General features: G+C 44.2%; 1 protein-coding gene across 2 annotated transcripts; it reads right to left on the minus strand.

Moving 5' to 3' along the window:
- Window positions 1–3,265: 3,265 nt before the first annotated feature.
- Window positions 3,266–52,031, minus strand: runx3 (RUNX family transcription factor 3). 2 transcript variants are annotated; one of them, XM_085390715.1, is made up of 8 exons: window positions 51,877–52,031; window positions 51,398–51,510; window positions 32,295–32,536; window positions 31,438–31,594; window positions 29,893–29,997; window positions 17,652–17,798; window positions 11,326–11,400; window positions 3,266–6,345 (listed from the first exon to the last, which is right to left on the minus strand). In XM_085390715.1, exons 2-8 carry the CDS (start codon window positions 51,453–51,455, stop codon window positions 5,864–5,866), a joined length of 1,266 nt encoding a protein of 421 aa, XP_085246841.1. In that variant the 5' UTR covers window positions 51,456–51,510; window positions 51,877–52,031; the 3' UTR covers window positions 3,266–5,863. The 2 variants fall into 2 exon arrangements, with proteins under 2 accessions (XP_085246841.1, XP_085246840.1); XM_085390714.1 differs by lacking the exon at window positions 51,877–52,031 and having other exon boundaries at window positions 51,398–51,519.
- Window positions 52,032–72,089: the final 20,058 nt, after the last annotated feature.

Here is a 72,089-nt window from a genome sequence, read left to right on the forward strand (position 1 = left end):
AGATGATTGTAGTTTGGAAGTGCACTGAAATGGGCTCCCTCTTGTTTACTGACAGCAAATGTTGTCAGTCGCCACTTACGATTAAGACGTGTGTGATATTTTTCAGGGTAGGTTAAGCTCAACAATATCCAGGTTTGTTAACAAAACTCTTAAGATTCAAAATAAAGGTTAGAAAAAATATTAATTTCTTTCCAAAAATCTGCAGATTATCATTTTTGCATTAAAGAAGTAATCATTACATTCTCACAGCTGAAATTAGGAACATATTTCACATCTTGGCTTCAAAAGTGTGATGATGATGATTCAGCAACAGTTATCGTGTTGTTCATGGCCCACGTCTCTTAACCTTTACATTTCCCCCTCTTTTTAAGCATAAATAGTCACAGGTAATGAAACATCCATTAATCAAACTGATGAGTAACAGCTTGACATATCTTAGGAAAATATGTTCGGTTGTAACCAAATATTTTCCAGGTGCTGTCAGTACACTGATGACATCACATGTTTTCCTTTGCTAAGGTTTGTTGAGATCTAAAAACTGTTTTTATTCATTTTTTTCATACATTTCCCAGCAATGCATCCAGGGAGACGGTTAAAATGCGACACGGCTGATTTAACAGATTGTTCTTTGGGAGACTTTTAAGAGCGACGCGTCTCCCATTGCTGCTGAATTTGTTTGTGTTTTTATGAGATCAGCAGCTCGTTAAGAGGTCACACAGCAGAGTGTCGTGCTGGCAGCTCTCCGGGTCCATCTGACACTGTGACCGTTGCTCCCGCTTTGAGCGGGAACCGACTCCTACAGTACAGCCCCGCAGAGAGGTGCTCCACTGTGGGAACTGGGAGTCGCCCGGTTCCAAAGATCAGTCTCTGTAGACTCGGCATGGATGAGAAACTACCTTCACTGGGATCCTTCTGAACTAGGAGAATTCTCTCTCTCTCTCTTCATCTCTCCCTCCATATCCCACTCTGCATCAGCAAAGCAGTGCTCTGTGTGAGAATGGTTGCATCACAGCTCTCGCGGTTTCTTAGCCCCTGGCCCCTGTGTTCCTCGGTCAATCTGTGGGAACCCTGATTTTGGACGGTAGTTGCTGTTCCCACCACCAGTCTGGTTAGAAAATAGACTGCTGGCCAACGTACCAGGCACCCAAAACAAGCCGGTTCAGGCCCACTGCTTCTCACGGGTTCAGGGCAGAGGTTGTTAGTGGCTCCAGAAGAGGCTGTAATTGGTTTCGCATGCAGGTATCATAGAAGCGACAGCGGATACTGTTATCATGAGAAACTTTCTCTGTTTCGCTTTGTTTGTGTCTTATTTCCAGTTCAGTGTTTTATCATCTTTCTTTTGAATAAAGATGAAAAATCCTGGAGGCCAATAAGCAACAGACAGAATAAACAAAGCAGTCGTTAGTTATTCTTTTCTATCGCCATGGGGCAAGTTATGCGTCTATTTTTTCAACTTTACCCACTTAAAAAGTGGTTTTGTTTGTCCTATACACCAATTCATCATGCCTTTTGACTACAATCACATCCAGACAGGCAGCCTGATCCAGGCAAACGCTTCCCCTCTTTCCGGGAGAGTTACAGTTTTTGGAAGAGGAGCAGCAGCGCTGCAGGAACAGAGAGAAGATGAAAAAGCAGCTCTGCTCGTGTACATCCACGACTAAGGCAGAGCCAGATGAGAGCCTCTCTGCTCCACACATGTGGACAAGAGAGTCGGGTCTCACAGAGTGTGTGAAGACAGCTGTAAAATTCCCCTGAGCCTGGCCTAATTGAAAGCTTATCATTTTCTCTTTGTGCTTCCTGAGTGGTGGGGGATCAGCGAGGGGCGAGGCAGAGCGCTTCTCTGTGATGAGACCTGGAGGAAACGCTGTTGTGAACTCGCACTGTAAAGTGGAGCTCAGACCGTCTTGGTGGAGGGCTGGTGCGAGATCTGTCAGCGGGGGATTGTGTGTGTCTGCGTGGAAATGCTTTGAGTGTGCAGAGTTAATTGAATGCAGTGTGTATCGAGGCTGCATGTGTGCATCCTGAGGCTCTGTTGTTCTGCCAGCCATAGAAGGCCTGACACAGACACACGCATGCAGCAGAAGCCACACAAAGGCGAAGAAAGGTGAGAGCTGAACGAGAAGAAAGGATGAAAGAGGCAAAGAAAGAGAAAATGCAAGCGTCTAAACACAGGAAACAAAAGAGTGAAAAATTAGTGAAAAACAAAGTGAAAGCCTTTCATGGCACATCAACAGGTGGCATTAGTTAAAGAGCGAAGAATTGTGGGTATTTGGTGTCAGGATAACCACATCTGAAATCAGACCACCCCGCAAGGTGGCATCTCAAGTGTTTAATCTTATGGCTCGGCTTCAAATGGGGCAAACAGATGGCATCGGCGCGGTGTAAATTAACAACCGCGCCGTCGGTTAAAAAAGGCCGCCGACATTCCAAACTTCTGTATTGTTTTTAACAAGTGACGACTTGCCGACGTGCGCTAACATGGAGGCTGCCAGGGTGGTGTCGGATTCCTGAGCAGCGTTTTATTTACGCTCAGGGTACCACCGCGCTGACAGCTGAGGCATTTTCAAACCTCTGGGAAGCGAGAGGAATTGCCAGCGAGAGTTTCGCTAATGGGAGAGAGGAGGAGAATTATTAGAGGGTTACTGGGCACAACCCAGCAAATGTAAGGTTATGAGATGAAAACAGTGGCATTCGTGGTATTTTTTCTGTGTGAGCCGAAGAAGTTAGAAGTACAGAAATGTGCTGGCGTGGAATCGGGTCCCATGGATGTTTATGAGGGTTTTCTTTTTCCTTCTTCATTTCTCAGCTGATGTGATGGTGTGTTGGATTCTGGAGATGATTTAAAAATGTACCCCCCCCCCCCCCCCCCCGTGTTTTAACTCTCAACACCTCGCCCTGTTAAACTACAACACCTCACAAGCCTAGGAGTACTGCTACACTGTGCTATTGTTTTTATAATTAAGCAAATAAATTCAAAGAATGTGGCCATAAATCTGCAACTTTAATCTAACCTAGGTGTGATTTATTCATTTCACTCCAAGAGTTCCTTTGAAGGGGCTATAAGGGTTCATTCCTGGACTCTGCTGAAGTAGCTGTAGCCTGTCGGCTCTATTTTTATGTTCTCTTTGAGCCTTTTTTCTGATTGGCTGCTCCCTGTAAACAAAAGGTTTCACAAGTGGGTGGGCGGAGCCGTGAGCATGAAGTGTGGCCATGTTTTACAAATCTTATCCTTCAAAAGAAAACAGCTTTGGAGACAAAAGTGAGACACATTTTTTTTTAATTAAAATGAATAAAAACTACATTATCGCAAACTTTACAAGCACTCAGTATAGAAGCATTATCGATATCATTACATACATGGTGAAATTTTTTTTAAATTAACATACCAGTTTCAGATGTACATGCTTTGAGCATCAAAGAGATGGAGAGAGCAAGATGAAGGAACATTTTGCTGGAAAGGGATTGTTTAAAAAAAAGTAACATTGTGCTCTTTAATTAACACACAATAAAAATACGATTTACTCGCACACTTGGGCTTGTTTGCAGAAGAAAAACAAAAACAATATTTTTTGCCACACATTTTCTCCATCGAAAACATCCAAACAGTATTACAGGCAGTTGTGAAGATCTTTGGTTTTTTGTGTTTGAAGGAACCACACAAATCTCAGTACGTAGGTGGTTTCTCTAGCTGCATGATGTTTGCCTATAATGCAGTAAGGTTTTCAGGCACATCCAGGCCAAAGGGAGATGGGAATGAGACGCTGTCATTTAGAAAAAAACTAGGAATAAGGCAGAGGGCATACAAAACAGCTTGCATACTTTTTTTTCTTTACCTGAGCTGCAAATGCTAGCTTCTTTGGATCACTTCTCACTTTGACATTAAAGCTTACTTATTTATCACATGAGCCGCCAACTTTCAAAGTCATGAATCCTAATCATCTTCATTCTTGTGAAAGAGTTTCCTGGTAAATACTGGATACCTGATACTTCTTGTAGATATCTTTAGCACACCTCGTGCCAAGGCGATGTGTGCAGGCAGAGCTGGCGGAGCTACGACCCCCTGGCACTGACAGTAAATTAGACTGGGAGCCATAAAAGGTTTCAAAGCACTCACTGATTATTTAGAACAAAAGGACCGGTGCACAACAACAGAGGGGTTTTTTTCAACTGCCTCTGGTTTTGTAAGAAGATACCCCTTTTGACCCCACCTGTCTTCCTCCATCCCTTCATCCTCTCCTCCTAATTTATGGAAACACGGGATCACATGTGTAGCTAAAGGGGAAAGGCCCTCCCAGGACAGGGGGAATGCGCACACACACCTGTGGTGCAGGAATGTGTTTGTGTGTCTGATCACGAAATTATTTGGCGACTTAAGTTGATGTCTATATATCTATCCATGTTTAGTTCGGCACGCTTCTGGATATTTGTAAATGTATAAACCCAAAAATAAAGAGAGAAATGAAAGTTCAAACATAGTGCAAAAAATTCAGCAAATGGCTTTTTTGGTTTTTTTAAGCGCAGAAAGGCAATTTTGGAACTTTTTTTAAAAGCTTACAGCTCTAGAAGATGCTGTTGGGCACTGTTCACTCAGGAATAAAAGTTTTAGTGCATCAAAGCTACATTGGAAGGCAAAAAATTACATTAAAGGTTTTGGGTTTTTTTATAATTTAGTAGCAATATATTACACAAATTCCAAATTTATACTTAACAACAAAACATGGTATATATACTGTATATATATTTATATATATAAAAAAAAAGGAAAGGCAGAGAGAAATGCTTAAGGATTTGGGGTATATGCATACATTTCCTCAAATTTTGGCTCAAATAAATATGAAAGGTAAACTGTCTCATCCAGTTTAAAAATACCAGACTAGGACTTTTTTTTCTTTAGAAAAGGGCTTGAATAAGAACATCAAAGGAAAAGTAAAGAGTAGAGACAACAGGACTCCAACAGAAAAACAAAAAAACCAAGAAACCCTCCTCTGCTTTAGTCTTTATACATTCCTTGAAATATCAGCCACTGTCCTGTTGAAGCGTGATTGACTGATGACGCGGCAGAGGAGGAGTCATATCTAAAAACGTGACATGTAAAATGCTTTTGTTTCTCAATAATGCAGCAGTTGTGTCGAAACGTCCACTGCGCAGTGTGGCTCCAAACACTAATGTGTCCATTTGGATAATAAATTAGGCAATAAGGTACTGCATAACCACCGTGAGCGCACGAAACAGCCTTGGGTGCAACTGACAATGTTTTCACAACTGACTCAATAATTTTTTACAATGTTGAAATTTGACAGAAATTAAAGCTTTAAAAAGGAAGGATTGCTACAGCAGTGCAGCCATGCCTCGCAGGAGTCCAGCCCGACTTCTCTCCTCCACCCGCCGAGTGAGCTGGATCGGTCTGTTTGAGGGATTTCTGCTGCGGTTTTCCAGTTCGTCAGCTGTGCTGATTGATCACACCTCCGCCGCCTTTTGTTCATTTGTCTTTGATGAGTACCTGTTTGCACAAGACAAATGAGGCCGGCACATTACTGCGGCTTCACTCGTTTTACTCTCTCTTCTGTTTACAGTCTCTGCCAAGTAACGCGTCAGCTCGTATGGCTTTTCCGGTTCTTTGACGGTACCTCCGTACAGTGCAGGAGTTCAAGAATTTACAAAACAAATAGAAGTCTTGGGGGATTTGGTAAAAGCAGAAGGTCTATAAAGCGAGTGCCGGAGAAATAAAAGACAAACATGCAGCATTTCTCTTTTTTTGTTTTTTTTTCTTCTTCTTTTCTTTCAGTGTTCAGCTTCTTTTTTCTTTGTTCATCATCCTCTTTACTTTGTTTTCTCCTTCTCTTCTTGTCTAGCTGTCTGTCAGTCAGTAAGGCCTCCAGACAGATTCATCCAAGCGACCCGAAGCGCTCATGGCTGTGGGGGAGTTGCTGTGGCTGCCGTCGGCTTCCACGCCCTCGCTCTGGGTGTTTAGGCCCGGGTTCATCAGGCTGTTGGTCCCGCCAGTGCCTGTAGCCCCCGAGCAGGACAGTAGGCGGGTGGGAGAGCGCTCGCCCCCGGTATTCCCTGGAGCCACCATGGAGAACTGGTAGGATCCAGAGCCTGTGCCATAATACAGGTAAGAGTTGGACTGGAAGTTTTGGGATTGGTTGTTTGAGTAGGGTGGTGGTAGGTAGGTGTGGTATCTAGTAGAGGCTGACATGCTAAGGCCACTAATGCCGGTGCTGGAGGTGTTGGTGGAGTAGGGGAAGGCCCCGGGGTAGTGCATGCGGGGATCTGAGAAGCGAGGGTCGGTCAGCGGTGACAGAGACGGGAAGGTGGTCCTCTGCGGGAAGAGCTCTGTAGTCGCTGTTATAAAAACAGAGAAACAAAAGGTTGGAAAGAGCCAGAAAACATTCAAACTGCTCTTGCAATTATGAAACCAGCGACTCAGAGATCTCTCTTTTCTATTATTCGCAAGAAAAAAAAGACCCACATTTCCAGAGCAGCAAATCTCCCCAGACCCCCAATTCTGAGCTCAAGTTTCTTGCGATATACCGGTCCATGGAAATGTTTGCTCAAAGTAATGAACTGAGACATTTCTTTGCTTAATAACAGTCATCAAGCACTGACAGCACATCATCCCACAGCCCCGTGCACAAGACTGAAGTTATGAAAAGGCCCCCTTGCCACAGCCCTCCCACCACTGCTTCAAAAGACGCAACGCACAGTTTTCTATCTTTTTCAGAGCAATGAAAAGAGGCATTGTCTGTAGTGAGGGGTGCTTTGTATAAACACAGACAGCTCGCTGCACTGTTGTGCGGCTTGTCATAAATCCTATTTAGGTGGCAGAGGCAGACGGTCGCACTCGGAGACGGTCAGAGAGAAAGAGAAGGGGAGGGGACGCAGGAAGAGAAATTGTGTTTCTGTGTATATCTAAATTAATGTGTATCACAGTGAATGACCTGTCAGAGTCGCTGCCAAGTGTAATCTCACAGGTAACGAAGCACAGTGGAACCAGGCTGCTATGTCTGCCATTTCACTGCACACCTTCTCATTTATTCAGCTGGCAAAAGGGAAATAGAAATATTGCTGAAGGGTTCGGCTTGGCGGTTTGCTGCTCTGAGATTTGATGCCACTACTGTCACCAAGGAACTCAAACACCATATTTCCCTCCTCGCTCAGCTAAGGAGTGCTATTGGCTGATCTTACACCACCCGAGCTTGGGAAACGAACCCATTCACAGATTTATGAAAGCTGCCGACTGACACCTCCGATAGTATTTGTGTTTCAGTCCAAGTACAGCACCAGTTATTTTCCAAGTTTCTGCTTAATGTACTTACGATACCTTTGATTTATTTTCACTTTGTTTTAATTGCATGTAAGCTAAATGCTAACACTGGGAAAATTACCTGCTACTGTTGTGGTTTTACTGGCTTCAGACACACTTTTAAATTCCCAGGTAAAGGTGTGAAATATTAAGTGTTGCTTGGCAAGTTGACCGCGCCGAGTCTTTGTGTTCATGATACTCCGATATTTTCCAAAGCAATAAGGTGGCCTTCAGCCAGAACAAACGCCCTTGGCCTGGTTGTATGCCATAAAGACTAGTGAGTGTTCCTCACACCTGATGTCAGCCTACAGTATGCGCTCAGCCCACGCCTGTGTACGCCCGTGGTTATTTGTTTGTCTGCATGTGGCTTCCATGGGTCCAGTGTGCCCACATGACTTCAAGTGTAAAATGTGGATTTGGATGGCAGAGAAAAGAAAGCTTGTATTTGTCAAATAGCAAGCGCTTGCACGCCACAGCCCCGAGGGGGGAGAATGCCAAACTTGCGTGCCACGGTCTTGTTGAAATGTCTTTTCCCTGTGTCTGGAGAAGAGGGTCCATTTTCAGCTGCAAAAAAATCAGTTCCTTTGCAATTTCCATGGCCCCAGCTTTACTCTTTGTTTTTTTTTCAGCAACACATTGCTGCTGTTGAATTTCCTTTTTTTTGGGAGGGGATGAGGGAGTTAGTAGTGGTGGTGGTGGTAGGGGGGGCTGTTTCTTTTTCCAGAGTCTACCAGGCACAGGAGTCGAGCTCCGTATCTGATTTCACGCGAGGAAAATCCAAGCCCTCAGCTGCTGTTGATTCGGGTGAAGTGGAGTCAGCCTACTAATTCCTACCGGACTCTCAAAAAGCTTTTGCTCCCCCTCTCTCTCTCTCTGTCTGTCCCTTCATCTGTCCCACTCTGTGCTAAATTTAGGCTTCGGGGTGAAACCGGGGAGGCGTTCTGTGGCTTGGGGACACGACAGCTCTTGCTGCTGCCGCCCACGCCGCCCACGCCGCCCACGATCTCCGCTTAATTGAAGTCGGTGGAAATGTGTGGGCCAAACTGCGGTGGGGATCGACTCCTGTGTTCCGTCAGGGGAAACTGGACTGGACGCTTATCACAACACCTTAATGGGCTTATGCAGTCTCAGGTTTTTGGCTGGGAGCCCTGAGGAGTCTGGTACAGTACAGTAGCTCCCTCTGGAGGAGAGGGCTAAACAAAGTGTCCTGTAATTGAGAAGCAAAGTTTGCAGTCTGCTTTTTCTCCCTCTTGACTGCGTTGCATACCTTCCTGCATCCCCACCCTCCCCCACCCAACATAAGTGCAGGGTTTGCTGCTGCGGCTGTGGTAACGGTGGTGTATCTTTGGCAGAGAGGGTCTTCCTAACTGAGCCGAGTACTCGCTGCCTGTAACCTCTACGGCACAAAACCACACATGATCTCCATTAGGCTCATCTGAAACGTGTTGACTAAATTGCAGAGACAGGATAAAGGATGGACCCCAGAGGCCTAGCTAGCACAGTGTGTGATGTTCTGAGTGTATGAAGCGGGTAGCTGGGAATCGGGGCTTTTTTAGGGGCAGGGATAGCTCAGTAGGTAAAGTGGTCGCCCCATGATCGGAAGGTCGGCGGTTCGAATCCACTTAACGGCTACCCTGAGGTACCCCTGAGCAAGGTACCGTCCCTACACACTGCTCCCCGGGCGCCTGCTTAGTGGGCTGCCCACTGCTTCACTGAGTGAATGGGTCAAATGCAGAGAAAAACAAGTAATTTCCCCATGGGGATCAATAAAGTATCCATTATTATTATTATTATTATAGAGAACACGGTGTTCCAGCATGAGCTCTGAAGTGCAGCGCCATGCTCTTTTTGAATTCTGCAGTGCCAAGGGTGGAGCCCTCCTCCTTTCTGCTTAGGTCAAGAAGTCCTCTAGTCCACACTCAAGCGTGTAACCCAGATATGACAGGAGGTTTGTCTCGTTTGCATACGGGAGAAACTGATTTTGGTTGTTAACACAAGGGCAGGTTTGAGGCGGTCACGTCTCTGTGTGTAATTGTGCACGGGCTTATGTGTGTGTGTGTATGCACGTGTGCCTGAATGTGGTGGCTGACAATGGGGGGGATGCAAATCCAGGCATTCACCTGTGAAATGTTTACTCAGGCTTGATGCAAACTGTGACGGCCAGCACCCAGGGAAGGGTGTCTCAGGCAAATAAGTGAAAGGAGGAAAAAGAGAGAAGCCCGGGCTGGTGCGGCTACGTGGAAAGAGCCACTGTGCTGTGTAATAAGAATGTTTTCTAATCTTTTTCTCTGATATAATCCCTGAAAAGGCCCAGCTGCTCTGCATTGTGGACTCCCGAGAAGGGATTTAAGTCCTTTCACAAGCAGAAAGCGTCCGGTTGATTTATTGACTGGTTTGAACAGTGGATGCCATTAGTTTGAGAAGGCGCTGTTGATAATTGGCCGACGAGTACAGGGTAACGTAACGTCACGGCAGGGCCGGTGCTGCAGAATAGGAGACCCAAATGAACACAAATGATCTCCAGGTGTTTATTTAAGCGCCGAGGCTGTGGAGCCGGAGCATCATGTCGGATGCAAATACCGATCACCTCTGTACTGTGGCAACACGGTCGGCAGCCCCAAAGCCTCATCCACGTTAGCACTTTATCATGTGAGTGCGGAGGATTTTGCATGTTCTCAACTTGTGACATGCAACACAAGCAAGGGAAAAAGAAGTTTGTGATTATAAAAACCCTGAGATTTCCCTAATGCGTCGACACACGAGGTGACGCGATTAAAATATTTTTTTGTTAAGTAAATCTTTTTCTGCGAGAGATACGATACTCACTTGTAAAGTGACTGGTGTGATGTATTTGTTAACCAGTCATTGGGATTGTAGCTACATGAGAATCGCTGTTGTTAAATTTTTTTTCTCACTGCTGCTTCCAGTCTCTCACACAGCCCCGAGTGCCTTTGCACAGACGCCAACAAACACGTATAATTCTGCTGTGTCAGTGCTTAGACACATTTCTTTAGACATTGCGTTGTATCTGATAAAATGCAGAAAAGAGAGCAAGAGCGCAGTGCTAAATCTAAAAGTCATTTTGTGTCTGAATGCGGGACTTCGTCACAGCGTGAGCGTATGAGTCAGCACGTCCGGTGTGGAGTGGTGGGTTGTGCGTAGGAGAATGCAAGACTGAGAGGGCTTTTAATCAAAATCGCCAAGATACAAATGAAACAAAGGAGAAGGGGGAAAGGCAGCGGAAGACAATGAAGAAAAAAAAAGCGAGAAGGATGGTGGCATTACGGGAACGCCGTGTGATGTAGTTGGGCCCTACAGGCAAAATGAAACAGACTCTAATATCATTGGCGCACCCTTTCCAGCTTGTTTCTTTCAGTTTGGAAAAACTACGTTTACTAATTAAAACAAAGCAGTGCGAGATGTTTTTAAAGACTTATATTCAAAGCGATCTTCATTGTGTTTTGCACGCTTGCTCACACAAGTCCTTACTAGTGACTTCACCCTTCAGGCTGCTTTTTCGCAACTAGCGAACACCCTCGGTTTCAAATTGAAACACACACACAAAGACACAGTCATGCATAAACAACATCCTAAAATAAATACAGAGTCTCATGCTTAGTTAAATTAGTTCTTTTATCAAGTATGAAGTGTAATAGTGAGACTTCTTGCAAGAACCAACCATGACCTACTAAACACATCAAAACGTCTCTCCCCTTACCAACCAGTCTGCAGTCTGAGACACTCAGACAGGTTTCTGATTTGATTTTGACTTAAATATGTTTAATTTAATTTGCTTATATTTTATCTATAACTGTTGATTGCCTTTTAGTATTTCAGAGACTGCACGAACTGTTCTCGTACAATTTTCTGTATGACGGCATTTTATTGCATATAATGTGTTTTTAGAAACCTCCTTGTCAAGCTGGTTTTTGATGAGCGCTATAAAAATAACCTTGAAAGCCAAGAGACAAAAAGAGTGTGTGGGGTAAAAAAAAAAGCAGTGCATTGCAGTGTCTCACCTGGCCATGGTCTCAGGTCCTCCTCCACCTTGCAGGTCTTCAGGGTGGGGGTGTCCATCTGCTCCTGCCACAGGGCTGCAAGAACACACACAAATACAAGCAATATGTGAGGATGTGGGCTTTATAAACAATCCAGTAGAGCAATTCTGGGAATTAATACGAGTTGTGTGCGTGTACAGGGTGAGGAGGTCACTGCCTGCGCCTTAGCAATCTAAAACACAATCCAAAAACGCCTTCTCGACAGACTGGGCAGAACCGTCTTGACATCTGGACATTTGGAGATGTTTTCCTGTCACAGGTCGGTCTCTGCTGACTGAGCAGTGAAGGCTGGGAAGAGGAGGGGTGGTTTTCTCACCACAGTGAGACCAAGCTTGGAAAAACATGCTCGATGGGTGCATATGAGATATTTTTGGGACTTTCAGGCGAGACACCGGAGAGACCTGTGAAGCTTATCCAGCCAAGCTGTCAGGAAGCCGAGGAGGGTCCAGGAGCTACTGGCCCAACGCGTGGGACCCTGCTTCACACTGGACGGTCACACCGCAGCACAAACAGCTGGCTGTTTGCTCTCGGTCTGAGACGGCGCAGTTGTTACACGACAACGTGCACGAAGCTGCGTGGAGCGCCTCGGCACATGTGCTGCGTGACAGCCCAGTCTGCGCGCCTCCGGATAGTGCTACGTCCCGTTTAAAACTTTTTCATCAAATGTGCGTAAATATTTTCAACATGCAGGCAGAAAAACGTGTATTACATTTTTCTCGTGTCGTCTCCCTTTAACGACAGCATCAATCAGCCGTCTAACCTCAGCGTGACTCTGCACACCCTCCCTCTCCCAGCCTCCTGTAGCGGCAATTAGGATGGAGAGGGGATGCCAGAGGCAGAGAGGAGGGCGGTGCTGGGTTGTTCACCTATAGCCACACTGGGCTTAACTAGTGTACGATCTCTGCTTCCCCTGGAGCTCCTCCACTTCCTTTGCAAAGACCCAAATCAGCACTCAGTCACTGAGAGGTCCTGCACTATGCCTCACAATGGCAAATTCTTAAACATAAATGGCCTTATTCAGAAAGGCTTGCAAGCAGCTGGTGCGATTCGCTCAAGAAAATAAACATTTCCTTCAAATATTTTGATTGGCCAGCAGACAACGTCAATACCAGAGGCACAGATTACCCCTGTTAATAAGACGGCCGGCCGCCCCTCAGCCCTGGGCGGAGCCGAGGAGTGAGGAAGGCGGTGGCTGAGCAGGGAAGAAGTGGCGACCGCGTCACTAATGAGAAGCTTTTGGGGTGGTGCCAGTGTAGTTTTGGAGAGGACTCGCATATAAACACACACATGTGCTGCTTTTTGAAGTGCATGTGTACATGAAAGGAGGAGGCTGAGAAGATGTTAGAGCCAAAATGGCGTCCATCCTCGTGACTCCGGATCTAGCGACGCCTCTGAGACATGTAACGCGCCTGCTGTAATGAAGCGTGTCATTGAGACACAGTGAATGCTGGTCCTTGTGCTGGCTTCCTGTTTCGCTCAGGCCTTAGGCGTCGCAGCAGGGAGAGAATGTGAGAGAGCGAGCAAGACAGAAAGAAAGACGCCAGCGAGGGAAGGGGAGAGAAAGAGAGCGTGTTAGAGAGGGGAGGAACACGGCCTTGGCTCAGCTATGTGGGACATTTGATATGTCTTTTGAGCCCTCACTTATAACGTGAGCAAAAACAAACACATGGGCTGAAAAATCCTATGTTCTCTTTCAGGGCTCGTTGTCCGCCCGCCCTTCCCCTCTCCCCAGACTCAATAGAGACTGTTCATGGCACACATGTAGTTTCTGTAATTGCTGAAATGTAAAACTGGGCCCGGCTCTGATGTGAAATTATAACTTACACAAACAGTTGAGTCTGGTAAAAAACATCTCGCTCTCACTTCTCCTTTTCTTTGTTTTTTTTTTTTTGTGTTTTTTTCCCCACCAGGGCTTCAAAAGAGCTTTTTTTTTTCTCAGTTGAAGAAAAGAAACATTTTCAGTTTGAATTATTCATCTCAGGGTCACAAAAAGAGACTAACCACAAGTGAAGCTTTCAGGCACCATAACAAATAAACTCTGTGGTGGCCATTGACATATTATGTAAATAGTGGAGTGCAGAAGTAAAACAGAGTGTCTAAAGGACTGTTCCAGTTCCTGCTCGTTTTAGTTGCATTTACCTCAGAGGGCCAGCTTCCTGCTCGGGTTTGGCACAAGTCTGCATGGAACCCAACGAGCGCGGTGGCTATACTCTAAAGCCTACACCACAGCTACCTGACGGCGCTAATTTCCTGTCTCGCTCTTGCTTCTAATTGGCTGATCGTGTCGTTCGGGATGTGTGAATTAGCTCGAGCCTCTCAGTTTGCGGCAGTAGCAGAGCGCTGCCTCGAATCTGGGGGGCCGGCCGGCTTGTTTATGTGGAGTAAACAGTGTGGTCACTGTGGACGAGGCAGGAGGGGCTGAATCAGGCCGGTCCTCCATCAAATGGGACTTTTTCGAGTCAATTCCAACTCAGAGGCCACAGCCTGAACGCACTGAGCGAGCGCGCCAGAGCCGAGCTGCAGCAGATGTGCGCCAGTTGTGCAGCGTGACGCCAGCGGTACCAACATTTGTAGAAGAGTCATTAACGGGCAAGAGCTTTCCGGGTAAAAGCTGAATACGGCAAAAAAAAAAAAAAAAATGTAGTGAGTAATATAGTAGATCTGAAAGATTACGCCGAGTTTTTCAGCAACATCACCACATGACTCAGACACACACACGCACACACCTTTGGGCCGTCATCAAAGCCCTGAGCACTTGACTTCAGAGAGGAACACACAGGTGTTGGAACAAATAACATGTTAAGTGATACCACCTCAAAAGTGCCAGGACTTTCTTTTTGGATGATTAAATTGGTGCTCCATTTCTTTTCTCCCCCTCCTGCCTCTCTAACTGTTAAAACACATTTAAAGTTAAAAGAACGTCTTTCTTCTCGGCTGTCTGTTAGAGGCTCTGCCAAGGGCTTGTTGAGTTTTGTCCGCTTTTAAAACGGATTAGGGTAAAACTGGAATCTGTTTTCCACTTTTAACTTTGATATAAATCAAATTTTCAATCAGCTGCTTGCTTCCCTTAAGACTGTAAATGCTGTCGAATACATTGTGTATCAGAGGAAGGGAAGAAAAAAAACTGCCACCCACAGATACACATAGTATACACATGTAGCTCACTTGAGGTTTTGAAAACCAGAATAACAATTTAGTACTTGATTGTCTGAGTGTCAGATTTGCTTGACTGCACGAGTTGAACCATGCATTTTTCAACCACACGCACGCACGCACGCACGCACACACACACACACACACACACACACACACACACACACACACACACACACACACGCACACACAGTCCCTCCACCCTAGCTGAGAATCATTCCACATGTCTAGCAGGCTTACCTGTGGACACAGAAGAACAAAAACAAGCAGCGAGTGTAGCGTCTGCCAGCGCGCAGGAATCCTGTCACTGCATGCACTGTAATGAGCTCTTAATTACCCTGTCTGTCTGGGACACTAGCGGAGAACTTGCAACACTAGAATGAAACTACGTGTGTGCGTGTGCGTGTTTTATTTTCAGTGTGCTTATGGTGCAATCATCTTTGTCTCGGTGTGATTTAAGAATCCAGCGGTAGCTGATGTCTGCAGACGTGTCCTGTTGACGAGCAGACTGAGACAGAATTTCACGGCTCAGACAACAATATGAAGCAAGTAGGCTTTAGGAGGAGGAGGAGGGTGACACTGCTTTCCTTTTTGTAGCCATCTTCAGAGGGGACGGGGTTGGAGGGGGGGGGAGGTTCCAGCCTCGGATAATGGAAAACATCTTTTGTAACAGCAAGAAGGGAATCCATTTAATTATAACATGTTGATGGGCGATCTATCACCCGGCAATTCTCAAACAAACAGGCTTCGGGACTTAAAGTATCTGCAAAGTACAACAGCATCTGGCAGGGATTGTCAAAAGCAGAGACGTGTGTGTTGTTGATATGTAAACACCTCCCTGTGTCTCTGGATGGGATTTATTACAACAAGTCTATTTTTGTTTGAGCTTTGCTCGTAATGCTGTCGTGCTGTTGTCTGTGCGCGATTCCTGCGCATACGGGACCACTCTGCGGGACCCGTGCCACAACATACATCCACGGGCTGCCGCTCAGCCAGCGGATAGATGAGGTGGGAGGGAGAAAGGCTCTCTCCTCTGTTATTTAATTATTTTACCACTCTTGCCCTGCGGTGTGCCGTCACGATGGTAATACCACAGATTAAGGTGTGTGGTTTTTACAGCCCTTCCCCTCGTCTGTCTCACTCACATGCGCTTCTTATAGACAGCCTCGAGTCACCGGCAGCTGTAACTTGAAGCTCAAGGCCTTTAACTTATCTTGACACTTCCAAGAGATGTTAGCGTGTTGTGTCTGCTCTCCGACTACATGTGTGTGTTGCAACATTGCAGGCCTTTGAAGCCAGGCAAGTCTAATTCCTGCCCTAATCCTGCGTGAGGCAGACGAGAGCCGAGCGCTTCGTCTGCTGTCTGGACCGTGTCTGTACACCTCCCCGCCGATTGGCGTGCATCCCCGCCGGCCCGCCCATGCGCTCCCCCCGCCCACTTTTCAAGTCAGAAACCTAAAGTGTGAGCTTTGCTGCAGGGGTCTTTTTATTGGCAGGCAGCCTGCGGTGCGCACGGCAAACCCTGAGCCGTCAAAAAATGATCATCACAGTGACTGTATTGTGTCGAAGAGCCGCACCGTTTAGTTTCAGCATAACCTGTCGCTGGTGTTTCTAAAATGGCTGACGTGTTTTCATCTGGGTACACGCCGTACAGGGGAACAAAAGCGATATCAACAGTAAGTAAGGACAGGGGAGAGAAGGGTGAAAGACCCCGTGTTCTCTGCAGTCAGCTGTAAGATAGCCCCATACTGGTGAGTCAGCGCTGGCTAAGCTAAGCACAAGGCCAAACAGTGTGCACACTGATAGTGTTCCACCCACACACGGCTCAGAGGTCCCAAACAAGCCCTCCTGTACACAGCAGCATGCTGATACAAAGGTAATGAGATTCATTAGCCAGCATGAGAACCAGAGAGTGGGCCGAAGTTTGCGTTCAGGCATGTGTGCTTCCTGTTAAAGAGGCTCCAACAGAGAGGGAAGAGTCATCCTCACCCACGCAGCTGTCCACAGCTGACACACAGCCTCCTCCCCTCCAGTCGCACCACCTCTGTCTGACTCTCAGCTCTCCCCCCAGCTTCCCCCGCACCCCTACACATTCGGACAGTCTCAGACTGACGTGATTGCCAAGGTAGCGGAAGGCTGCTACATTCCTGAGGCTGTAGTTGCACGGTGTGCGGAGGCCAGCTTCGGCAACTTGGCCAAGCTCGGCTGGCAGCGGCGGCCGTGCCACCTGGCTGCAGATTCTACCCCGCGCACTGTGGGGCCCAGACCCACCAGCGCAGGGCATCCGGGGACAAAGCTGACATGAGCTTCCCCTCGAACGGCCAACACATAACAGCTCTCAGATTAGTGGAACAGACCTCAGGAAAGTTTGCGGAGAACATGAAAGTCTCTTGGCTTAGCTCAGGGTGAGGTGAACAGCGTGTGCTGTGCTGACATATGAACAGATTCAATTACTTCAGCCAAATTAAACCAAATATGTTCGGCTTATTAAAGGAGATTTTCAGTTCTAAGTCATTAAAGGGCCAAATTAAAGTGTACATATTCTTCCTTCTAACTCATTTTTGAAAATATGGGCTGTAGATGACTTTCTTCTCTTAAATATGTTTGTGGAAAATTAGATAAACACGGTTAAAAATATGCACACTTTGTTTTGTCTACAGTATCGCGATAGTAGGAGCAGGAAGTCGTTTCTTTCAGCTGATCTAAGTCTGTCATGAAGCTAAATAATGTGGGTCGCCATTAATGTTTACGAGCTTCCCGTCACAGGTAGATGCACAGTGATGCTTTGTGGGTGTAGCTCAGTAGAAGAAAATGGCTCCAACAAATAAAATTACTCACAACAACATTTGTGTATTTTTAGATGTAGCCATGTTGAGTTTTTCAGATGTGTGTGTGTGTGTGTGTGTGTGTGTGTGTGTGTGTGTGTGCTCAGAGTCAAGCAAAGGCCTAAAACTATCAATAAAAAGGGTCAAAGTTGAATCATAAATAAAGGTCAGCACGAAAGTAACAGCAAATTACGTTTGTGAATTTTCCCTACACACACTCATTCAGCGTCACAGTTTCACAACTAGTACTTTCGAAAGAGATGTGAAAGTTTGCTGGTTGTACTCGTATATGTCAGTGGACCTCCTTACCTGGTGTGGTGCCAAGGTGGGGTTGGTGGATTTGGCGAGGATTGGTGTTTCCTGGGCCTATCCTCATACTCCGCTGGTAGCGTTCGATCTCTGACAGCCTGTCTGAGAACTGCATCTTCTGGGGGTCTTCTAACTTCACCCTGTGCCCTGAAAGAAAGACATGAGGAGGAGAGAAAGTCAAGCACTTGCACATTTTACCTCCTACACAACCTGGAAAACTGGCACTTGTTGCCAGGCTTGTACAAAAATAGCAAACACAATAACAAGAGTCCTATTAGAAAATTCCCCTTCTCCCTAATTTCTTTCTGGAGCACAGCGGTTTGACACATCCTGGCAAAACAACTTTTCCTGTCTAAACTGTAATTAGTGTAAAATTAGTTTGGACTGTGACGAGCATCAGTATGCTTCAGTGCAATTCATTTATATATATATATATGTATATATATATATATTCATATTTAAAAAAGAGAGAGAGAGCAAGAGACCGTCACCGTGTTTTCAGCTTCCACATACAAAAATATTATTAGAATGTCAGCAGACCTTGAAATACATTGGCTAGACACTAAATGTTATACAAGCTGCACCTGCTGCCACGTCATCCGCAGATAACGATAGCGTAAGTGGTCAAAAATAATTACTGGAGGAATTTTGTTTCCCTGAACCTAAAGTCTAAGAAACAACACACTACCAACTGCTGCAGGAGTGCAGCAGTGGACAAAAGTGCTTTTGTTGGTCTTTTTAACAAGATTAAAAGAAAAGAAAAAAAGTGAGTGCATCTATCCCCAATAACCACTCGTCTCTCACACCCACACCCACGCAAATTCAGGTCTGACTGACACAGCACTTAGTCAGAAGGAAACACCCAGACGAGGTTAGCAGACCATGCAGTCATCGCTGTTAAACATAACGAAGAGAAGGGAAAGAGAAAGAGACTTTAGCGCGTGTCTGTGTGCAGGAGGTGAGACTTAACTCTAAGAAGCGAAGCAGCGCTTCTTTAATCCAACCGAGTACCTAACCCGCACACACTTAGCCCCCATATCACTTTGATGCCCTGTTCAGGGAAACGATGAGATGAGAAAAAACCTCTGATCATGCCTTTTATGCAGACGCACTCATGTACAAATACACATGTGAACACACCTTAAATGTCAGACGTGAGTGCGGATGAGGGCTGTGCCTCTAATGGGAGGAAGACATTTTAATGTAACTATCAATGCACCAAAACTGTGTGTGAACCGGCATGTATACATTCTGTGGTTTTCTCCCTGGCATCTCTACAGAGTGGCCTAATGTGAAGTAATGGCTGGATTTGAATATTTTATCACTATATAAACGGGGCAAGGCAGACGGACCAATATGGATTTTGCCCGTCCTTTCTCTGCACTGACCCATGGGCAATATATCTTCCCTCCGAGGCTGACCCATGGGTAAAGTTTCCTCTCGTTTACCGCTCTGTCCATTTGTTTGTGCCCACCGCCTCGCTTCCGGCCTCTCTTTACAAACTATATAGAAATATCAAGCTTTGAAGCCCCCTCCCCGTACGCACACGCAGGCAGCCACATACACGGAGGGGTGATGTTCCGACATAATGTGAACACAAGCAGGCACTCAAATCAAAATTGTCGCTCTTCATTCACTCATTAGGAGTTGGATGAAACTTTAAATGTGTGAGAAGAAAAAGAGTCAGTCATGACTAATCTGTAGGAGCAGAGACAGGAGTCGTGTTGCTGCTCTGCAGCTGTTTGTGTGAGTGTGTGTGACTGAGTCCACCCTCTGGCCTGCCACTTTGCTCTGTGCTGTTACTCAGAACAAATCCCGGATAGACTCGTACGCTCTTGCACGCTCTGTAATATCATTTTTATTCACATGTGGCCTTCTTTTTAAACTTTGATGGAAGGTAGAAGCCAGAATACTTCTCTCTCTCTGCACACACACACACACACACACACACAGCGCCTGGTACAGGCTCCATAACCCACATAGACACTGTGGCTACTGTCTGTTCCAAGCCAGAGCAGGGGCGGCCAGGGGAAGCAGTCCTCCAAATATAGCCCCTATATGTGTCCTTGTGTAGTTATTAAGAGATTTACACCACCTCAAACGGCTGAGGTCGGGGAAATGATACATCCCACTGCTCTCTGGTTGGAAAAAAAGACAGGCAGCACGGGGGAAAAAAATGATAATTGGTCAGTTTTTCTGTGGCCACTGGTGGTCTGAGATGAATTGGCTGACTCTTTAGGGATGAAAGTGATCATTCAGTTACCCACAAACATGCACATGAACACACTTGAGCTGTGGATCCCGTGGCCCAGTTCCAGTTGGCAGGGATGCTTTAGCGACACACTGTTCGCAGCTTCCAGCAGGGGGTTTAGTGGCTTGTGAGAGGGCGATGTTTGGAAGGAGTGAGCGAGCGGTGGCATCATTAGAACAAGACCTGGCGCTCATTAACCCTGGCCTTGCAGTTGCTCTAAACATTGCACGTCGACTGGGAGGTGGCTTGAAGCTTTCGGCACCTCCTCTCAGTTTTACTCCTCGTCCCTTTTGTCTGTGTGAGCCTGTAAGCCTTACTGGGAAATTGTGATCAGAGGTGGTAGGGCATGAGCTTCGGACTGCCCGTGTAGCTTGAAGCAGGAATTTTGCCATTTCTGCACATGGCAAGTGTCTTAAAAAGAAAACTGTTGCTCCCTGTAGAAAAGTTTTAATAGCTGTCTAAATGATCCGCATAAGAGTCTCTTTGGCCAGCTGACCCCGGCTATAGCTGCTTTGTGTCAAGTCCAACCGCCAACATTTGACTTCTACTCTGCAGGGCTTGGAGGGCCAGAGGGGTGCCGGTGCTCCACACCAGCCCCATTTCAGAGGGGTTTCTGTGGTCAGATGAATATTTAATGTGTTAGTGTGCACTTAGGAAAGAATGCCTTTGTTTTTCTCTCTATGATATCATAACCACAAGATAGAGCTGGGAGATGGGAGGCAATGCACACATGAGGCCTAAACAGCAGCGCTCAATATGCATCCAGAGCTGAAAATGGATGCTAAAGGTTGTAGATTTACTAGCCTCCTCTCAGAGTAGTGGTCGCATCATCTGAAAGCATTATGGAAGTCTATGAAGAACAAATAAAATGCTTGATATAAAATGTCTGGTATTAACAATGTAGTGAAAGGCGATGGCTGTGTTTTGAAGAGATGGGTGTGCCGTTCCCAGCCCTGCTTTGTTTCGCGTGTGTATGTGTGTGTGTGTGCTTTTATTTCCTGATAGTGTTTTATCTTCACTGCAGCATTGCTTTGCTCTTTTGTGTCTGTGCTTTGAAGCATTTTGAGGTAAGTTCAGGTGTAAAACGTGCGAAAAGTGTAAAGTTATGTTCTTCCTCACACTGCACGTGGGCGTTTCGAAGACCAGACCGCACGAACAATCTCCACCGAGCGTTGCCCAGCCTTCCCTTCACAAAACCCGTATCAGCTCAACAGGGAGGCAGTGTTTGCTCAGCGAGGTGACTGCCAGGACTTTAACACGATGCCACAGCTGAACGATCACCCAGTGCGACCTGTTTCCTTCCTTCACCCTCGCACTTTTCTCTACTTCTCCTCTCGTTTTCTGTCTGTCTGTCTGTCTCTGCCTCCTTTAAAAGAAAGAAACATATGTTGCCGTCCAAAGGGAGACACATTAAACACAAGCCCTTTTTAGTTAAGGGCTGGGTTCTTTTTCAGGGACAAAGTGAAACTCTATCTGAACAGCAAAGGCCAATACGTGCTTTGGCTGTGACCCAGCTCTGCAGTGAATATATTTGAAGTGTAAATATTTGTTTTCGTCGTATAAATGGACTTGATAGGCCCCTGATAACAGACAAGAATTAATGTGGAGTGCATGTATCACAGTGAAAACTATGTCTGGACTGTCTATGTATGCATGGTATTGAATTGCATAAAAAAACAATGTTTGGGTAGTGTAAGGAGCACTCCCGAGTCCAGCGCAAAGTACACAAAATGGCAGCTGGGTGAGCTTTTTTTGTTGCATTATTGAATCATTTTAATAATACCACAAGTTTTAGGTCAGGGAAGCCCTTGTTTTTTGTGCTAGCGCACTGAAACTAAAGTCTTGAAAAGATATGAAAACAAGCTGCATCCTTATCTAACTTCTGAAACTCGACAGTGTACCGGGGTGACAGTTGAACACATGTTGCAGTGGGGCCTACTTGCCTGCGAGCAAACTTCCGTTTGCCCTCAACAGACACTGGGGACGTTTCAACATGTGTTGAGCAAAACCTTGTACACCTGTCTTCCTCTTCCTCCTCTCTAGTGGACCTGAACCCCCCCCCGTCACGTTCCCACCCTGCTTCTTTCTGCCACCCTTTTCGTTTACTTCCCTTTTCGTTCTATTATGAGCACAGCCCAAAACACTTTTCTGCAGCAGTGCATTTGGCTCTGTGCTTCCCAAGGCCACCAATCACACCATTGGGTATTTACAGTGGGGCAAATCAAAGTTCTTGTTTTGAGGCTGACCCTGAAGGATGTGGGTTTTACCCTTGGCTGGTGATTGTGGCTGTCTCGTCTGGGCCTAAATGAGTCGATGCTTGCCACACTCAGACATTACACTGCTTTAAACTCATTTACATAACGCTCCCGTACGTCCTTATGAATAAATGCGTAAAGTTTTACAACTCTGTGCGCTCACTTCATGATAATGACAAACTGTATCTCTGGATATAAGTGTGAGCTAAAGTGTCTATCATAAACACAGCAGCGCTTTTAGTTAGTTTTAGTTAGTTTTTTCTTTTTTTTTTTGCGGAAACATTATTTAGGCTTTCAGGGGGACGTCAACAAAAGTTGTGGCATGCTTTTATCATCCTCTACGGCCACAGCTGGGGGACCGTCTGGTCCCTGAGGCAGATGCATCAGCCTGTCTCTGGGGACATCAGCACTGTGAAAATCCCCCTCGTAGGCCTAACACAAGCTGCTCACAACGGAAGTTGCTACATGAGACTGTTTGAGCAAAGAGCGAAGCCTTCCTTTTCTGATAAGGGGATAAAGTGCTTTGCGTGTGTGTGTGTGTGTGTGTGTGTGTGTGTGTGTGTGTGTGTGTGTGTGTGTGTGTGTGTGTGTGTGTGTGTGTGTGTGTGTGTGGAACAGAAGCAGTGCCACACAAGGACAGCCCTGCAGCGAGGCAGGTTGAGGCAGGCAAAGAGGGTGAGGGGGTGCCAAAATAGTATACCCAGATTCTAGAACAATACAGCAAGGCCCGTAGCACATTGAGAGCAATCATCCCTCTTTTGTCTGGCCTTTCTGTACTTTTGTGTGTGTGTGTGTGTAACTGTCTTCTGAGGCGTGTTGGGGGGTGATATGAGTGGAGCTGTTTTGCAGGCCTTTTGGCTGAATGCCTGCAGACTTTGCAGTGCTGCTGCTGCTTTGGCCTTGTTGTGCACAGAAGGCCTATTTGGCTCGGGTGACAGATCATATTAAAGCAATAAGCTGCTCTGAGTGTGTTATTTTAGCTCAAACGGTGAATGAGGTTGTTGTGCACATCTGTGTGTGTGTTTACGCTCGCGTCTGCGTGGTAGTCAGGTCGCTCTAAGTAGCGAGGTGCTGGGTGAAAGGTGGGGGCCTCGCAGAGCTGTGGGAAAGGAAGACAAGCTGCTGCTGTCACATACATCAATGCAACGCCAGCAGATGTGTCAAACGGCTTTGCGTTCACACCTCCGTGCATAGTAGCTCACACACAATTATGTGCAAAAATGAGTGCATTTGCCCCTAAACACACACGCAAACACACAGAGTTCCACTGAATGACAAGATTAAGATTCCAGGTGGGTCAGAGCAAATGTGTGAAATGTAAAATGTGTGAATTTTCCATCATGTAGGCACGCATAAATTTTTTTATTTATTTTTTTTACTTTCAGTTCTTTCTCTGTGTGTCTGTTTTGTTTTTTTTTTTAATGCTCTTGGTGGACTGTTGCAGAAGTGTCAAGGTTACAAGACTGACCTCTCCTTTGCTCTGATGATTCCAGTCTGTGTTTACCTACAGAATTACAACTTTCTCCACTGCTGGAAGCAAAAGAAAAGTTCTTGCTGCACCTATTATTTGCTCACTGTTCCTAACCATTAAGGCCTGAAGAAATAAATATCCAAACCGCAGGGTGGTGGTACACAGCGTCTTTTCCAGTAACCAGCAGGTGCCTTCTTCCCACAAACCGCCCCCCCACCCACCCCTCGCACTCTTTGCCCCAACGCAGAAAACGGTTTATTGTCATAATCCAGCGGGGGAGAAAAATATTCCTCCACTCATGGGCCATTTATTTTTCTAAATGCAGATCGGAACTTTTATTGAATTACAGCTGAAAGGTCGTAATGGCTCCCTCCTGTATGGGTCAGTGTAAATAAGGAAGAGTGAGCACACACAGAGTGGGCATTTTACTTCAAGTCATAGGTAAGTAAACAGGAAAGACGCTTGGCTGCTGAGTTTGCAGGGGAGTGGGTAGGTGGAGAGAGCTGAGTGGAGATGTTGGCCCGACTTCTTATTTGATTATGAGAATGTGTCTTCTGCTTGCATCATAAGACTGAATTAAAAGTGCCGTCTGGGACCTCTGTAAATAATTTGGTAATTCCTGGGACGTCCTGCTGTTCTATTCGCCGTCAGTGAATATGGGGAGGAAATTTGTGTCTGAGTGGAAAAAGAAAGGGCATTTTACCCCAAAGCTTGTGTGTGTGTGTGTGTGTGTGTGTGTGTGTGTGTGTGTGTGTGTGTGTGTGTGTGTGTGTGTGTGTGTGTGTGTGTGTGTGTGTGTGTGTGTGCCTCCAACAGTCATCAGCCGGCCTGAAGGAGGAGGATTCACTGCACTGTTTCAAAATGTGGACAATGTTCTTCTTTTTCCTCATACAGCTGAAACTTGTGCATTGACACTGCAGCAACATGCCGAACAACAAACAGAGGCAGCAAAGGGAGAAGAGGAGAAAAAACGGTGCCCGTGATTGGCTAATGGCTGCAATTTCTTTGTTTATATCACAATTCGGCCGAGGTATTTAAACTAATTAGCTCTGCTTTCACAGGAAAGCCTAAGTGCAAAAGCTTAAGCAGGATTACCTACAACTGTGTGTGAATGCACGAGTGCGCGTCTCGTCCTCAAAGAGAATTGGCCTCAAAGCTTCTAGATGTGGTTAAGGTGGCAACAGTGGTCAGAGAGCTTCCATCTCAGTCCTTTATTTATCCTCCCACGACAAAATTTGATCATGTTACACTCACAACGAAAAAAGACATGAGAAAATAATTAGCAGCCAAGTGGCTGCTTCTAAAGCTTACGGATATGCATGATATGGCCCTCATCTGCTTCCCGTCACAAGTCTGAAAGCTCAAAATGCGGTGGATGATTTGTCCCAGTACACGAGTTCCTCTCTGAAATCAGTTCAGAACTATTCAATATGTACCACTGCATTCCAGTGGATTTATCAGTTAGCCACTATTTGTTCTACGTCTAATCACTGAAGCCAAGTATGATGCATCTGGAGTGACCCCGGGGGGGAGAAAGACCACAGTCGACAGGCTCCAGTCAGTGCAGACGCCACTGAATGTCATTTCTTCGAAAAGATATAAAATCTGCCCTTTATCAGTTCCCATCTGTTTCTGTGTGGTGTTGAGGCAGACTCTCGTCTCAACCAAATCATAAATTAGGTGGTCATGAGGTTGATCGTTGAGGCTCGCCACTATTTGTCTGTGTATGTGTGACTGTGTGCATGAGCAGGCTGCTATGTCTCCAGGTTATAACATCTCGTAGTCAGGAAAGCACCCGGCATCACTCACGCCGCTTCCCCCCCCCTCCCGTGGCACTGATACACCTGTAGGCCTTTCTTTCAAAGACACCCATCTCCATTTTCAAACATCAAAGTTTTCTTTGAGAGAGCAATTCGCACCGAGGGGGATCCTTTCATGTGATCTGCGGAGCATGGGCGTGGCTGCACTTAAAGAGATGCACCTGGCAGGTGCATAAGCTGGGCACCCGCACACGCAAATGCATACGCAGCAGCATTCATGCTATCTCTTTGTTTACTTTGCAGAGCGACTGCAATATCACAGGAAAAATAACACAGCAAATGTCATTGTTTGTCTATTTGCATACTTTGTACAGTCTGTGTGCCAAATGCAAATAAAATCAACCCGCCAACTCTAACATGCACCCGACCCCCTCCCCTCCCTCCCTGACTACCTCCCTACGCCCACCATTCTCCTCATGGAGCTGTAGGAACACACCCAACCGAGTAAACACAGGCAACAAAACACGACAGTACTTGTGTGATTTTGGATGCGTGGGCCTGTGTTGGTGGGAAAGTGTGTCAGCTCTGGCTGTATGTATACAGGTACTGCACGTATGCTGTGTAATTCTGTTAGTGGTTACGATGTTTTCACGTGTATCATTCTCAAGTATCACAAGACAAATGAGCACTTTGACGTCGCTCAGGTGGAACGAGCTGCCGCATCTTCAGCATTCAGCAAACAACAGTCTGTGCAAATCTCATCACCTCATACGTGCACAAAAAATAATGAGCCAATCTATCTAACAGTTCATATTCATCGTTTCGCTTCTAGTGTTATTTATCCGTCTTGATTATATTACTCTGATTAAATGAGATGGCACTCGAAAATTCATTTGAAAAACTCAACAGCAACCACGACACGGTTACTCAAAAAAAAAAATCCACAAACCTCATTGGGAGCGGTTTCACATAGGAACTATTTTGTTTCTACCGAAGCGCACCCGCCAACCAAAGGAAACACGCAGCTAGATAGTATTACAGCTCAGTTGAGTTACAGCATTAATGTTTACACGCTGTCACAAGCGTGACCCTCCTATTGCAGGTAGAGAAGCATTTTCTTCTGCATACTGACATAGTTGGCAGGTGCAGTTCAGTTAAAGAGGAAATAGTTCCCACGTGAAACTGCTCACATCAAGGTTTTATGGATCATTTTGTTTGGTTTTAGTTTTTTAATATCTTGGTTATGATGTGCTACTAATAACGAAACATGGGGCACAGCACATATCTCCAAAAAATAGGGCGGGGGGGATCTCCACAGCAGGGCAAAGAGGCAGAGGCAGAGTTAAAACTAGATATTTAAGATTCAGCTGAAAATGTGTGGAAGCTATTTTCTAGTTAGTGACATTACAAACACACACTCATAGCTGAACTGATTTCTCACACACAGACAAGTCTCTAATCTGCTGTCAGATATTAAATTTATATAATTTTTTTGACACCATATACTTGTTATTTGTCTGCCTTAACGAAAGAGCTTTATTTTGTCTGAACTCTCTGCCTTGACCCACAGCAAGGTCTTTCGGGGAACTGATTCATTTCAGGTTGAGAGATACAGAAATACAAACGGGCCCTTCCCCCGGGGCTAAATAGGCAGCAGTTGATGTCATGTATAAGCGAGGTGGTGAGAAGGGCAACAAAAATATAGCTGAGGGATTAATCGGTGAGAATAACCCTGCTCGGGCGTATGAGCTGTTGTGTGGAGGCATCTGATAGCAGCGACAAACAGGGGAGGGACTCGACACTTCAGTCATCTGCTTTCCTTTTTTGCCTTTCTGTCTTTTTCTAGCTCAGCATGCCCTCTCTTGTTGCTGGATGTGATATTTTGTTAGAGCTCAGACGAAACTGGAGGGAGAGCTTTCATCAACAGTTGTGCTTCCAGTTTGGGCTCAGCAGAAGTTTGATATTAAAGTCTGACAGATAGATTGGGGGGTGGGGGTGGATTAGGATGACAAATGCCGGATGTTTGATGAGGAAATCAGCAGCAAGGGAGACAAAAATACTGTTCAGGAACAGAATTCTGTCTGTGTGCATTCATGACCGTGATGCTGTGTGTCTGGGCATGTGGATATACATTAGTGTACACAACTGTACTCATAGCGTAAGTGTTTCCCTTACTGCTCGAGCGCTTTCAAGCATAGCATTCTTTGTTACATTGCCGCAGGCGAGCCACCGCTGCAGTCCTGTCCATCAGGTTCTCTCGACTAGATCCGTAAACATTAAAATCCCTCCTTCCCTTCGCTGCCAGCTCCTGCCATGGCTCGACAGGCAGCAATGCAAATGCAGGCCGTACACAAACAGCCTGCAAAGCCCCGCACGGCCGGGCCTAGCGGCCTGCCAGCCTGCAGACAGGTGAGCCCGGCACTGACCAAGGTGTACAGGCATCGTTGTGTGTAATCGTTGACTAACAACAACCAAAAGAAAAGCAGTTTTTGCATGTAAAACTGTCTCTGAGATGACATTCATAATTTTTAAAAAATGCAGTTTTGTGTGTTGGCAGAAGCGCCTCGCAACATTTGGCTCGACACGTTGCACAGTTGCAATGTGCTGCCTTGTGGTTAGAAAATGATCTGATTAATTTTATGGTCCTAATAATGTCTGAATGTTGGTGTGTGTTCCTGTTCTGTCTGATATAGTCTCAGAATGTGCTTCTTGTTTAAATAAGAGAGGCCCTTAATCTCATCTTGTGAGGTTTCTATTTTGAGTTTTTTTTTCTTTCTTTTTTTACGAACTAAGCTCATCTCGGCCTCAGATCAGACACACCACATTGAAACCAGCATAATGAACAATATAAATGTGCTGCGTTTCAAAATGCTCCCTCTATCCTGGTCTCCTCACAGAGTGCATTTTAACCTTTGCACAAAAGGCCACCAGTCTGTGTTTGAAATTGAGGGGGCTTTAGTTCGAGTTCATGAATATTGAAATCATATTCAGACGTTTCTTTTCTGTCATTCTGTGAATTTCCTCTCAGCACAGTGTAACAGAGTTTAATGGAGCTCTAAATTCCTCCTGCCCTAAATTAAACAGTGTTACTTTATAGCACCCAGCGCCAGTGTAAAAGTAGCACGGCCTCTCTGACGCCTCAGCTGAAGCCGTAACTTGTTGACAGACAGACAGGAGACAGCATTAACGTACACAGTTATTTCACACCGACACACTTGCAGATGAACCAGAGAATGCACTTGATGCACTCGCACACACATTCAGCTTCTTTTTTTTCTATTTGAACAGAATACAATCAAATTGAAACCATGCCCGCACACACACACAGCGTTTATTATTATCTACTCGCTGTTCTCTTTTATACCTCTGCAAATAGACGGCACTTAGTTTGGCAGGGTGAGGAGTGGGGGTGGGGGGCTTGATGCTTCTCACTCCATGCCCCCTGAGCTCCCTTTGCTAACCGTGTCCTTTCATGTGGCTCTCGCTGCCACTCTCTCTGTCCCCTGTGTGCTCCATGTTCACCGGTTCTAAAGAACCCACTTCCGCATAAGCCACAGTTATCCACCTCTAAGCAACCCTGATAAGTAAGATTCCTCCATAGAAACTATCAGAAAATCCTATTTCTCATATCTATCTCACCTTGAGCTCATTAAAAAATAAAAATGCACGCATACAGCTCTAACCGTCAGTGACTGAGTCATCTGAGTACCTCTGCTTTCACCATCCCTCGCACTAGAAGCATCAAACCACAAGAGCATGTAGCTGTGGCTGAAGGATGGCGCTAACAGCTTTAGCATGCCGTGCCTTCCTGCCAGGGCTAACGGTGGCTGGAGTCTGCCCTGTGTTAAATCAACGAGCCACTTATGTGGTTGTGCAGGCAGGTACAGTACGACCCCTCTGACCAGCGCTGAAGAAGGTAGGAGTGAGGAGGAGGAGGAGGAGGGTTCCACTGAGCTGAGCCACCTGCGGCTTGGAGACTCACTCAGCTCCTCTTAGTGGTCTTGGGTTTTGCCTTAATATGCTTTACAGTTTCCTCTGACAGGGCCCTTCCCTGTGCCCCTGCTGCACACACACACAGACACACAAGCCTACCCTACTATTTAAGTGAGGACAATATATTGCCCTACATTCATTCTCTAGAGGCTTACCATAACCCAAGCTTAACCCAAACTTCACTCTAATCTTAACCCCAAAACCCAAGCCTTAACCCCAAAAGAAATCTAGGGGAAACTGGATTTTCTAGCACATCTTGATCGTGTGAACTGATTCTCTAGCTCTCCCTTCACCAAGGCACTGCACACCCACGAATGCACTTGCACTTGCTTTCAGGCCTGCTCAGTGTAAGACTCTCATCTACATTCAAGAAGCCAGTAGGTTTACTGACACCCACACTTAGAGAATCGGGAGTCGACGCTGACAGTGCTGTGCAGCATCGCACCTCAATGCATTTTAGCAATAATGCTAGTGTGAGTGGGTCTCTTTGTGCGTGTGCGTGTGCACTTACTGCGTGGTTCGCGGGGTCCGTCCACGGTCACTTTGATGGCGCGGTGGTACGTGGCCACCTGAGGCGGTCCAGTGAACACGGTGATGGTCAGAGTGAAGCTCTTTCCTGCAGCACAGCAACCAAATCGCGTTCATGAGTGTTATTTATTCTTCTTTGTAAACGACCGTTTAGAATGATCTGCAAAACTTATTTTCTCTCTTCTCACAACAATACTTCGCTTGTTCAACCTCAAATCATCACCGGCTTTCGTCCCGCTGCTGCAGCCTTTGAATTCAAATTAAATAATAAGAAGAAGAAAGAGAAGAAGCCAAGGACCGGCTCTCTTTTGACGGTCTGGCTGCGGGTATGATTTGGATTATTGAGGGAATGTCTTCCAGATTGTGCCAAAGAGCTTACAGCAAGAGTTTATTGTTCAACAAGGCAGGCTCTCGCTCCCATTCTGCATCAAAGTGCAGAGAGAGGAAGGCTGGACCACGCAGGGAGTCCGGCGCTCGTCCCAGGCTCTGAGAATAGCGTCCCTTGTTAAATGGAGACTGAGTGGGAAGACAGACATAAAATCCTCATGTGGGTGGGCTAATTGGCTGCAGAAATAAAAGGTACGAACTACTTTAAAAAAAATCATGGAAAAGACAATCAGATAAAAAATAGAAATATAAAATCCAGAAATGGCCTCACGGAGAGAAGCGAAATGACTCCGATGAGGCTTTTAAAATCGTTCTCTTTTATTATTTAAGTTGACCATATTTACTTGAACTTTGCGCTGTTTTGATTTTCTCAATATAGCATAAAATGGTACACGGTAGGCCTATGGTTTGACCACAACATCCTGGAAACGAGCCTGTTGACGTGGGAATTTTTATACAGCAATTAAACGCAATAACCGTGATAAATAGTGCGCAATAGTCCATAAGATGCACGCATCCTAAACGGTGGCGGGGATTATTTGACAAATTGCCCCGGGACATAAATTGCACGGTGGTTTCTCATCCATCCCTCCGACTTGCACCACGTCGATGATTATTTGTATTCCCTCGGATTAAGAAAATTATACAGCCACATTGCAGCTGCATACCGTGACGCAGGCCAGATGTTTCTGATGACACCCGTGGACGTCAGTTGGCAAGGTGTGGGCACTCGTCGTACCCAAACATAAACGCTTCCACATTTGCAGAATTATCTCAGCAACAGAAATCATCCCCAAAACTGACAGAAAAGTATTTATGCGCGAGCTGTATTTTAATACGCGCAGCGGTGCAGCCTGTGCAAAATATTTAGTTTCATATCATCCGCGTTCTCTCAAAAATAATATGTTGTCACTCGTTTTTTGTTTGTTTTTTTCTGTGCCCAGAAATATGATCTATTATTATGTGTTTTCAAATGCATTACACGCAGACATTCCCTCATCGTTTGTGTGCAGGCCGGTGTGTGTGTGTGTGTGTGTGTGTGTGTGTGTGTGTGAGAGAGAGAGAGAGAGAGAGAGAGAGAGAAAGAGAGCGAGAGAGAGAGAGAAAGAGAGAGAGAGAGAGTTTCAGAGGTTACGCTCACCTCGTCCGCTCCTGCCCACGAAGCGCAGGTCGTTGAAGCGAGCCACCTGGTTCTTCATTACAGCCGAGGCGTTCCTCAGCTCGGCCGAGTAGTTCTCGTCGTTTCCGGCCATCACGGTGACCAGAGTCCCGTCGGGGACGTCACCAAGAGCCACAACCTGAGCGCAGGAGAGGGAAAAAAAGATGTTGGTCACTCGGGTCATCAAAGCAAATGTGCTCAATGCGCGCGTAAAACCGCATCCGACTGTTTCGTAATATTAAGTTAGAAATCGTACATTGTACAATTTGAACACAACGTCAACAATAAACTGCTGATTGAATTATGCAGCTTGGAGATTTTTTTAAAGTAGACAATGTCATCACGTTAACAAAGAAATCATATAAATTTCACTACACGTTCTGTGACTGTGATGTCCTCATCCGAGCGGATCCGAACACATGACAAAGACAGTTAACTGATAAAAACACAAGAATTGACTCAGGAAGCGTCAACATTGCGTAATCCAGAAACACATAAAGGTACAAAATATTAATTCAGCTGCTCTTGCTACTTGCACTTAAATTTCTTATCCCTTATTGTGCAATTTAAAGCCTAAAAAAGCAAATGTTATTTTTACGATTTGATATTTAAAATTTCACTCAAAGCAAAAACTGAAAGTCACCCAAAAATCCCATCAGATAATTCTAAATAAAAGAAAATGGATTACTTCCTCAAGTCCCATTTGCTTGGTTTTAATTTATTTATTTTTTGTTCTTCTTTTTTTTCTTTACTCGTACATTTAAGGAAGTTAGAGGCCTGCAGTGGGAATTATTAAATGAAAAACATAACACATGATAATAAGGAGCGATGTGTCTTGCCTTGAAAGCCACGGGGAGCGTCTTGTTGCACCTCCAGTGAGACGGCAGCACAGAGCAGAGGAAGTTCGGGCTGTCGGTCCGGACCAGCTCGCCCGCGTGGTCCGCAAGGACGTCCACCACGTTCCTGGTGTCCGGTCTTGACCTGATGGGCCCTGCGGTGGCCATGGCCCCGTTGCTGTCTCCAATCTTGCTGCAGGGGAAGGATGTGGAGGGCGGCGTGAACCGTCTGGTGGTCGGCGGCTCTACGGGAATATGCATCACAACAGCTTGGGTCAGTGCCACCTGACTGGGTCGGATCAGAGGAGCAAAACTCTTTGGAGGGAAAAGTTTTTGTCTGTCTCTCCAGACGATGCTGGTGTCAAGAGTCCACTGTGTTGGCGCAAAGGTTGGAGGCGAGAGCGCAGAGTGGAAAGAGCCTCGCTACCTGAACAGAAACTACAAACTGGTGACTGTGTGGCTAGATCATCTGCACATAATGTGTCGGCTCGAGCAGCACCAGAGCCGACAAGGTTTGCTCTAATTTCAGCAAAGACGTGCAAATAAAAGCTCTGCGGCAGCGCTCAGCTTGTCTTATATCGGTGCTCGCGTCTGCCGCACACCGTGGATTTCTTTCTGCCGCGTGAGAACTGAATATAAGCACCACAAACTGCCCGAGATCTCACTCAAACTCGCAAATAAGTGAATGAATCTCCCAAATATTTTTCTGCAGATCGGTAAGAGTCTGTTGGCACAGGTAATCCAGGCGCGATATATTTAAAAAAATTAATCCGCCTAACTAAAACCAAAAAAATGTCTCGACTAAACAGCGATTTTCTTTTTAAGCAGACGCCTCCCGCTGATTTCACCAGAAACTTTTTTCACCGCTGGTTTAAAAACAAAACAAAACAAAAAAGTCTAATTAAATTTCTCAAACTCGAATATCTACAGTCAAACTGCAGTTAAAGCACAGCGATGTCCTGTTTCTTGCGTAAAAGTTCTCGCAACCGTATCCCAGTTTAGGTGTTCCCACAAAAAAAAAAAAAAACCCAAAACCAACACAACTCTGGAATAATGGGAACGATCCTGTCGCTCCAGTTGGATTTCCTTTAAAAGTTATCCTTTAGGGCGCAAGAAGAAGCCGTGAGGATGAACAGGGTGCAGAGTGCCGCGATATTATTTTACCCTAGTCATTTTAGTGTTTAGTGGTTGGGAGTGTGGAGATGATTTCGACCAATGAATCTACTGGGCTGGGCTTTCATCAGACCAATCAAACTCGCCGGTGCTCCCTCTGCAGCTATGCACTGTTGTCACACACACGATCTAAATTATTGATACATATCTCTGCTTTTCTCTGTGTTTTTATGCGCTACACACGCTTTTTACATGAAACAGAAAGCAGGAGACAGCGTGCGTTAAGAGGAAATGTTTTATTTTTATTTTATTTTTTCAGAATAAGAGACGCCAGATATAACTTACGAAAACAAAACCAGCATGCAAGCAAATACTTTTGCTTAAATTATTATTTTTATTATGACTATTAATGAAATAAGCAGATGCTTTAAATGGTGAATTTGATGGACTATAGCGCTTAAGAATAAATCTTGCGTTTGGCTTCTGTGGAGATTTACTGTAAATCCCGAGTGTCACAGGGCACCACCTTAATCGTTAAAATATTATATAAGATCAAAGGTGTGCACCTTTATCTCCACGCTGGTTTATCACACAGCCTCCTCTGAACTCAGCTGTTTGGAAGTGATCTAAAGAAGGCCCGAGACTGCACAGGTCTGCGGTTTCAATCTCATTTATTCATTTTAGACGCTATTATATCTCGAGGCTTCGCACCATCTCTAAATTTTCATAAAGTGAAATTATGGGTTTAAGATAGATCCATATCATTTTAATTGACTGAGCGGAATTCAATAAAAAAAATTAAAGCAAACAAGCAAATGTGTTTTTTCCACATCAAAGAACATAACAGAGTCAATGCGTGTGTGCCAGAGGCTGAATTCATTAGAAATGTTGAGGGTTACATCAAATGACGGCACACCCTGCTAAAGCCTTCCGCCGTGCTACTTTTTGACACTAGTTGGCGCATTTGCCTTTTCAATCGCTGACAGCCCCGGCGGTCTGAGAAGCAGACATTTCACATCTGCAGAGGAAACTTTTATCTGCTCCCTGAGATGAGTCGGAAATCTGAATTAATTTCGACTTTAGGCCAAACGCTTAAACATATTTTTGATTTTTGGGGGGAATTTCTGTTTAGCTGGTGGGAGATTTGCTCCCCGGGCATTTTCATATTCACATCCACGTGTGAGATATTTGCCCGGATCACAATAAAATGTGTTATTGTCGGGAAATAAAAATTCTTATTAGAGCACGCACATTTATTCGTTTAAAAACTTCTCATTGAAGCCAACTGAATGAATAAAATGCGATATTTGCGCGTCTACATACATCATTTATAGATTCAATTCTCTGAGAGTTTTTTTGTGTGTGTGTGTCTGCTGTAATTCATTTTAAATGCACAGACAGGCTTTTAAACATCGCTTAAAAATACCGTGTACACATTTTACTGAGTTTGGCGAGGAGTGATCGATTAGGAGAGAAAGCATTACGCTCTAGAAATTTGGTAGTTTTGATTTAAAAATGCCACAAAACGTAAAATAATAATTAATGAATTAAATTCAGCGAATATATGTTTTAGTAAAATTTTCATAGTGTGTGTGCAGTTTTTTAACGCTGTTTGTTTGCAATATAATTAATTGAGAGCAGCTAAGTAGCTCGTCGGAGTGGTTTCCCTTAACCTTTCCTGCCGCAGTGATCAGAGCTGCAGTCACACAGCAGGATGCAGAGCTTAGACAGAAACATTATAAACATCATTCTAAAATTTTAAGATGTTAAAATCGTCTGAAAACTCAATTTTATTTCCTAATAGCTATCAGCAAACATCAGTTGATCATTGTTGGCGCATCTGTGCAACATTCATTAATATTTACAATGGTAACGTTGCACAACCGTGTGCGCAGAGTGCCAGCCAAGTGTTGCTAAACTTTAGTTCTCTAAATAAATTCTGTGAAATTCTACCTGCGTGCCGTTCTCTCTCTTTCCTTCTGGGCTGAATGCTGTGAGAAATATTAATGTGCAGGCTTGTTTTAACACTCTCACACTCCTTGTCTGTGGTTGCTTGTTTTTTGTAATGTAGGACAGCGGTTCAGAGGGTTTGAGCAAAGCTTTGAAAAAAATTACGCACTGAAAGCACATGAGAAAAAAAAAAGAAATATTTTATGGTAGCAAAGCCACCATCACACTTATCCCTGGTTCACAGAAGACAGCAGCATAAATAATTGCTTTATGTGTTGACACTGTTGGTATTTTTTTTTTTTACCTGATGTGAGAAATCTCCAAATCACAGAAGCTTAGAGCTGTACAACCTGACCTCCCTGAATTAAAACAATAAATAAATCGGATCAGATTAGCTGTCACACTGCCTCTATTTTAAAAAAGCACAGCTGGACTGGGACAGTGACAATGCTGGTGGTATTTTAGTCATCCTCCTGCCCTAGTTCATTATTAATATGTGACCACACGCCCCAGCTATACCCCACTCAGCCTTAATGTGCGCTCCGGGCGCCTGTCACATTTAGACCTCCACATTTCAACATGCAGTTTCTACAGTTTCAGCCGCACAGGCATCGAGGACGGAGCCCGCCGTGCCCCTGAACGATTTTTAATGATCCGAGTGGGCTGAGCCTGAAATCAAGACAGAACTCCTGGAGGACATGTGAAACCCAGGACCCACCTCAAAAAGGCCTCAGCGTATAAGATTCTTGAGCATTCAGGGATGAAAAGAAAACAGATCCTTCAGATATAAATCAAGAAATCACATCATTGTTTACTGACGGTTGCTCTGTGAAAACCTGTGGTTGAGAAGTTGCCTTCATCTGTTTTCCTGGCCTGAATCAGAACAAAAGAAGGGGTCTCCTCAGCATCAGAAAGCATCACACAGTCTGTCTGAAGCACCGCAGTAAAACAAATCTGAAATGGGGCATTTTAGACACTCTGGACAAGTCGAATAAAAAAAAAAAAAAAGGAGTTCAAAGGTTTTGTGGAATCTTTACAAAGTCTTCTGTGAATTTAAAGCCAAAGGAAACCCTGCTTGCTTTGGGTTCTGTGTGCAATGAGTCAGATTGTAAAGACTAATATGAGTATGATCCCTATTAGTGGAGAAACAGCAAAGCCTTTGGGGTCTGTAAAGGTATACCTGGCTCTAAATGCCAACCACACTGCTTTCAGTGCCACTTAAAAGCCACTTTGAAGATGGGGACAGTCTCAGATATGTCGAGATCTCTTTAAAGTTTTTCTTTTTTTTCCCCCCTCGAATATGATCTATTAGCCTGTGTAAACTCCCAGGCTATTTTCAGACATGCACACATAAGCCTTTGGATGGGTAGCTATTCATTTGGAAAAGGGGGCTATGGGGGCAATTAGAAATAGTTTGAGGTTCAGCGATGACATAAGACAAAGATTTCTATCTTTAGAGGAGCTGCGGCGGTCACACATTTCTGTACATTCACAAATTACAGGGCAAGCTTTGGCCCTCAACCCACCGAATGCATTCCTTCCGAAAAGTGTCTGCTCGAATTTCAGCCGGGGGTTTCTGCTCAGTGGAAATCTGAGTGTTCTGAATGGACGACTTCTATGAAATGGAGTTTTATTCCTCTTGGATTAAATTAGCTCTACTTTGGGGCTTGGGGTATTTTTTTGTATGAATGATGAATTCTGTGGTGACTGTGGAACGCCAAGCTTGTTTACCCTTCCCTCCCTTTTTCCCCCTTTTTGCTTTTTTTCAAAATGCAGCTCGCTATGAAATGGACTTTTTCTGCTTGATATGACAAGAGTGTCTGTGATTAGACTTCTAAGCATGATGTAAGTCACCAAAGCCATTTGTGCTAGTCCCCTCAAAGCCAAATCATATTCTAGCGTCAGAGTGTTTATATACACAAGTATATGGAGAAACTTTTAAACAACAGTGAGTGGGTACAGACTGTTTGGGTTTGGGGCTCTTGCTGCTCTGATGCCTGATTCTTTCTCAAATCTTGATTACAGAATGTGTCAGCACATCACAATTGGCGGTCATTTTTGTCCATTTTGATGTTCGGGCAAGAAAATGGGAAACACATTGAACAATTTTGATCATGTAAATTTGCATGTTACTTTTTTCTCCAGCAAGGTCGCCTGTGTTAGTTTTAATGATGGCTGGAATGCATCTGTGTACGTAAACTTTGTTTGAGCTCCTAATGACCCCAAAAGTCTTTATTTTCATTTTCATTTCTATAGTTTTCTTCAGCGTTCACCCCCCACCGCCTGCCGCCTTGTACTCGGGCCCCAGTTTCAGATCCTTGAAGGCATTTAGAGTATATTTGATTCCAGAGATGATGAAGAGGATGGTGACACTTCCAAACCCAGCAGCTAATTACTATGTAAGCATGATGAGCTGTGATCAGGCAGTCACCGGAGGAGACAATGAGCACATTCATCTCATGCATCTTTAATACGCTGCATACATTTTAAAAAAGGTGCAGAGTGGAGCCAAGGGCTTATTAAAGCCTCCTGAATCAATTTAGCAACGTAATGGCTGTTGGGGGAACGACTGCAGCTACGTTTTTATTTCTGTCTGCTGAATGTAAATGGCCTTCTTAAAGACTGCATTCATCTTCAGACCCACCAAACGGTGCTTCATCACTTCATCCCATATTGACTGCATTATGAGTTTGGTAGCGTCGATTTTGACCAGCCCGGTGCTGCAACGCTGGAAAGACGCAACAGTGCGTTTGTTCGACGAATGCAGGAAATCTTCTGAGTGATTATGGCAGAAAAACTAAAATCACACTTTAATGGCAACCAAACAACTGACATGATGACTCTGTAATGCTAATATTTTATAAATCTAAACAGTTTGCGTTGATTACAGGGACTGAAATTATCATAATATAATGGAAATATTTGGCACAGCATGTAGTTGTCAAATTAAGATTTTATGTTCAAAATACTTAAGTCTAACAAATACACCCAATTAAACTCCAACCAAATCATTATTTAGGTTATTAAATAATTTCTTGTTATGCCAAACTTCTGAAACGGCTTCACTCTAAACCTGTAATTAAATATTTGAATTCTATATGTAATTATTTAAAGCAACACAACTCAAACTAGTGCAGAAACCAACGTGTACCCATTTATAATACAGCCATTATAATACTCACTGGGGCAAAATTAGGAGCAAAAATAACACAACTGCACTGCAAGTGTTCGTACTTTGCACACAATGCAGAATCATTTCGATTCGATAATCTGACAGGTGCTTGCACACCGTTTGCGATCAGCAGCCTGCCACGCCCATATAAGGTAACATCTTTGCTGCACCGTGTCATAGAGAAAGCAAGCTGTTCTAATTGAGAAGCCACTGAAGTAAGACAGAAATTGAAACCAATTGAAAGGTACACTTTCTATAATGTTTCAACATAAGCGATTTTAGTAAAAACAGACAATGACAAGCAGACTCTGGGAACGGGAAATAAAATGATAAAAATGGGTGTGGAATTAATTGTGAAAAATAAAATCGACCACAAGACAAAGAAGGAAGTAGCCGCCTAACCTGTGAGCCCAAGACAAGAGACACTTATGTCCACAAAATAAATGTTCAAGTGATGAAACCCAGCAAGGATGAAAGGCCACCGATTTCAGTGCATAACTAACTGCATTAAATATTGTTTTCTGTCAAGTACATTCTAATATTTAATAAGACGAGTGTTTAGATTTTCCCTAACAGCCAACAGAATGAACACATTTTGATGAATGAAACAGTCGCTGTTAACTTTGAAGTAACTGTGTGGGGTCACAGACGTCTTTGTGCCTCGGTGATGTTTTTAAATGCTTCTGAGCATAAATGTGTTAATGCTCCTCTACATATGGTATAAAGAGTGCAATGGAGATTATAAAGTTATATGGGGACTCGACTAATATAAGTATGTCTTTTAACATTCGAGGCTTTGATTTTATTATTGATGCTTTGCTGCTAAACTTGTGGCTAACAGCCTGAGAGCCGGAAGATTTACTGCTGCGAAGCCTGAATGCTCAACGTGACAACGACACCGGATCAACTGGCAGAGACCATCCTCGTTAAGTTATTTTTCCATAAAAAGTGATTAGGAACAACAATTAATGGAATCAGAAGATGATAAAGACAACAAGAGCCAATAAGAAGTAAAATAAGTGAGTTCTGTTGCTAAGCAGCTTGGTGAGTTGAGGGTTAAAAGATGATTCGTGCCTATGTAGTTTTTGCAAAACGGCAATTGTTTCTACTCCAAATAAAAATGTAAATTTACCATGAACAACGCGCGCATCTATTCTATTAAATGCTGCTTCAGCTTACGTCCTTAATGCCCACTAGCTTACGGAAACTAATGGTTGCGTAAAAAATGCCACTTTATTGTCAGTTTCCCACTTTGGTATTTGTTAATAATACTCCAGTTTTTTCATTTGAGTAGAATTTGACTTGTCATGGAGCATTTTTGGATTGTTGTGGCTGTTTTAAAGAATCTGCTGCAAGTCAGTTTAGGTCCCCCTCCTCCCCACCCATCCTTTCAATGCCAGTTCACCCCACCCCCGAGCCAGGCGGGGGGGAACTCGCCGTAAACCTCGGTGTCACGGTCGCTCCGCCCTCACATCATCCGTCGGGTACACTCACCCAACGATGACAGTCAGAGGACTGTGATGTGGTTGGCAGGCCTGTTTATTCTTTGGAAACCCACTAAAAGTAGCATTGGATGGTAAGCTCACCAAAAGGCCCCAGTGCTATTATAGGAGCACTTTTGGGTTGAGTTTTGATCTGGTGGGTTTGTAAATAGGGCCCTGCCTTGCTGCGGGGCACCACTTTTGGGCTATATTGTTTAGTATGACCTGAAGAAGCTTTTTGATATTCAGGGTGATTTGTAACGTGGAACAAAATGCAAAGCCTTAAACTGGAGGCATATAGGCTTGTATACTCTACAAGAGCACCAGTATACGTTTCTCATAATGTTGATGATGATGGACAAAAGGCCTTGAAAATGTGCCCTGCTCTACTTTTACTGAAGGACAGATTGCATTTTTTTCTTTCTTTATTTACCCGAGTAAGTCAGTATAACTTTTAAATCTAAATGAGACCCATAAATACGTCAACTCCCCTATTTTTTTCAGTTGTGGTTTTTAGTGTGAGCTATAATCATTTCTCATCTTTCTTTGTCTCCGTGTCTCTGTCTATTTGTGTGTAACGACACACACACACAAACACATATGCACACAAATGCACAGTGTTTCTCCTTTTCTGGCGAGAGCTTCTGATGCAAGGACGGCAATCTGTAATCTGTAGTAATTGCATGTTGCAGAAAAACATTTTTCCGCTGTGGTAATCGCTGCAATATGTGCAGTTGTGTTGCCAAAGTGACAGCACCCCCACCCCCTACAGTTTCTCTCTCTCACACACACATGCAGACACACACACGGACTGTCCTCAATCACTTTGACTTTGCCAAATGTGGCCGAAATTTTGGAGAGTGCTCCTCTCCTCACGGGCAGACAGGAAAAGAGACGAGCAAATGTAGTAGTGTGAGTGGTAAACACATACACGCACACACTTGTGTACACACACCTGTGCCGCTGTCATGCTGCTGCATTCACCTTCTGCAAAAGATTTACAGTTCCTGACAGTGACAGTTTAACTGCCATGCAGCCCCGGTGCCAGAGCCGTGCCAGAGCCCAGCTGCCGCACACAGATCGGCAGACAAATCTTTCACAGGAGCCACATCAATTCACTTGCCTCTCTCCGTTTTACCAGGTATCGCACAGTGCGAGCAGGTGACATTAACACGAGTCCGACTCTAATCCCCTGATCTTGTTTGTAAAGTTGTCTCGGAGAGCCGAGTTCCTCCTGATTACTGGAAGTTGCAGCCGCATTAAATTCAGGCGGTGCAGTGACGGTCTGTGGCTGAACCAATGATGCGCGTTGATGCTAACCATCGTCTACCATTTTCAACACGCTGACACCAACATCTACTCGACTCTGTTGGACTGTGGCTCGGGTTTATGAGGTCATCACCACCGTGAGACCGAGGGCAAACTATGGTGTGTGTGCAGAAGAAAAAACCCAACACAGCTTAGTTGCTTCACTTCATACTGCCTCAGCAGAGAATCTCTCTCGCTCTCCGGCTGTCTGTCATTTCAGCCCAGCAAAGCAGCGACACACGTTTATGATATCATTACTCACCGCGTCATCGCCCCCTTTTGCCCAACAGAGCCCCCAAAGTATGTCAGCCCCGGCTGTGTCACCACACACACCTACTAGAAGGACAGCTAATACTCAGAGACATTTATAGATACACAGCACAGACACCAAGATTGCAACCAGACTGTGTGTGCAAACCTTTTCCTCTCTGGGCTGCTACTCTGACTGCTGAAGCCATCCAACCTCCCAGCAGTTGAACTTCCCTGTGTCTCTAATGGAGTCTCTCTGTCAGATCAAACAGCTCCCACTGGCGAGGAGAGGAGACAGATCGCAGCGCTGGAAGCCGTTCAGTCTGACAGCCCAAACACGTTTGACTGGCAACGCAGCCTGCGTCTACTCTTCCATCGCTGGAGATCCCACACAAATATAGTAGCGCCACCAGAGAGGGGAAAAGGGGGTGAAGAGTAGGGAGGGGGTAAAGGAGCCCGTCAGCTCAGAAAATAAGTTGTGAGGCGTCCCGCTCGCACAAAAGCAAAGCCCAAAAGCTCGGCTTTTTCTCAAAATGAAATCGCATGTGAGCCGAATATTAGGAAGTGCACATGGCTTCCAGCAACCACCAAGCCATTATAGCAGAGGCTGTAAACCACATTTTCACCAGCAGACAATGCCTCTTTGTGCGTGTTGTGTGGCGGTCCCCACTCGATGGCTCTCAAAGAGAAACGCTACATGTTTAAAAGCTAAAGAGAAGTATAGCTGATGAAGAGCAAGTGTCACTTTTAATATCTGGTTAATTAGTGGCAGTCGTGACAGGAGGGGCGAGCAAGACAGTCTGCCCTCGTTTAGCCCCATGGCGAGGGAAACCTTTGATGTGGTTGCACATGGAATGCTGTTGTTCATTCCTCTCTGCAACAAAAGCCACATGTTTTACTTTTTGAGACGAGGTTTCTGTTACTTTAAACTGTGAAGGAGCACGGCAAGGTATGTAACGTGTGACACGAACGGCACGAATGCTGACAGGCAAAACGCACGAATGTTTTGTTATTAGTGGTGTTGTGCATTTAAAATCAAAAGCCTTAGTCATCACTGCTCGCTGTGCATGTGCACACATTCAAAGTCGCTTTACGGGGACACACAAATCCAGACAATGTTCATGTTTTTGACTTTTAAGCTGTTGTCATCAGCGTTCATCTCTTCCAGCTCCTCTCGTCGCTGAAGGGACTCTCTCTCGAGGGTCATTCCAGGTTCTGTCACACTCATTCAAGTGCAGAGAGACTTCAAAGAGCCCCCAAATATTGAATTTGCATTTATTTCCCTCTTCAGAGGGTCAGCCTCCCGAGCACCATCTGACTCACTGCAGAATTCGACCAGATTTGAACAGGAACCCGGCGCTGGTTTCCTGACAAGTGTCCATGCCACTTTCCTCTGCAAACGTGAGACAACTCTTGGAAAGTACTCGACTGGCCCTCTGGGCTTTTCATCGTAAGGAAACAAGGGTGTGGTGGCCCTCAGCCTGCAAGCCAAACAGTTTTGGAAAGCACTTAGATGCATAATACTGTCATCCCTCATAAATTTAATCTTTTGCACAGTAAATGATTATTGTCAATCACTGCGATTGATTACAAAGTAATCCAAAAGAAAGTGAATTATCTCCAAATGTCACTCAGTCTTGCATGTAGCCATGTGTCTGTGTGTCTTTTTTGGGTCGATTCCCAGTTTTAGATTAAGTAAACTCAATTGAAGGCAAAAACGTATTTTCACTAGAGTCCTTCCATTCAAGTCATTACGCCAGTCAAATACTAGGTATAATTGTACTCCAGGAAACCATCCGCGGGTCTGAAGTGACTGAATGTTTCCTCTCATCATCTCCATCACTAATCAGCAGTGGCATTGCCCGAGTACAGTTAGCACCCCGGCCACGTGGAGCTTGCATAGTAAGGCAGGACTTTCCCTTCTTTGACTCAGAGCCTGAGGCGTCCATCGAGGCTTTGCTGTAACTGCACTCTAATCCCCTGATTGCTGTGTTTACGCCCGGCATGTCGCTGCTCCACGTCAAGGCGGCCACAGCTAACGACGAGCTAATGACACAACGATGACAAGGAGCGTTTGTAAACCCAATCAGTAGCCTCGAGTCTGGCTGCCTGGTGATTAGGTTAATCAAACTTTATACTGACTGAAAGACTGGCTTGCTGTCTGCCTCTTATGTCATCACGCTGATTAAAGGGGAAAAGCTGTGTTCACGTCCATCAGGCTCGTCTGACACACACATACACACACACGTCTTTCTGCCAGGTTGGCAGTGTTAACAGATTCGGCTGTCTTACTATAAAAGTGGAAAGATGAATGCCTCCATTTAGCTGAGAACTTCATCTAACGTAGCCTTAACCAATCAGCTAGATAACCATGTAGCAAGAAACTAGATTAGCTATTTTAAAAAAAGTTAACAAATGAACAGATGACCAAAATAAAGATGCTAAATATATAACAAATAGTCAAAAAGGGCTAAAAAACACTTGAAATCGCTTACTACAAGTACACATACATAAGATGAAACTGTTACCTAACATTGTGGCTAATTAGAGGCTAACCATGTTGAAAGAGCTAGCTAAAATTCTAAATAACAATTTGGAAAATTCTTAGCTACCGGTATGGATTCGTGGTTGAAAGGGCTAGACAGAAGAAACCATCTTGAAATGTTGCCTAAAATAATTGATAAGAATCTGAAATTGATGACTAAACATAAAGAGTAGCAACTAAAAGTAAGTAAACCAGTTCCTGTTGATACCTGAGACAGTGGTTTAGGCGTTGTCTCAATTTCACTGCCTCTTACCCGAATTCAGCCGAAATAGTCTTCAGCTCATGGATGGATAGATGTAAATGGTAAATGGTCTGTATTTGTAAAGCGCTTTCCTAGTCCTTAAGGACCCTAAAGCGCTTTACACACTCAGTCATCCACCCATTCACACACACATTCACACACTGGTGATGGAAAGCTACATTGTAGCCACAGCCACCCTGGGGCGCACTGACAGAGGCGAGGCTGCCGGACACTGGCGCCACCGGGCCCTCTGACCACCACCAGTAGAATGAGACATTTTGATAACTGAAAGCACACATCGTGATGAAGATGTAGTTTAACATTTCTTGAAAAGGTTTCTTGACTCCTTCTTACTGAGCTTTAGGGGCAGCCCAACTCCAGATGTTGGGGACCACTTCTACAACACTTCATATCTAACAGGATAAAATAAATTGAGTCTCTTTCCAAGTCACAAGATTTTCAAAGTTTTACAGTCTCACAGGAAATGCTTATTTGGTTACCACCATCTCAGTCCCGACATTACAGTAGTAACCACAGTACACAGTAGTCGGTTAAATATTTTTTTAAGCTTGCAACACCTTATAAAATCATGAAGGCGGTTGCTGATATTTTCCTGTTAAGTCCTGTGTGTGTTTAGTCACCATGTGGGTAATTCTGCTGGACTAAGGCATCAGGAGACCATATGTTAGTCCTGACCAGCTATTATGGTGAGGTCATACAGCATTTACAGCGGGGAAAACGTCAAAGTCATCATGTTGACATGCACGGTCCTCTCTGAGTCAGCACGGGGAGGAGTCTGGCGGTGGACTTGGATATGTGCGTGCACGCAGCCTATACACATCACCGCCGGTCTGTACGTTTACGCTCGTGACGGCTGCGATCGTGAGAACGGTATTTGCAGCAGACAGAGTGACCTCAGTGCAGACAGACTAAGGAGAAGAAATGGAGGGGCCACTTCTGCTGCACAGCTGAGGGGGAATCCCTGGCATGGTGTTTCCTACTGAAATAATACAGAAGTGAGCAGCTGCAGAGAAAGTACAGGCTCCCTGAGTTTACTTTAGGGCAAAAACCTGCTGCAGCACAGGGACAGGAGATCGTTATCTTAATTCTGCATGAAGTTTCACAATGTAGACAAATACGGGAATAATATACGGGCAGCATTTGTGGAGGAAGTAGATAGTAATTTTAAATTAATTTAAGGAAACATCTTTTTTTAAACGAGTAGTCAGACATTTTGGGAAATATACTGGAAGAAAAAACTTAATTGAGAAACAAAGCGTAAAACTAATTTTGGCTTTTACAAGGGGGGGAGGGGGGCAAGTGTCAGACTGTTTCTTATCCAGACGCTGCGACTTCCTCGTCGCTGAGCGCTTCAAAAGACACAGAATCTGACCACAGAGCCGTCAGACACATGATGCCAATTGTCATTATTATTCTTTAGCTTTTGTAGCTATGAAATAAAACTGTTAAAGCCAGACGCAGGTTTGCCACACTTGCTAAGCTAAGCTAACTGGCAGTATCAATACTATGTGAGAGTGATATCAGTCATTACATCTCAGACAGTACGTTTTTCCCACGATGTCTGACTAATTCCTCAGTAATATGTTGGTCATAGTAATACGTCTTTGTTTTGGGTTTTTTTCCCAATTCGCCCACCCCCACCCTCTTCAGTGCTAAAGACAAAAAGCACATTTAGTTGGCGCGTTACTGCAGCATCGTTACTCATCCGTTTCCCCCGATGAGCCTGAGAGAAAACTAAAATCCCATTTTTGAAATGCTCTTTCCACAAAAATCAATTCCCTGTGGTTAAAGTTATGTTTGAGGGGAGGGAAGAAGCAACCCAAAAAACATGTTTTATTGCAGCAATGACAATTAGCTGTATGTAAACAAGTCAAGAAAAAAAATTCTGGGAAAATGGAGGAAAATAGAGAATCAGAAAACATTTCATTGCCTGCAGCCGCTCACATCCTATCATTATCTGCATTTTTCCTCCACCGTAATTAAGTGTTTTCTTTATTGCTTATGGGAAGGAGGATAGGCTATAAGGATGTTTTGAGCATGATTAAAGTTGGTCATAATGAAGTGAAGATTCAGTGTGGAGGAAGGATTTTTGTCTGTGAAAAACACTGCCTTTAATCCTTCTGATGGTGACAGAATGAGTTGCTCTGAGCCTTAGATCTTTGCTAACCTTTCACACATGATAAAGTACTCTTTCTTTGCTCGCCATTTCATTTAAAAAAAAAAATTAGAAGTTTCTGCCTGCTGATATGTTTCTGAACATGTGGGATCTCCATAAGTTTGAGTCAGTTTATGTGCCGCGGCGCAGACCCATGCCTGCCCATTAAAGTAATTTGTGGGTTAGAATGCGACTGTAATGTCAAAAACAAAAGTGCGCAGGAATCGGCGTTGTGCTTAGTCACAGGCAGTTTTTGCTTCACCTCTTTTACTGCCGCAGAAGAGATGCTGTCGACAACATCAGCCTAACGACAAAGGGAGGGGTCCGAACAACAAGTCCTCTTCATCTGAGTCAAGCGCAGGACACGGCTCTCTAATTGTAGCCAAATCCCTGAAAGCAAACTAAGCCTGTGATGAAACAAATGCTTATTTCAGGTTTTACTAAGAATTGTTTATCTTATTTCCAGTTTTGCCGAAAATTGCAAGCAAATTCCATGCACCGGCATAATTGCTGCATAAATTTAGGTTAATAATACATAAATTAGCTAACAATAATACTCCTGTTTTTTCTGCAATCCCAGCCTTACCATGTAATAAGCTGTGAGGCCGGCCTGTGGTTTAGGGCGTAGGTTTAAAACAAAATTAAATAGCCAAATTGCAAGAGGAGCTTTTCCTTAATTTAGCTGTCCGCTGTGCAGGATGAATGAGATCATGAAGAGTCTAATAACAGTTTGGATTTAATCATTTTAACGTATGAAATATCATCAGCTCGTAAGCGAAGCAAATTAACCGTAAAGAGATGACTCACCAAAGTTGAAGAGACTCATCCGGTATGGGCATTACTTTTTAGAAATAAAGCTCGAGAGTTTTATATTGTGATCATTTCCACCTCATTATCCAATTACAAGTCTGCATATTTTCCTCCAGACATATAGTTTGTTCCCGAAGAAGTTGGTCTAGACATCATAAATTCCTCTGACATCACTTGCATCATATCAGGAAATTTTTCAGTCATTTTTTTAAAAAATATAAGACTATAGTGCATTTTCAGTTCTCTTGCTTCAAACGTCAGATTTCTCTCGGTAACACACCCGCAGGAAGTTTATTGCTTTCACAGCAGCAATGCATGGTCAGATTAGAGTTTAACGTGCGAGGAGCCGAGTCGCGCAGCAGCCTCGGATCGTTTGCACCCTTCGCAGGATGCCGGTTCGCAGCCAGCACACCTCCAGTTTACTTTCCAGCAGATTCACAGAAACATGCCGGGAGTGTTTATTGAAAGAAGTTGCTCAACCTTTCAGAGCGCTTTTTTATTTTTTTAAAGTCGGAGAAACCTTTAAAAACAAAAATCCATATTATCAGATTGGCTGCAAAGAATTTGGCCCCTGTGGTCGCTTGCTAACCACCAGAAAATTGTATTTACTACTACACTTAACACAGCTTTAACCTTGACCAGTGCAGAGCCGCTGTTTTCAGCCAAAAGTCTGCAAGGGCGGAGGCACGTTTAGGATTAGTCGACCACATAATCAGCACGCCCCTCTGCATGCTCTACCTGGAAGCCATCTTACTGGCAACCCTCCCGCTCCCCACCCCCTCCCACTAAAAGTGTGCCCCATAACGTTGTGTTGACAGCCGGTGAAAGCAGCGAGACGGACCAAAAAGTAAATAAGTACCTCCAAAAACATTTACAGCCCTAATCAAGTCCAGAGCGCTGCTTCCATCCAATATGCCTTCAGAGTTTTATAAATAGATATTACACTGGGCTAAATTGGAGACAGGATTTCGCCGCTCTGTGGCTGTCATGCGTTTTCTATTATTTGCTTTCACTTTAAAATATTGGAACTCTTAATATCTTGTTACAGATTTCAGCCAGCTCAGCCAGTCTTTTTGTTTTGGCGTCACTCGGGGGCCTCGCACTCAGCAGGATTTTGAACGGGCTCCATTCAAGCATGTTAATTTAAGAGAGGAGAAAAAAACATTCACCATGTGACTTGTTATTAATAAATTCAGCAGAGGCCGGCTATGTGTTCAGTTAAATTTATAGCCATTTTTTTGAGCTACTGTATAAGGCCTTTTTATTTGTCAGTGGTTCTGAGGCAGAAATTCATCGTAAGTTTTATCCTCTGTGAATGATTCATTTTGATGCATATAAAGGGTATTTTTCTCATACTGCCTTTTCCCCCTTTCTAACACTTGTAGAGCAAACAAGACCACCTCCCAGAAGCCTCGAAAATACAACTCATTCTCACATACGAGCCTTCACTTCAATTCACGCAACTCAATAAGCCAAACATATAAAACCATTCCCACCCTAATAAACTGAGGCCTTTTTCTCCGCCACAAAGGGAGCTGGCTCCCAAGAGTGTTAAAAAAAATCAAATGGGACTCTTGAATGTAAAACAGCCTGCAGGGAACACAGCGGCCCTTCCAAGTGGAGGGAAATGTGGTGACAGCTACTGAGCCAAGGAAATGACCCAGCACACAGCTGCTGTAAGGCAGGTACCCCACCTGATGCAAACGCTGCCAGCACTAAGGATCGGAAAAGTCAGTAAAGTTTATACAACCTTGCTTCACGGGGGGAAAGTCCAGTGTTTTTTTTAGGAGCTACCGAGTTTTTTTTTTTTTTTTTTTTTTTTCAAAAGGTCTCAGAAATGCTGCTTTCTGATTAAATAGTGGTGCTGATGTGTAAGGGTTAGCAGGTGTAGCCTCATTGTGGTTTTTATCAGCAAACTGCAGCAGCTCTGCGAGTCTGCATCAGATTACCATGTCGCAAAGCTCTCCCCGTTGCTGCCTGTTTCTTTCACAACGGGCTATCAGACTATTAGCTTTTTCTTGTGATCTATACAAAGTTAAAGTTGACGAGAGCAACGGTGTCTGTTCCCTTTGTGCGTGTGTTGTGCGCTCATGTGTGTCTCAGTGTGTGTTTGTGTCTCCATGAACTTTAGCGGAGGACTGAGGTTTCTGAGGTGAGGCGTCCTCTCGCTTCTCACGCGAAGTGCATCTGATGTTGCACATCACATGTGTCGTCTGTCTGCTCTGTGAGATCGGTTGAAATATCTAAAGTTACCGAAATAACACTTATAGACCGAAACCGTCTGTGTATGGTGCTGATATTTTTGTTACAGTCTTTGTTTCCTTTTAGCTCCAATGAAAATGTAACATGATTTGAAACAAGACATGTTAAAGATCAGAATGATCTTGGATGACTGTGTTTTTCTAAATGAATAAGATGCTAGTATTTCCTGACATCTGAGGAGATGAATGCAGTATTTCCATAAGCTTCACGTCACACTGCATTAAAGTCAGAGCTCAGGAAGCCAGACATTTAACAGTCTTCTTGATTTTCTGTAACCGTTCCTCTTAATTTCAGTTTGATTTGAGTCTAAAAAAGAGAGCATTGGCCAAATTGCTTTGCCTGTGTAATGCAAGTTGTTAAACTAACCGCTGGGGTATTTTGCTTACATGAGGTAGTCCTGGTTGGAAATGCTTTCAGATTGAACTGGGGGATTTAATGAGTCTTGGCCTTTGTTCTCGTGCAGTTCGGTTTCAGTCTCCTGACAGAGCGAATTGTAAAAGGATATTGCATGTTCACTAATGATTTCCAATGGTTGATCACCATTTTAAATGCTCGTCTCTTCTTTTCCCCACCCTTCTGACCTACTGTCTCCTTCTGCCACCTCAGTGCTCTGCTAGGGTTCAAAAACAAAAAGAAAATCAGGTCCCCCGAAAGCACATTACGTTAGAGGTTAAAAGACAGCAGGCGTGAACCCTGAAGTTGGTGACACACTGATCTGTAAAACGGTGAGGAGATAAAGGGATGCAGATCCAGCGGTTAAAGAGAAGAAAAGGGGGGCCTGAGCTTGTCATGAGGAAACTATAAATGCCTGAGTGTGTGTAGAAGCTGTGAGAACACTAGAACATCATCTCCTGTCACTGCGGTTCCACTGAGGATATCAGAGGATTGCTCTCATGTGAGACACAGATGTACAGAGTGTGTGAGGCTCTGCAGATTTTAAGATATACTCTGCAAACAATTACCAACTGGTAGTGCTTCTCCTGTGGCTGTCTCTAATTAACACGGCAACAAGGCCTTAATTGGGGGGGCGGGGGTATCTCCTTTTTTTCCCTATTGCCTCTCAGCGGCTGTCTCGGTGGCTGTTTGAGGAACTGTAAGAAAAACTCTGCCACCGTCGGATTAACAACTCGAGTGTCAACGCTGCTTCGTCTCAGTGTTTTTCACGACTTACGGGAATAAACAGGATGAGGACTGAAATCAGGTAAACGTTGCGCTCTCGCTCTCCATCTCGAGAGCTTAACTGCAAATAAAAAGCCGCCTGATTGGAATTGCCATGGCAACAAATGGCTTCTTCACTGAGGCTCGTCACCGAGCATAGTGCACTCACCTCACCGCACAGACCAAAAGTACCTCCTGGAAGTAAAGCAGAGAGAGCCTAATATGTTTTTTCTTTTCTCTTTTATTGTATTGCCGTGTTCCAGTAAGGGGCCCAGTCACATGGAGCCTCTGAGCTCGTATTCTCACTGAGAGAGCGCCGAGTTTCACTTGATAATGAATGTCTGTGGTGAGAATCCCATTATGGCGCTACTCCATCAAGCCTACAGAAAACACAGGAGCTGAGAGGCCTTTATGGGACATATCAGATGAGAGCTACTGTGCAAATCACACCCTCCTTTATGAACCTATTTCACAGCACACGTGACAGACAGATAAATGCATTCAAACGCTACAAGAAGCAACTCTCACATTTCACTGTGGAACTGTCAGTGCTTTTTTTGTCAAACTGACAGCACTGCACGTTGAAAACAATGGTCAGAGGGTGAGCAGAGCAGAGTGGAGAGGGCAGGATCAGCACTTACCTCTTAGTAGACTGCTGCTGTAGTTGGAGAAGGAGTCAAAGATGCTGTTGGATGCCATGACAGAGAAGCCAGAATGGTGTGGAGCCCTCGCTGAAGTCAATCTCCACAGACTTCTGAGAGAGGGGGGCAAGAAACAGGAGGATTGAAACACAAAAATAAAAGTGTAGCATAAAAAGAAGTGAAGGGAGGAAGGAGAGCACAAGAGGACAAAACTCCTGGAGCTCCGAGACTCTTTGCAACCAAGAATCTAGGGTTTGTGACTACCACAGGAATCCCAAGCCACAAGCTTGCAGAGAGAGCAGCAGCATGTGTTAGCAGCAGCACCACAAGACATTTGAGAGAGAGAGAAGTGAAGAGAAGAGGGTCAGAGGCAGAAAGAAAGAAGAAACAGAAGAAACAGCAAATGTGGTTGAGAGAAAAACAGTTTAAACAAAGGCAGGCATCAACATTTGGGTCTCCAGGTGCGGAGGTGGACTCACCAGGGCTGGAGATAAGAGGGGGCCCCACCTAACGGTGCCCGGGTGGCGTAAGCAGGCTGACGGGGGCGGGGGGCCGCTTTTGTGGTGGTCTGTCAGCGGCCTGAAGGTCTGAGGTTAGCCAGCTAGCTTGTTAGCGTGGTCTGTCTCTTTCTCTTCCACGATGGTGGCGGCCTGACTGGAGCGTCAGTGCTAGTAAAAGGCTAAAAGCCACAGTCTATCTGCATCCTCCTCGCCATCCTCCACACAGACACACACTCCCCTCCGTGAGTGGTGGAGCCCACGTCACATGTCACGTGAGGTCACCGGGCCTTTCCCTCCCACCCTCCTTCCCCTCCCTCCCGTCTTCTCCTATCGTCTTTGCCTTTTCTCTGGTTTCTCTTTTCGGGTTGTACTTTCCATGGTTCTTCTTCTCTGACTCGCCGTCTTCATTCTCACTTTTCATTGGTCGTCCAAGTTTTGGAAATATTCTATTTTCTTTTGAGTTCAAACCAGGCAGCGGCCTGCGTCGCTGTGGCTCACTGAGGTTTGCAGAAAGAGCACTAAAAACCACTGCAGAGGAGCTGAAGAGACATTCAGATGTATTAAGCCCAAGACAAACACAGGAGAGAGAAAAAGACAGGACTGAATCAGATGAGGAGAAATAGAAAATGAGAGATAGCTGTGGCTTGAGGAGACAGGAAAGTGTTGTCTCTAACTGCCGAACAACACTGAGCATGCTGTGTATACTGTGTATGTGTGTCCTGTGCTAGTTTTATGTTTGTCTGACTCACGGCACATCTGTGTTTGTAAGAACCGGTGGTTTTGGGCCTGCAAAACCTCCACCCTCACTTACCACTTGATAGTATCATAATCTTAGTCTCATCAGAAGCCGAACGGCTCGACTCTGCCCGGGTTCTCTCCTCTGCCATCAGCCTTTGAAGTTCCCTTTTTTTCTCTCTTTATTTTGCCCTCTTTTATATTCATGTACATTTAATTCTCACACAGCTGAACCTGCATAATGCAAAAATAAAACTTTGTGTCCACGTCACAAAATCTTTAAATATTAATTATATGCGTCCCTTTTTTTTTCTAACCTGAACTTCCTTATGCAATACAAAAGATATTTTTATAAAACTTTAGTATTTGCGGGCAACTGAAGTCTCTTTCCCCTGTGAAAGTGCAAAGCGATTTAACCTGATTGTGGTTTTCACACTTTTTCATTTTCTGGGTTGAATTTAAGAACGGAAAAGTGTTCACTGATGTGGCTGCTTGTACTACCCGAACGGCGTGAGCCCAATATGTGATAGCATATCACATATTGTGTTATTTTTGGAGATTTTGAACTATTTATTTGGAAGTTTCATCTGTAGTTATGAGCAAAACAGGAAATGGTTCATGTAGTTTCAGACTGCGAGAGAAATTAAGGCGCGGCACGACAGGCAAAAAGATAGTTAACAGAGATTTTGTTTCTACGGTATATTTTGTTTCAGACCGGTGGGAAGAAGATATCAAAATAAACCATCAGGTGATATTGATGCAAATTAGAGCATAATTAATGAGATAGAATCATCACTGAGTAAATTCTCATGGTGTTATCTGTCACTTCATTTCTATTGAAGATGCATGTGCATATCTCCATATCTAAGCTGTGTTCTCAAAATGACTTTGTTCACATGCACTTGGCTGTGCATCACCTCGACTGTAATACACCAAACGTTCTTTTATTTGGTCTATAGCCTCAAACTTTCTGTTTTGTTGTTGACAGTGTTTTATTATTTATGAAGGAAAGATAAAATATTTTCTATGTCTTTTTTCTTTTTACACCTTAGACTGTACCAAAAAAAGAAACCGTGCTCTAAAATGAAAGTTTCAGAATGAACTTTGCACCTGACGTTATTCACTGTTTACATCTCCTGGGAAAACTATGCAAATCGTGCTTACTTAGACAGATAGCTCTTCATGTGCGTATTGGAAATACTCAAACTATTTTTAATATTTCCATGTGAGTTCGTTTATTTTACCCGTGGTGGCTCTCGTTAGCAGAGTTACTGTGTGCAGCCATACTGTTAGGCTGCGATCTTGCAGCACAGCATCTGCATGTGTGTGCAAATAACTGGCATTTGCAGACCTCTGGGATGCTCACTTCCTCTCTCCTTTCTCCTGTCTCCCAGTGACACACTGACCATGTCTGGCCATGGGACAACAGACCCAAACCACCGTCTGGTCACTCATGTGACCCACTCGCTTTCCCTGGAAACCTGTGTGTGTGTGCGCGCGCGTGTGCGTGTGTGTGCGCATGTTTCTGTTCTGTTTCTGCTTCACACCTTGTTGTGTATGGATGTCAGCCCACATCTGCTAATTGCTGGACAAACCTGCTGCATGGACCACAGCATGTGTTTGTATGTGTATATACAGTACCATGTTCTGAACGTGTGTGTGTGTGTGTGTGAGAGAGAGAGAGGGAGAGCTTGCCGCTCTTCCTGGTAGGCCGCACTGCCCTGTAAATGAGCAGTTGCCGTTGAGTTAGGCGGCAGCGCGGGCTAAATGACACGGCGTGTCAGCGAGTGTGGCCGAACGCTGAGGCCACAGCCGTGGCCCCAGGGCTTTTATCAGTCCGTCCATGCGGCCACTATAGGCCTCTGACTTAACCTCACACACAGCGGAGCTTCCTCTTCTAACACCTCTCCTGCCTCCCGACATGGCCTCGGCCCTGGCCTGCCAGCCCTGACAGATTACAGCTCTATGTCTCCCTGCTGAACAAGAGGTAGTGTTGTCACACAGGCCCGGAGGGCAAAACCTGCAAGTCCACAGACGGGGTTTCCAGACCTTTATGCTGTATTATACTTTAGAGTCTTGAGCTTCAGCCCAAGGAGGTTGGACCCCAACCCATCTCCAAACCCTAACCTTAAATGTTGTTTTGTTTCTTTAAAAAAAAGAATAACTTTTGATGAGTGTCAGTTAGAATTTTTAGCTTCTTTGGGGTCACAGGCGGGGGTTCGGTTTGGTTGGTTTGGAGCCGGGGGTCTCCCGCCTTCTGCGTTGGTCTCGTCCGTGTTTGCTGGAGTGCAGCGTACTGGTTTCACAGTACAGAGCCTCGTGGTTGTTTCGGTTTATAATCATTTTATGTGGCTGTATTTGTGCAAGCGAGACATGCTGCTGGTAATAAGTCATGTTTTCTTCTTCAGATTTCATTAAAGTGAGAAATATATTTTTCTGCTATTTGTTTCCAAAAAGGCAGACTGCTTTAGATTATTGTCAATTTCCTTGTTTTTGTCTGCTTGTGGAAACAAAGACACTGCATCTGGATTTTTACTGAGAAATAAAGGAAAAGCTAAAAAAACGAAAACACACACACACACACATATATATGCAAAGAGCCATCCCACAGCATTGTGCAAGAATGGGAACTAGCTCCTGCTGTCCAAACTTGACATTTGAAGAAAGCGCCGGAGTCGAGGCCTCAGTCTACTGTGTGTTTTTTCTTCTTTGTCTAGGTAAACATCTGCTTCATGTTTTGAAATGTATCTCATGGCTTTGCACTGCCCATGACCGTGAGGGGAAAATAGTCTCAAGATCATTGTGGCCGTCTTCCTCTCAATTCTTTTTTTCCCCTGCCCAGGCCTTGTTTATCAAGCCCCTGTATTTAAGCTTAATATAACTCCTGTTTTGCTGAGAAAACTGTGGTGGTTTAATCACTGTCAGTGGTCCTACGCCTCTCGGGTGTGGCTCGCAAGCAAAAAGGACTCAGTGCGGTCGTGCGTCCAGCTGCAAAGGGGCTTATTTTGTGGTCTAAAAATTGCAGGCTTCCCCATATGTTCCCCATAAACGTGGAATGCAGCGTGGGACTTGAGGAGGCTTTTATAATGAAGTGGCCGTCATTGCATCAAACACCATGATCCTGCCTGCGCTCTAGGATAGGCCATGGGAGCCCATTTTTGGGCTGCGTACACGGGTCCAATGTCCTGACTTCTCACTCACACCTCATTTCCCTGATTTTCTTTTAATTATGTTACAATGCTCATTCCACCTACCAGTGTCCCAGTTTGCTTTCAGTACTCAGAGTCAAAATTCCCCGTCAAATTACAGTAAAGTAGTGGTGGTGTCATTTGACAGCATTAAACTGGTATTTTACAGTGTGTCTACCGTAATAACAAGTTTAGTACTTTTTGTTTTGTATTCTGCGTGAATAATGTGTTACGATGGGGTGTTATGCTGTAAATTAACAGTTTTTTTAATTATTAGTGTAAAGACACTGAATGTTCTCAACCTTAAATGCTGTTTTTAAACACAAAATAACTGAAATAACTTCACAGCATTTCCAAATTAATTATTTGAACTCGAGCAGTTACATTTCCATGACTCCCAGGCCGTCAACAAGGAAAAAAACTTTGTTATATTGTAAAATGTAAAGTGTCTTCCTGTTAATCTTCTATTTCCCTGCAAAGAACAGGGAATTATCGTAAAAAAAATCCTTTCTTTTTACAGAAAGTTAGTAAAACGTGAGCTTGATCTGCTTAAACGTTTAAGTTAGAGTGCTTTTGGTGTACAGCGGTTTTTTACAGTGTGTCATTTATTAACTTGCCCATATTTCATGTAAAAATAGCCTCCGAGACAAAACCTTTTACATATAACTCCAAACACTTCTGGAAATTCTCAAGCACTGGCACTCCAAAGAGGAACTGGGCATCGGACCTTGTAAGAGACAAATAAAAAAAAGTAAAACATTCCTAACGTGTCACACTTCAAATAAACCGGGAAGCAGCTGAGCAGCCCGAGCTGTTATTCTAGAGAGTTCTTAGAAAAGAAAGTTGCAGCTGTGTGAGAAATTAGTTCAGTGTTACCAGCTCAGCATTAATCTGTAGTGTCTCTCTGTGTGTCTACATGCGTGTGTGCGCGTATGCTTGTGTTGTTGTTTTCACTGTCAGCGAGGCACTCCCAGATGCAGCGGTTTCAGCATGCAGTATCACCGTTGGAAGCGATCGCCAGGCCCATTATTTATTTATTGGCTCCAGCAGACATGGAGACTGTGGTAACCGCACTGAGAGGAGGGGCAGCGGGGGCGCCGTGTCGCCACACACGGTGCAGCAGGCCGTATCCCAGAGATCCCGAGGAGCGCTGCGCGTACAGTATACGGTAACCCGTGGCTGCTAAATAAAGGAGAACTGTGCCACTCCAATGTGGATATTTCTGGAGAAAGCTGACCCTGCATTAGGTCACGATCAGCAACGATAAGCTGAGTGAGGAGATTAAAGCTTAACTTTGTTCCAGCTGCCAGGTGAGGGATGTGGCTGAATTCATTCAGTGTAGTTTTGGGCCCCTGGCACCTGCTGCGACCCTTTAAGACATATTTACCATGTTTGCAAGTAGTAAAGTCTCCATCCGACCCCCTTAACCAAAGCTCTTCCTGTTATTCAGAAACTGTGCCAACGCAAAGACTGCGCATCCAGCTCCCTTTACACCAGGTTGATTCAAAGGCTTCACGCAACTTCTGGCAAAGAGCCGTGCAGGCTGAACGTCAGACAGGTGCCCCTGTGTATTTAATGAAAGTGCAAAAACAGTGCATTTTGTCCCAATAAGTTATTTTTGAAGTCGTAATCTGATTTGCTTTTATTAATTTTCAACTCAATTCCGTTTGATTTCCAAATCTCAACAACAGTCACCTCACGGAGCTTTATGTAGTAAGGTAAAGACCGTACAATCATTGAGAGAAAAAATACCAACAATCAGGCGGCCACCTATGACAGGGGTGTCAAACATAAGGCCTGGGGGCCAGAATCGGCCCACTAAAAGAGGACAGAAACTTTAAACTGTATTAACTTTGTTTTACAGCTTTCCACTTTTATAAAGTGACAGGCAAGGGAAAACACCCTTTTAACAGGAAGACACCTCAGAACCTTCAGTGTAATAGGTAGCACTACATACTTGTATTAATTAGTGCTTCAGCTAAAGAGGAATCTGTTGAGCAAATTGTCCAAGTTGGTTCAACTTTAAATAATTTGGAACCTGTCATGGCTACTGAACGGACTCACGCGCAGACAGTTCTTTCAAGGAAACAAAAAGGGGATTTATTTACAATAGGGATCACCTTAGTGCAAAATATATGTACAGTGAGTTGGGAGGGGGTCCAGGGCTCCAGGGAGAGAAGGGGGGGGGAATCCACACACACGCTTCCTCTTCCACTCAGGCACCGCCACCGCTCCTCCGCACACACGCACTCCTCTTCAGCCGCACTCGCTCCAACACTCCACACACTGCCCCACTTGGACAGGTCCGGTGATTCGGTCCAGAATTCAGGTGGTTCAACATTCCAGCGGTGAGCTGCTCTGTGCCACTGCCTTAAATAGCAGCTGGGGAAATCAGCCAGATCAGCCGCAGGTGGACACCATCACACGGGTGCGTGGGCCAAGAGTGAGAGCCCGTAATGAGCTCCACCCAGGCAGAGAGGAGGAGGAGAGACAAAAAACCAAAACTAACAACAACAAAACCTGTAGCCAGCGTGGGCCAACCAGAGAGACACGGGGACCGTGACAGAACCTATACATTTGCTCTCTTTAGGTGCTGGGATAACTCGTCAGGTTGAGTCTTGGCCAAAAGGCCATCGCCGGGGCTTAGGTTTGAGTCCCCCGAGACCACTTCCTGTTTGCGTCGTTCCCCCCCGTCCGCTTTCTCTCTCTCTCTGACTTCCTGTCTAGTCTACTGCCCTCACAAAGGATAACCAGTTGGTTAATCTTTTGTGTTTATTGCAACAGTCTGGATGGTAGCTGAGACGTAAAAGTAGTTCAAGAAAAAGTAAATTTAACATTTTACAGTCTAGTAGTGTGCACCCACTATATAACCAAGCCTATTAAAAGCACTCTAACAGGTATGGAAAGGTAAGGAAGTTATAGGACTTTAAATAGAGGCGATTTATGTATTTTAGAATGATGTTTGGGGCTTAAAATGGGGTTAAAAAGGTTTTAAAAAATGTGTTAAGTACTGGATGTTTAATCAACGTGTTGTTTTCATCATCAAATTTAATATTCTAAGATTTTAGGATCCTAACCCCAACCCTGTATTATTAAATAAATAATAAAGAGCGTGTCTTATTCTAGGCCAGGTTTGTCCTGGCCAAGGTTCAAGCCCAGATTCTTCTGCAGCTTCTAGCTGATCAAGTCAATTTCTTTACTCCCATAATTAATGAATGTATACTGTATGCATCATATCATATTGCTGTTCATTATATTTTCATATATAAGAGCAAATAAAAGAGCTACTTCCGGATGTATAAATCAAAATTCTGCTAAATCTGAACTAGTTAAACTCTAAAACTGTTTTTTATTTAAGTATTTATATCAGGCAAATATGAGCAAATATTTAAGAAAAATGCCGAGCTAACCCAATTTGTAAAGTCTTTGAAGAGAATCTTCAATCAGATTTCCAGCCGGTGTAGATGTTATTTCCTGAAGGTTGTGTGCCAGCTAAAAGATGTCAGGCTTACCAAAAATTTGACGAACCTATCCCAGAAATAATTAATTTAATTTGATTTAGTTTAATTGAATTTAATTTCTTGGCAAAATCGTCAGCTTTTGGCAGATTCTCTGACACACAACATCACAACTCGGCAGCTTTTGGAGCTAACGCCTACACACACAGTGACCGGAGTTAGTTTAGAAAGCGTGCAAACCTCTATCCCAAGTTTCCTCCGAGTATTTCTCATTGTGTTCATAAATAGAGAATTGTGAGCACTGCAGTGGTTTCCTTTCTGTGTTTGCGACATGACTATTACTTTGAAAATCAGATGAGGAAGAGGAGTGATAGAAAAGACAACACTAAACACCCCACCGAGCGCCTCCTAATTTTATGATGTTTTGCTTGAGAGTGCTTATCACATTGTGCCTGTATGTTCTGCGAACCGCTCGTATTCACCAGAGTGGTAAATTTACGTTCAGCTTTGAGGTACACAGAGGCACCACATCATGGCAACAGAGCAGCTGGAGGGCTGAAGAGCTGCAGCCTCACATAAAAGCACCCGTAAACCCGAGACCTCATTTACCCCAAATGCCCCAACTCTCAACACACACGCACACATCTCAGCCCCAGTCAGACCAGAATAGAGCAGGCCACGGTCTTGCCACAAACCCAATTCATCCCATTGACCTCAATGCATCATCGGGATCACCTGCACTAACGCAGGTGGAATGCTCTCATACTTTTTTGTTCTGTTTCGTGTCACCATTTCATGGTTACCGCTAAAATCTAACTCCTGTGTAATTTGTGCATTTTCTGCACATCTGCATGTTTTTCTTTGCAGAGCTGCAGCAAGTATGTCAAACTGGTATCAGCATGTTTTATTACGTGTGCGTGTATGCACGCATGAGTCTATGTTTATGTGTGTGCGTGTTTTACGTATTTCCTGTGGTTCAGACATGGGTTTTGAATGTGACAGACAAGCTTGCGAGCATGCTAGTCTGTGTGGGGCAGGATGTTCCTCTACAGCAGATGCATAGTGGTTTAGTTGTGTGCGTGTGAGCGTATGCCCCTGCATAGCTACATGAAACAGTCGCTTTAATCCTGCAGCTTGTTTAAGAAAAGTTCAAAGCAAATAGGTCCAGTGTGCACGCATTTCACTCTATAAAAAGTGACGTGCATTTTCGTCTCCATTAAAGCGCCTCTGTAGCAATGTTAGATGTAAAATAAGTTCTCATTTGCAGCGTGGTGGAAGAAATAGTGAGCGCCTTAGCTTGTGCCAAAATTGCTTTGACACAATATGAAAAAGCTGTCTTGCAAGTTAAAATTACAAGTATAGGAACAAAATGTAGTTGCCGGTTTTGAGGCCAAATTGTTATGTTCTTACTCCCTCTTCTAGGTCTATCAGCATTATTGTTATTTACTATAAACATTTTTTTGTATTAAAATTTCCCCTCTCGCCCCTGCCTGTCTTTATCCTTCAAGCAACCGTGGTTCTGACACTCACGAGTCCTCGGCCTCCTTCCTTCCGCTCAGCGTACAGCCTCAGGGTGCTGGACTTGGGGTGAAACCTTCCATACGTGGTAAGGTTTCTTGTCTTGATGTCAGTGGCTGCTCTCGCCTCCTTTGGCCAGCTTATTTACCCCATCAGGGAATCTTGTTCGTCCCATTCAGCTGACTCCTCAGGACTTGCCTGACGCTCTGCAGGTATTTGGTGGTTACAGCTTTCCTTGCGGCCTCTTCATGGGTCTGATTTGCCTGTGGGATCCCCAGGTACATGTAGCTGTCCTCCATGTCTGCAATATTGCCTTCAGTTCTGACTACCTTCCCTCTCTTCGTTACCATCCGACTACACTTCTCAGATCCGAATGACATTCCGATATCGTTGCTGTAGATCCTAGTGGTGTGGATCAGTGAATCGATGTTCACTCATGGCATTCAGCTTGATGTCATCCATGTAGAGGAGGTGGCAGACGATTGCTGATGATCTCCCTGAGGGGCTTCAGGCCTATGCAGAACAGTAGTGGGGACAGAGCGTCTCCTTGGTAGATCCCATGCTTGATGATGACTTGTACTGTAGGCTTGAAGTGTGTGTATATATAAATGTATAAGTTAAGCATATATTTTGACATCATAAATGCCTAAAGTATTTTTTTGGAAAGTAAATGTAACTACAGCTGTAAAATCAAAGTTAATATTTGGATCCAAAGAGTTCCATAGCTTGTACCTGATGGAGTATTTATTATGCCATCTGATTTAACCGGAGCATGTGAGCGATTACGTGAGAGTTTGCAGTATGATAACACATGACTGACTGTTTGTAAGCGATGGTTTAACCAAATTAGTGTGATTTATTATTTCCTCCCCACACATCCGAAACTAAAAACAAATCATCTTTAATGGTGGAATTATTATTTTTCTCAGTTATTTAAACTCCCGCTCTCCTCAGAAATATGTTTTGCTTATTGTTAAATCCTCGGCTGTTTGGCCTTCACTGTATAATATGATAAATGTTTATAAACCGAACGTCTGTTTTCAAATTCATCTGCTGAAAGCGTTCAGTGATGTGGGAGAAATTTTGCGGCCGATGAATGAAAATTGTCTTTTGAACAAAGTCAAGTCAATAGAGCGTATTTCATAGGACAGACAGAGGGCTAATGTGCTTAAATAATGAAATAAGATTGATAACAACTGTCTTACTTTTGTTTACATGATAAAAAGTTATTAATAGAACTTCACATTATCAGCATGATTATGCATCTGTATTATGGAGAGCAAACAAATCAAGATATTTACTTCATAATCAGCAAAGAAGAGGATGTTAGATCACAGCTCATGGTGAAATTAAAAGCAGCATGTTTGCATTACCAAGAATTTTGAGACTCAGTGTGATGGGTAATGGCCAGTGCTGACACCATACCCTTCACATAACTCCACTGATTTTGTATGCATGCATGCATGCGTGTGTTTGTAGCTGTGACCTGCTTTCATATTGCAGCTAACTCATCTCAGAAACTCGGTGGTTTTACTGACCTAGAACGGGATTTTTTTTGGGGGGGGGGGGCTCAGGAAATCCACGGCTGCGTTTTTGTGTGTGTGCTTGTATGTGTGTGTGTCTGTGCAAACTGTGAATGTAGGCATATGTGCATAAGCTTTTTACAGTCTTTTGAAAGCCGGTAACATAATAGCACGCACCATTATTCTCCATAATGTCGTTCTCACTTTCACCCCCCGACAGCCTCGCTTTCATTTGTCTCCTGCTTTGACAAATAGGACTGACGTCCATTACGATGCTTTATGAGGTGATGGTAACACGGGGCACTCTCATAACACCGCCTCGACTCCCCAAACACGCGCACACACACACAGTCTGAAGTCTCCCTGTGTTTCTCTGCCTCCTCGTTCATCCTTTGTGCTCTTTAATATCGGAGCTCATTGCTCTTTGTCATCCATTGCAATGCATCCTCGTGCTGTCTCCTAGTGTGTGTAGTGTGTGTGTGTGTGTCTGAATCCTCGCTGGTCGAGGTGCTGCACACGTCTGATCTGTGATCCAAGGCTGGCTTTTTTTCAGAGGGAAACATGTTGTGTTTCCTTTGTGGGTGAGGAGTGTGTCTGTGGAGGGGGATTCCTAACGAAGGCCACTCACAGTGGCCTCTCTCCTGGTCTCTAATGCATCCCAGGCCCCCCAAGACTGGCTGACTAGCAGGCTGTATGACAGCTTGGACTCACGGGTGCACGACGATATAGTAGGCGTGCTACAGCGTAAACCTGCTTCACTCCCCTGTGCTCCACTCTGCTGATGGTGTCAAAGACCACCGTCAGGCTTCTTTTAATGACTCTCCTGGTCTCACTATTATTTAATATAGAAGGAGCACCTCGCTGATAGTTCCAGTCCACTGATTTTTCACCTCACAGGCACAATACACTCTCAGGAAATAAAGTACAGCTGTTGTACCCTTGACTGCGTACTGTGAGTTCATGTTTTTTTTAACATACATATGCATAGAAATGGACTAGCATTTGTATTTTTATTTAGATTTAGAGGTTTGAGGAAACCAGAACACCCACAGGTCCCTAAAGACAATCAAACCCAGACCCTCAGCGAGCTCTACGACTAGTTTATTTTACGTAAACAATTATATGAATAGTAAAACCTTAAAATGTTACCAATTTTCTTTTTGCATTTAGCTGAGCACACACAGTCTTCTGATATTGCTCCTGACATGAAGTGTCAGCCCACCAAAGGGTCCAATCCAAACCACTGGATGGCTCTGAAATATGTGAAAACTGCATATTTGAATTTTTCAGCTGCGATCGCCTCATCTTTAAAGTTATTTGAATCATAAAAATAGTCAAATGTATTCAGTTGGAAACACTTTTGTGCCTTTTTTAGGCACTGCGAGCTGTAGATTGTACTGCACATGTAACAAATAAATGTACTTTACAATAGAAGACTCAGTTTGTGTAATAGATATGTGTAAAGCATTTTTCTGGTCTGGCCCACTTGCACTCTGATTGGATCACATGAACAAAAAAAATGACATCCCCGATTTAGGTGGACGTCACAGGCCCAATAACTTTGCATCCCTGTGCTCTTTCATGTAGAACAATACACGTACTTTTACTGTTCCGCCATTTCTGTGAGACAACATGCTAAACCACGGCCGTGGGCAGATTGTGATGCGAATGACTGCCTCGCTATGTCTTTTTAAGGTCATAAACTTCCCTATTAAAAGCAGCAGAAAATGCCACTTGCTGTATCCATAACTTTCAACATGGAGAAGTCACACAACAGCTGTTTCATTCTGGGAGTTGACTCAAGCTTTGTCACCACAGATAGAGCTCACAATAGAGGCTCAAAATATGTCACCATGATGATATAATTCAGCCTACAGTGAAGGAAAAAAAATCCCCTAAAATGACCACAAGTAAGTATGACCTGACCTTACTTACACATATTGTGTGTGTATATAAGTGAAGCCTGATAAAGTTGATTCCTCTCCGTGACCGAGCTGCGTTATTGTCCAGTCATCGCTATTAAAATCATACCAAAAAGCCACACTGCTGCAAAGGCTGTTCCCATACACGCCATTCTGCTGGTCAGTAGAGCAAGAAAACATATTCTTCCTTATTTAACAATGCATTTCTGCAAGACGTTTTTTTTAACCAATTAAAAATTTGCAGTATTGTAGTGTAGCATAGTTCACAACTACTGATAATGAACCACTTCCGCAGCAGCCATAGAGCTATATCTATAAGAATTTACCTCAAATGATCTGAAAACAACAAAAACTAGAGGCCAGTGTGAAAGGAGCGAATGGAGCTAAATGACTTAAACAGTTATTTATAAGCGCTCTTAAACAAAGAAGCAAAATCATATGTCAGAACGGTCTTTCTCTTAGAGGGAAGCTTCTCCATTTTCTCCTACAGTAAGCCGAGGGCCAAATGCTAGCCTTCAGGTAAAGCCTGCTGACTGGTCAATTAGGATTTTATGGCAGGACGTCCTCTCTCCGTGGCACCTGTTTCAAACAAAAACAACAGACATTAGGAACATTGTGAGAACACAACCGAAACTTTGATGTTTGTGTCCAGAGGAGCTGTTTGCGGTGGTGGATGGTAACTGCTATCAGGAAGCTGCAGCTACAAATGTTCTGCTTCCGCTCACTTCTTACCCAGCATGTGAGTGGTGGTGCTGTATTCTACAAAAATAAAATGAAATATCACCTTTGCCTCCAACGTCTTATCAAAAACCTGAACATGAATCAAATTTAAGCCATGAAATTTACATTTCTGGACTACAGCGCTTTACGGTTGGACTCTCTCATGCTGATGTCGATGTTGAGTATGTATAGTATATGCAGTATAAGACACGTACAGTAATGATAATAGTAGTATTTTATTTTTTGGATTAAAGGAATATAAAGGCATAATAACAATGACGGCTCGCTAGCTGGGCTTCTGCTGGTGCAGACCAATGTAGAAATGAGAAAGCTGTGAATATATATTCACCAGCACTGTGGTTTTAACACCTTGGTACGAGAATATAAACTCTACAGAGTTATAGGGAACTATATGATGATGCTTTTTTCCCCCAACAACAACAACAGACAAATTTTTTCCAAATTTACTGAAATAGCTGAGTCAAATTCAGACCTCAGGAGCAAGGTCTGCAGAGATCAGCGATGGAGGCACCATCTGTGACATTCCAGTTTTAGTGTTTGCATGTGTGGAGCGAAGGTGCACAAGAACCAGTATGACTTTTAAAAAGATGTTAATCAGAACTGGCATTCACTTTCTCACACCCTCTCACAGCTTTGGCTTTAGGCTGTAAATTAGGCTTATGTTCAGGTTAGGAGAAGCGTTGGGGTTACACACGTCATTTTGATGGTTAGTGTTAGGGATCGTGTATTAACAATCAATGTTCCCACAAAGCCATCCAAGCGTGTCTTTGCACGTGTGTGTGTGCGTGTGTGTGGGTGGATGGGTGCGTGTTTGTGTCATTTCCTCAGTATTTACTGATCTTCTGCATCTCCTATCTTACATCTGTCTTCAACTTTGGTTCTGTGCAGACTTTCATGGAAATTTGCCTTTATTTATTTTTTTATATACAAATAAAAATAAACAAATATTCAAGATATGTGTCACTAGTAATGTATGTAAAATATTAAAAGGGAGATTTTATATAAAATAAATGTATATATGTGTGTGGGGGGGATATATTGATTTATTTATGTATTTCATGCATATATATCGCTTGTTGCTTATGTGCGATCTCTCGGTTTTGAAGACGGGTTTTGAAGTTGTTTCCCACGCTCATTGCTGTAAATAGGTCTAGAGGCTGCTGGGTAAAAAGACACGCACGCATACAAAAATACACACAGAGAAACTTCCACTGCGATCCATGCATCGCTTCACCTATATAAAATATATGGCGCTGCTTTGACAGGAGCAGGTGCTTTTTGCATGTTCTTCCTTGGAAGGCACAAAAAAAGCCAAAGTGTGCATCTTAAGGTGCTCATATGTAAATTTCTGCTTGTGTGTGTGAGTATTTGTGTGTGTCTGCTGACTGTCTGGGAGCGGGTATATAGCCAGGTGCTTGCTGACATACTGGGGCTTTGTGGTTGTGGTTGGTGGCTTGCTTGCTGTGCAGACAACCGAGAAGGAACTGCCTATTTTTTCTGTATTTCTATCTGCTTGTGTGTGTGTGTGTGTGTGTGTGTGTGTGTGTGTGTGTGTGTGTGTGTGTGTGTGAATTTATTTTTGAGTATAGATCCTATTCTATATCGTTCGCACTCTGTTTCGTGACTAGACTCGGGGCATATGGTTTCCGCTGCAGTGCTACTTGAGTGCATGTGAGTTTGCTGCAGTCTGCCAGTTTGTGTCTGCAGTTGTAGTGATGTTAACATTTTTATTCCATTTTTCCTATCTTGCTTTGAGCTGTGGATGTGTCATACGCAGGGGTACCTGCTGCAGGCAACAAATGCCGTCGGCCGTCCCACTTTACTCTACAGTGAATCTCTGTGTTCGCCATCTTCAAAATGGAGCTGCGCCGTATAAACACACCAGCAGGCAGTTTTAGAGGCAGCAGGTGATAGATCAGAGGATATAGAAACATTGGCTTTATCAAAGGCCCCGTTCAAACCCACATAAGGGAGTTTATTGCGGGCTCACTACAAAGGGAAACAATGGTTGGAGTAGGAGTAGATAAAGCTCTGCCATTCCCGCAGCCTTGGCTCAGGAACCCTGGTGTCACATGATGCCCGAGGTGAATACGATTGTGGCCTATAGGCTTGAAAGCAGCAGCGTTTGGTCTGTGGGCACATGACATCGGTACTGTATGGCAGTGAGCCTGCCTAACTGTGAGTGTGTCAGAAGCTGCTTTTATCATGTGGTTAAAACGGCAGATTAGTTAACTAGATAAAATTGATTCTAACTATTTTCAGCTCATCATGATGCATTAGTGGCTAATCAGGAATGATTTCGTGTCACATGTATCTGATGAGTGGCTCCGCCTGGGATCTCAGTCGCACTATGTTAGGTGCTCTGGTAAATTAAGGCTGGTGACTGATGCGCCGCCACACCCACAACATCAAATTAGATCTTACCTCATTCTTTAGATAAAATTCAACTTCAGATGTTGTTCTTTGTAAGTGTAGTGTAACACCATTTTTGATGTCTTATAGCATGAACTAGGCTGATGTTGCCACAGAACAGGACATATGTTGCCACATTCTCACGGTTTTGGTTAGCCAAACCTCCCTACCCAGAACTCTTGGCTAGGTTCTGCTAAGTTGAGTCATCTCAACACAGCTAAAGGCTTCAGCTTCACCCACACACAAACCACCAAGTATTATCTGAGTCAGAGAAGAAGTACTTAAACCTGTATGCATTAAAAACACAGATTTAGCCATTTTCAGTGTCCTGATTTGGCCTCATTCCATTGAGGATTGGTTGATTGGAAAATTAAATTTCCCCCTTCGTGCAGAACCATCAGGGTTTACAAGAAAAACTCTTTTTGTTTTTAGCACAACCACAGCTGTTGTTCAGTGGTAGTGTACAATTAGCCAAAAGCTCAGAGTGGTTTCTCCAACCCACACACACATACACAATTTTCCACTGCAACGTCAACCTGATCTGCTTTACCTGATATTTCACTGATGTGCCACTGTTGTGATTCATGTGTGTAGAGGAATGAGTCACCAAGTTGCGATACTGTGAGGCTCGTTCCATGCAGTGAGATTTGACTTTTGAAAAAGCAATGTTTGGAGTGTCAAATGCTAAAAATTTGCATTTTTCATCTACAGAGAATAAGCGTCTTTTTACAAGTGTGCTAGACCTTCTTATTCTGCAGCTTCTAATATCTTAAACAGGGGTTAGCTGTGGCCAATTTTATAATCACAAAGAAATGATCGCCTCCTTCCATCCATTTCTATCAGCTTTACAATCACGAAAAGTTGCAGTCAGCAACCAGTTACTACTGTAACTGGTTGCTGACTGCAGCTCGCAGTACTGGTCCTTGTACTTATCGTCAGCCTGAAGAGGCACATGATCCAGAACAAGGGCCGCCATTATCTGGAGTTTGAGAATCATAGTCGGAGACTCAGTGGAGCACGTGGCGCACGGCCGCAGCGCAGGCCTGGTCACCTGCATTCAGGGAAACCTCAATGCAGGTTTCCAAAGTTTTTATTATTAAAGTTCGGTCAGCAGACCGAACTTTCACAATAAAATGCTTTCATAGTGCTGCTTTATGAGGCTCCAGCACCAGAGTGACTCTGAATAGGACAAAGGGAAGAGGATGGATGGATGGATGCTTGCGTTAGAGCCTTTAAGAAAAAATGAAATTGGGAAGCATTTTGGATTTTTTTTCTTCTGTTTTTGCTGAAAGGTTAAGATATGTGTCCTGTTGTAGATAAAAAAGACTTTACGACTAAAAAGACTTGTTGCTGTTGTTGTTGTAGATATTTTATTTTTAAAAAGATACTTTATAAAGAATTTATCTAAAGCTGTTACTCTTCTATAGTCGCCCAAATGAATAGCAGTTTAAAAACGATTGTTATTGTTGTTGATGCGGTCTTTGTTTAAAGTAAAGATGTGGTGTGAAATGTAAATCATGTAATTTTACAGATTCCTTCAAAGAGAGTATTTTGAAACAAGCTCCACCTTTTCATGCCAATCTTTAAATAAAACCTTACTGAGTAATCACGCTAACAAAAGAAAAAACAAACAAAAATGGTAGAAATGCAGAAAAAGCAACATGAAAAATACATTTGAATTTTTTTTTGTTTGACTGAAATATTCATCATCTGAAACCTAAACCCTCTTTTAAAATAAACCATAATAGGGAAAAAAATGCCAGCGACTTTTCGTTACTCAAACCTTTTGCTTATAAAAGAGAAAAACGCTGAAGGATAAACTTTCTTTTCTGAAGTGATTTTTTTAGAGCTTGCTGAAAGGTTTCAGTGTGTGTGAATGTGTTTCTGTTCTGTTTGTTATGTGCAGAGAGCAGACCTGCCTGCTGTAGCTGAGTGAAATCAGAGACAGGTTGGCATGGGTAAGACTTGCATTGGCACAACTCAGGCCGCAGACGGGTTCCGGTATGAGTTTACAATATAGTGTGCCTCTCTGTGGCTTGACAACTCTGTGCTCTGAGAAAGACTTAACCATGCGACAGACATGCTATGCACTTTCCCACAGCCGCTGAGCAGCTAAGGCTACTCTTATGGTTGTTTAACATTTACACTTGGCTACCTACTTGGCACTGTGATATTGCAGGAGTTTCATTTTTTCTTCCTCATAACAGAAGTGCAAACATTGATGTGTGTGTGAAACGCGGCTTTCTGTCAAGTTTGCTGGCAGCTGGTTTTGACACTTCTAGTCAGTGTCAATCAGTTGTTTTACATATATTTGTTTTTTAAATCAGACATTGCCCTGTTTTATATCCGAGATCTGTGTACACTCTTCAGTGAGAAAGCATGATTACTGCAATGACAAAGCAAAAGATAAATTCAGTATTTTTCATTGTTTTTCCTTTGGGCTGTGCAAGTATTGCAGAGTGACTCATGGTTTACATAAGCAATGTCAAAGCCAACGGTCAACAGCCTCAAAATAAACGGCAGATATGAATCATCTCATCCAACACTTTGGTTGTCACAACGTCTCCCTCATTAGCTGTTTCCATTATGTTAATGAGGAAAGTAGACCTGCTCCCAAACCCACGTCTGTCATTGGTGTCAGACGCAACCTCCCCTAGACCTGCACACCCGGGCAAGGAGCATTCAAAGTGCAATAACAACCTGAAGTGTCTTAATTAAATAAGGAATGCATTTAGCATCTCTGCGCATTTTCGACATAAACCACACTTTGCCTGCAGACTTGTTACTTTCAGTTTAGCCCAAAAATCCTGAGGAAACTGAATCATCATCACTATGCATCACACCCGCTGCATCAGCGTTAATATCACAATCCCGTAGACAGATTTTTTTTTTTTTTTTTTATGAAAGGGGGGGAGGGAGATCACTGTGGGAAGATCGGCTGCTCGCCGTGCATTGTGTCTGCACGTCTCCCCAGCCTTCCCTAAATCGAGAAGGCAGAAGTGAGAAACGGTTGAGAAGTACGACCAGCGTCTTCCTGTTATGTGTGCGTGAAACCCCAGACGGCTGTCTAAGCTGCTCGCACGCAAAAGCCGGCCCAGGAACCATGGTAACGGCAGGTCCCCACACGCAGAAGGCGGAAGTGAGCCAACGTGCTGAGGAAGTTATTGGTTTTTTGATGGCCATTGCCGTGGTTTCATGAGAAAGACCGTGACTCTGCCCTTGTGCTGTGCTGACGGTCAGCCAGCGTGGGAATGTAGCCTCCTGAGTGATGACACCTATGACTAGACACTGTCTGTGACACTGATGCAAACGTGAATTTATACAGGAATTGGAATGGAAATAGATAACATCAGTTTTTTTAAAGTCACTCAGCAGCAGTGAGACGCTTCTTGATAAATCTCCTGCAGCGCCTCCAAGCTGCAGCTTTTCCTCCTCCATTATGCACGGTGTTCTGAGAAACACTTTATTCCTGCAAACTGCAAAGCGCGTCTGCATTGTCTGACGTTTCTTCAGCTCACGAGGATGTTTTTCCTGACGTGAGAAGAGCGGGCCGCCGTTTCTGCCTTTACTGTATTCCTGCTGCCGTAGAAATGGTGACGTATGTCTCACCTGCTCTCAGCCAACCACAACAACCTCACCCTGTCTTCTTACCCTGCAGTCATGTGTGTTTCAGGAGGTGGGGGGGATACTCAGAAAATGTATTTTTGATAAATTCTTGTCAGGCGTTACGAGGCAGCCACACTGGTTTAACACGCATCTGAGGCCTCCCAGAGTGGCTTTAGTAAAGTAACTCTGCAATGATTTAATGCGGCCTGTTTTTGTCAGGCCCTCAATGAGGTTTTAATGGTCAGTTTTCTCTTTCTAATCGCTAGTTTGCCTGACGATACACGATCATTACCAAATATTGGGTAAATAAGCGCAGAGTCACTGCAAAGTCCTGCTCTGCGTGTCCGAACAAGAAGACCACGAAACGAGGATGGAATTTCATCCTGGCCTCTGCAGTTCTCTTTTGTTTTTTTCCAGGATGTCGCGAGTGTATAGTCATGTATACAGGTTATGAATTAAGTGGGTAATAAATGCAGCTTGGATATAATTCACTGATTTGCATGCAGCAACATTTAAGGACAGGCTCAGAAGGGCACTAATGCTTTCATTTTCTGTAATTTATAAAGCAATTGACAGCTTCCCTGCACACAGTTTCTATGTGTTTTTGAATCATATCAGTGTATAACTTGCAGAGCACAGGAGGTATTTTATCTTTCAGAAGAGATGTGTGGCTATAGATGTGGCTGTTTCCTCTCATATCCCATAGCCACACCTGCCACAGCCTGGCTTCTACTTGGCCTCAAGCCTCCTGTGAGCTGCGCCTAGGTTGACCAAGCATGCCACCAAGCACCCTTAGGGGAAAGGGTTCCCCTCAGCCAGAACCCTGCAACCCCAAGGTCTCATCCTACCCGAGAGCCTTAGAGGGAGTGAGTCTGAGGCGACTGGGGTAGAAACCACTCTCGCCTATAACTTGTTTCTGTGGTGCTAAGACACCAGAGGCTGAGAGCTGTGCTGGGACAAACACAAAACTGGAAACCAATTACATGAAAACAAGCACCTGATACTGACTGCAGTAATTTTTGTGTGCACACGACTTAGAGAGAGAGAGTGAGAGTGAAAGAGAGGGGAGTGGGGGGGGGGGCGTTTATG

This window comes from Rhamphochromis longiceps, linkage group LG19 (assembly GCF_057381845.1).
Source record: "Rhamphochromis longiceps isolate RC_006_pf linkage group LG19, R_longiceps_female_GT1.1, whole genome shotgun sequence".
Classification (NCBI taxonomy): domain Eukaryota; kingdom Metazoa; phylum Chordata; class Actinopteri; order Cichliformes; family Cichlidae; genus Rhamphochromis; species Rhamphochromis longiceps.

Coding starts and splice junctions, on each gene's coding strand:
- runx3 (XM_085390715.1), bottom strand. CDS start 51,455: ATGGCATCCAACAGCATCTTTGACTCCTTCTCCAACTACAGCAGCAGT. Junction 11,401..17,651: donor CCACCTTGGCACCACACCAG/GTAAGGAGGTCC, acceptor GTGTTCTTGCAG/CCCTGTGGCAGGAGCAGATG. Junction 6,346..11,325: donor GGACCTGAGACCATGGCCAG/GTGAGACACTGC, acceptor TTTTTATAACAG/CGACTACAGAGCTCTTCCCG.